This window comes from Siphateles boraxobius, unplaced genomic scaffold (assembly GCF_051911475.1).
Source record: "Siphateles boraxobius isolate OS27281-9 unplaced genomic scaffold, OSU_SipBor_1 55, whole genome shotgun sequence".
NCBI lineage: Eukaryota > Metazoa > Chordata > Actinopteri > Cypriniformes > Leuciscidae > Siphateles > Siphateles boraxobius.
Window position 1 is genome coordinate 11,454,817 of NW_027509181.1, and position 59,319 is coordinate 11,514,135.

The following is a 59,319-nucleotide window of genomic DNA, read 5'->3' on the forward strand; positions in this document are numbered from 1 at the left end:
AGATTTACAGTTATGCATTTCATAAGAACCTGCATGTAGTCGAAAGTCAAGAGACTGAAACAGATCAAACTGTTAGATACAGTGACTCAGAGCGATATGTAGCCTAGCTAAAATCATGTGACAATGAATGTAAGAATCTTTTCTGTCCCCCTTTTCATCCTGCCATTTCTGTTCTGTATATTTGCATGACTAAAACTGGCAAAATGAGAGAAATATATTCAGATGTGGATAACGAAATGAAAAATATTAACCTTAGCTAACTGATAAAAAAAACGAAAAACGACTCATTAGAATACACAGCCTTGGACTGGCTGGCTGGTGTTTTAATGAAAATAAATAATTAACTTTATTATTCTTTTTTTCAGTTTCATAGACCATCCCAGCATCAGTCTGGACATGAATCGAATTGAAATGATGACACCCATCGGATTTGTCATAATGTGTCATAATGACACATTTGCATTATGAAATGTTTTGCCTATCCTTAAAATGAGTAGCTGTACTGCTGAAGGATTGTGATCAGTAATAATGACAATGTGGTTCCTTTCTTGAGAAATTAAACTTTTTGAATATGAATACACTCGTGCACCTTTGTATCTCTTTAATATTATATTTTTCAGATTTTGCAAGAAACATAGGAATCGCAAATGTTTAATTATTTTATACAGATATTTTGAATTTGAAATTCTAAATCGCAACGTAAAATGACGTTTTCTCATATGATCTACCCTACCAGGCGTATTTGATGGGCAAGAACGAATGACGAATGATGTGTTAAAATTGAGAAGCATCAAAAGATGAACATTAAAGAGTTTAAGGAAAAAACATTTAAACAGACAAGTATGTTATATAAATCAGCTAATACCATTCATCTGGTAAGTCCCGAGATAGCAAAACCGTGCTTCCTCCCTTCATCACGAGAGGGTTTGAGAACGTGACCGAAGTGATGCTGGAAGATATGGGACGCGACCAGATAAATCAAGTGACCTATTGACTGAAGTATTGACTACTTCAAAAGTAAAAGATATATGATACTGGGATCACATGTGAAATGCGTTTGATCGGAATGTAGCGGAGTGGATGAAACGCATGAAAGTGACACACCCATGCAGGTGAACTGAGAAGAGCAGCTATTAAAGGAGGGGAAGAAGCCATTCATTTTCATCAAACTGACAGAATCAAGAAGAAGATGTAAGACTAACTACCTATTCTTGATTTATTTCGTTTCTCATATCAAATCAATTAACTTTATTAATCGTTATATTCTGTTAGCAGTAGCCTATTGAATTCCTTTGCAATGATTTCTTGTTTGATTTAGATGATTGTCTTGCTGGTATCTTGCCTTGCTGCTCTTCTGTGTCCCTCCGTCCACAGCGATGGCTCTTCAGTGGGTTAGTAACTCAAGTTACTCTTAATTTACTCATAAAAAGGACTAGCCTACTGCTATTAAAATAGGCACTAAAGGCGCTTGAAACTTTTTTTGATGGAAATTCTGCTGTTTCATTGGTTATTTATTAATGCTTCCCTTTAACCTAAACAGAATGGTGCTATCACAAGCCAACATGCAGTAAGTGTGATTTTATTATATTATAAAGTATTCCACTGTATACAAATTAATATAAACCTTATTATAAAATGTTATATAGGCTATTTAAAACTTGTTCTGACGTAGATTTTTGGTATCCCTTATTTGTAATAGATTTTACCACCTGGTCCCAAATTGCTCCACAGTCCTGCAATGGATCCAGTCAATCTCCCATTAATATCGTGACTGCAAGTGTTCAGGGAAATCCTAACCTGACCTCATTTAACTTCGCTGGTTTTGATGACAAAACCTCCCTCATGTCAATCGTTAACTCCGGCGACTCTGGTAAGGAGCACGGAACACTACACTGGGAACCTTGATTTATGTTGAAGCCATTTCAATGGAAGTAATAATTATGTTTTTTTTTTGTTTTGTTTTTTGAGTTTATTAAGTAAAACCTGAGAAAACCTGTGTTTGTAAATGGAACGTAGATATTTGAATGTAAACAGTTGACCAGTGTTCTAGTATAATGTAATTTGATTGGTCGTTAGATTTAGTATGAAAGAAATAGAACCCTGCGAAACAGACAGAAACCACTGGACTTTGGAGCAACACAGTCTTTTGACCTACACTAAACTGCAGTTAATTTGCAAAGAAAGTAAAGATCCTAAGTTTTTGTTTTATTTTATGTTTTGAAATTCATAATTAAACAGTCAAACGAAGAACTTTGGATTCAAGACTTTTATTCGCTGACGTTTTGTGTTGAGTAGCCTACAAAAGAACGTTGAAGTCCTAAGCTAGTGAGTCAGCTTGCTGCATTCACAATTTAAAAATTAATAAAATAATAATAATAATTAATATATATATATATATATATATATATATATATATATATATATATATATATATATATATATATATATATATATATATATATATATTATTTCCTCAAACGGAAACCCCTTTGAATAAATCTGCTAAATAAATGTAGCAACTATATAGTAAAGACGATATCGTATTAGGATTGATCGCTTTTGTTAGGTAGCCTATATTGCTCAATCGGAAGCCCCTTTGAATAAATCTGCTAAATAAATGTAGCAACCTGTTACATTTATATGCAAATGTATATTTGGTAAATACGATATCGTCTGTAATATTGAACAAAAGCGATCAATCCTCAAGAGACGGTAACATGAGAAGTTTCAGTAGGTGATAAACTGTTAGACAACAGAAGGATAAAAGTTATTTGATTCCTCTTTTTGTTCAAAATGAACAAAAAGAAGAATCAACTTTTTTGACTCACTGACTACACTTAAAGGGGTCCTTTATGCCCGTTTACGAAGTCTTGATTTTGTCATTAGGGTGTAGGCTACTAGAATATGTTTTCATGCTTGATTGTTAAAAAAAGCCACACATTATTTGTCACATATTTTAAATTATTACAGCTCCTCTCTCCCCTGGTTGGTTGCACGAAAATGTGCTGTGATTGGTTAACTGTTGATAGCTTTGTTTGAACTTTGAGCGTCTTAACTTTGCGGATGTTGTTTGTGCTCAAACAGCAACATTACACACTAACTCAAGTTAAAACAGTGTAATCAGGTAAAAAGTGTAAAAAGGTGTTTTCTGTGAATGTGCGAGACTTGCGATTTATTAGGGCTGTAAGGAAATAATATAGCCTACCTGTAGGTTATATCAAAGTTTAGTAAACTGTAAAACTGTTTGCAACCGACCAGCATGTTTAATTAATACACTACTTTAAAATAATATGGTAAGAAATAAAAGTTTGCAATATCAAGCAGCATAACGTTTTGTACAGCTAAAAATAGCCAGAAGCGAATGATACTGGAAGCCTTAGACACATTAAAATTACAATTACAAATGGCCGCGTCTGTTCTTAACTGAAAAATAAGGTGGATGGGGCGCAGATAATGCATCAGTGACGCACAACATCACTGTATTCCATGACCTGGACCTTGTATCTAATATCCATTGTCTTCACAGTGGTGGTCAGCCTGGATGATGGTAAAATGACAGTGCAAGGAGGTGGTCTTCCAGGTGTATACAACACTAAACAATTCCATCTCCACTGGGGTAACGGCAGCCTCTCGCCTGGCTCCGAACACACTGTGGATGGCAAACAATACCCAATGGAGGTATGAATTCATTTCCCCTGCAAATGCATAGCATTATTCCACATAGCATTATCCCAAATGCATTATCTTTATACGTCTGATTCTGTTTCTCAGCTGCACATTGTGAATGTCCATTCAAAATACAATGGGGATGTGGCAGCTGCTCTAGCTTCTAAAGACAGCACAGCATTGGCTGCTCTTGGTTTCTTCATTGAGGTGAGCAAGATCACATATTATATTCAGAGGGAAGCGTAAACCTTAAATTATATTCATCGCTTAGTTTGTATGCTCATGTGAATGTATTTTTATTTAACCAACAGGGAACCAATGAACAAAACAAAACAAAAAGTTGGGATATCCTAACCTCCTTTTTGTCACGTATCCCTTCTTCAGGTAAAGAAATAGTTTGTTGTAGATTGTTTACCCAGAAATTGACATTTTGTCACTCCTCACCTTCATGTCGTTCCCCATTGAAACGCAATATGAGATATTTTGAAGAATGTTTCCACTGTATTTGTCCATACATTGAGTGTCAGTGGGGTACAAAACAACAATGGCATCAAGGCACAAATCATAGAGAAATACCTCTTTTGTTTTCCACAGAAAAAAGAAAGTCATAAAGGTTTTGGAACAACAATGTTGACCGATTTTTAATTTTTGGGTAGTGAGCCAGATCAGCGTCAGACGTGAAAGCGATGTTTGCCATGTGATCTTGAACTTTGAACTGGTTAACAATTTTTATTGCAAATATTATCTCAGTTTGATAGTCTTCACTGATTCAGCGTTAGTAATTGAGTCTTGTGTTAAGTGCAACATCAGACATTATCAGAGCCCAAATTCGTGTAGTATTTGTTCTTGATTAGCCAAAGTGACGAACGTGGTGTGTTTGTGGTCTTGCCACTTGATAATGTTTGTTTTGTTAATTACCTAATACTCGTTTAGTACTATACGTTGCCGGTTTGTGCCACTTTCTAATTCTTTCGATTGGTGTTCTTACAGAAATGTGCAAACATCTACTGTTATATCTTCATTGTTAGTTAGGTCAAGAGTGATGGAGTGTATTTTTGGTTTTAGTTAGCGTAGTTAATGTAAAGCATTGAGTACGCTGAAGATTTTGATTTTTCTAGTTAGTTTTGTGGTTTTTGGGTTATCAGTTACAGGAATCGATTTTTTTTTATCTCTTCATCAATTTGGTGACACTTGTTTTTTTATGTTTGCATTCTATTTTATTTATATTTTTTGTAACTTGTTCACACTGTGTTTTTTCTGAGAAATTGTACTCAGTACTGTACATTATTCTATTTTGAATACGGCCAAGTAGTTTCCTTACACCCTCTTGACGTTTTTGTGTATTTAGGTAATCAGACACCAGACATCATGAATCAAATCACAATGGACAGTCTGCTTGAAGGGGTGGACAGGACTAAATATTACCGGTACCAAGGCTCTCTTACCACACCTAACTGCTATGAAGTTGTGATTTGGACTGTGTTCAAAGATCCCATCAAAGTCAGTTACCCCTTTTCCACCAAAAAAGAACGGGTTCGGAACTGGTGCTGGTTCAAAGTTGGTTCGGAGTTGGTTCAACTTGCGAACCTTCTCAGAACCTGTTTGTTTTTCCACTTCTAGAGCGCCCAGCGAACGACGTCGTTACGTCACTGTGTACGTTGCTTTACGTCTCAGCTAGAAACGCTTGCAAGTACAACATTACTTTGGGATTATCTCTAACTCGTGAACCAAGAAGGCTTTAAAAACAATTGAAATATGTAAGTCTTTTAATCTTTTCCTTTGATATGTAATCTTTTCTGATTAGTTATGTACACTGTCTTGTCTTTTTTTCTCTCCGTTTATTTGTTCTATTTTGTGACTGTTTTCTTCTTTGCTTACATAATGTTTTCAATAATTTTTTTTTTAAAAAAGCTAGAAACGCTTGCGCCAACTTCAAGCATAACAATTACAATGGCGGACTACATCGTGTTTCTGCAAATGTTTCTCCTGGCTTTGCGGTCAGAAAAGATGTTTAGGACACATCTAAACCCGCCCCCAGCCCCCGACGTAAGCATGACACGGTAAAAGAACGGTTCTCTGGTTCTAGTCCAGCAAAGAGTTGGTGCCGCTTTGGAACCAGTTTTCCTGGCCGAGAACCGGTTCTTTGGCTGTCGAAACACAAAGAACTGGTTCGCGCGCAGGCACCGGCTCCGAACCGGCTCTCAAAACGCTTTGGTGGAAAAGGGGTAAGTCAGGAATTGGTAAGTCAAGGCAACTCTATAGTAGAGTGATTCATAAACATCTTATTCATCTATTACTGGATGGCAACATTCTTCATATTCTGAGGTAAAACCTAAAAGTCACTCCGTTGAATATATTCCTCCAAACAGATCAACCGCTTCAGCAATACTACCTTTTTCAAATCAAGTCCTTTAGTTCTGATGACCAACAACTTCAGAGGAGTTCAGCCCTTGAATGGCAGAGTTGTGACATCACAGCTCTCCTCAGCATCTTTATCTGCTGCCACATCCACTATATCTATCATCACAGTTCTTCTCTTGTCAAGTTTGTGTTGGTTGTAAAACATACATTTGTGTTTTTGTGCACACCAATATGAACTTGTTTCATTTAATTGATTTCTCTTGTACATTATGTGTCAGCCTTATTGATCATGATTGATGTCTTCTGTAATATTTTAATTTTTTCACTTGTATCATCTTATCTTGATGATACTTGACTGTTCGTAATTCTACCTATTGTATTTTTAAATGCACAATTTGCTATCTGTCACAATAACATGAGGCCTAGAGTTAGGACATACATTTTTTTAAAAATCCAAAATAGACTGCTAGTGTTTTGAATGAAACTGATGGTATCTGTAATTATATTCAACATTAGATGATTCTGTAGTATTTAAGAGGATTTATGTTTTAAATGTCTAAAGCATGACAGCTATGAAAGACATCAGTTATTAAAATTAAATCAATAAATGCTTAATTACAAAATGTCTCCCAGTCAAAATGCATGCGTGTGTGTGTGTGTGTGAGTGTGTGTGCGCATGTATGCGTGCGTGTACTACCATTTAAAGGGATAGTTAACCCAAACATGAAAGTTCTGTCATCATTTACTCACCTACAAGTTGTTTCAAACCTGTAGCCTAAGACTTTTGTTCATCTTCAGAACATAAATGAAAATTGTTTTGATCCATTGACAGCTCAAATCAGTAAAAAAAAATCTCTGAATGTTCACTTTATATTAACAGATTTAATTGAAAATTCACAGGCCTGTATATATATATTTTTATTAGAAATGCAGTATTTGGTGGTGATTTGGGCAATATGAGCAGAAATAAGACACTGTTAAGTCCATGTGAGTTCAGTGTTTAGTTATTATCATTAACTGGCACCAGTCTCTCCATTGCATCAGGGATATTACATCATGTAGGCAATGTATTCCTTTTTGTATGCTTTATCAATTTTAGACAACTTTTTGAAGTATAATCATATAAAGTGAAGTAATAATCTGATAACATATAGTGAGAAGAAGATAGTAACGCCAAGAAGTTATTCTTATATAAGTTATTATTATATAACGCCAAGAAGTTATAATTATGAGTGTGAGAGTTTAAGATGAGCCAAAAATAAAGGGAGGAATACACCTGTGAATGATATCATTGGTGATGAACTGTATAAAACAGGGAGCTGTGAATAAGATAATCTCTTGTCTGACTAGTTTGTCAAACTAGTTCTTGAGACACGGTCTTAACATAGTGGTTATGTTTATGCAACTGGCCCCAGAGGGCTCCGTGTCTGAAAATATGAATTGACGTTAATTGCGTTTGGAAGGCTATTCATCAAAGCTGCATGTTTTCTGCGGGTGGAGACCTGTTACACCTGATTCAACAAAATTCACCATTCATCATTATCTGACAGCCTAGAGCACATGTGTCAAATTCCACTCCTTGACTGTACTTATCAAACTTCAATTTGGCTATAAAGCAACTCTAAAAAGGTTGGTTGTTTAGGCTCATGCTGTAAGAGGTAGGCTCATGCTGTTAGGTGTAGCCTACTGCACATGTTAAGTGTATTATTTACATTGCAATACCCATAAATGAAAACATAACTTAATTTATTAATATTTCTTTATAATTTTTTATTTGTAAATAGATTTTAGTAAGCATGTGATGAGATCAAATGTCCAGTTTGGGACATAATAGCTTGTAATAAGGTATAGAAATTATATTGCCCAATCTCAATGGTAGTGTTGCACAGCAACATTGCCCAAAACGTCACCTGCCATCATGTCTATCGGCTCGCTTTCGGGTTGACTTTCCGTGACTGCGCAACTGGGTTATAGGTTGCCAGGTTGAGGTGAGAAACGGGTTGAAATTGTAAATGATATGTGGATTGTGTGAATATAATGCATTTAATACAATCTGGCAACTGGTCAACATTAGACAAACATATTGGTCCGATTATTCATAAAGGAGTTTGGGCCATGCAAATGACTGGAGTTTCCCTGGAAAAATAAACCGAGAGGGGTCCGGGAGATAGGGCTAAAAAACGGGAGAAACCCGCAAAAAACGGGAGTGTTGACAGGCATGCCTTAACCATGGGAAAAATCTAGAAGAGATGACTAATTACCTTGAGGATGTGAAGATGTCTTAGATGTCACAATTTTTTTTAAGTTTGAATGAGGAAAAGACTGAGGTTATAGTGTTTACACCTTCCAGCTTACATGATACAACAAATATAAATCTTGGTACCCTGACACCCTATGTGGCGGTTTTAGTTTCATATTTCATATTAGATCAGTGGTAGGGCTAGTCAGCTATATTTTTATGTTATTTTTTTGTTATTGTTTTTGGGCTGGTTTGAGGTCAGTTTGGTGGTTTTCAAACATTTAAATTGTATGGGCTACATGTTAACGAACAAAACCAATTGTACATGTACTCCATCCAATCATTCATCATGACGATGAAAGCCAGCACTTTTAGCCAATCAAGAGCGATAGCAGGCAGAAGTGATGATTATTAAGTGACGGGTATTTAGTGCAATAAGGGATTAGATTTTGAACTCCAAACCCTCTCAAAATGTGGATTACACCTGTGGTGGGAGATGACTTGAAGGCTCTTGGTAGCTAAATATAACTGAATCTCTGAGAGCACAGTTGAATGACTTAATAGACGTCATTCGCAGCAATGTGTCTGCGAGAGAACTGAAACGAGGAACCTAGTTTTATTATGTTCAGAACCCAGTTCGACACTCCTGGGATTGGCATGGGTGGCTAGGGGCTGAATAAGTTTAGGGTGCAGGTCGCTGCACTGGGGCAGGGGACTGAGGTCCATAGTATCAGGAAGAAGAAAAGTTTTTTTTGTGTGTGTTCGCTATAACAGCGGTCAATTGCATGGGTATGTGAACTCGAAAGGGCCCAGTGTTTGCAATGAAAACATAATCTCCAACCCCTGGAACTAAAAAGGGGGTTAGGAGGTAAACACAAGACATTCTCTTTCTCTCTTCCTTCTTCGAGGTTCAGGGTTGCTTCTGAGGCTCAGGATTCAGCATTATATTAGGCCAGAGACCCTGGCGTTTAGGAGGGAAGTGCTTGGAGGGGTGGGGGTGCTGATGAGGCTCATGTGCTGGATTGGGCTGAGCGGTCACAGGCACTGGTTTCGCTGACTACTGAGTCTGTGTGGTTCTCTGGCAACTTAAAGCAGCTGCAGAGCTGGAGCGCTTTGGCAGGAAGGGTATTGCCTGCGAAGACTTCTGTGCAGCAGTGAAGCGCTCAGCGAAGCTTTCTACTGCAAGGCCAAATAGTCGAGGAAGGCAGCCTTGTCTGCATCCTTGATCTCCGTTAAGTTTAGCTACAGCTGGTGCTCCAATACCACGATGCCAGGTCAGTAGCGCTGCACAAGTCCCTGAATGCGATTGGGTCTGGTCCAGGCTCGTCCATAGACCGGAGGATTTTGGTCTGAAACCCCTGGAGGATTACTATGGTGTGAAGGGCAGTGCCTGGCTTGCCAGCGAGGCCGGAAGTGGTCCTACAGGGTTTAGATGGGTGAGCGATTTTAGCCTTCCATCCGATTGCAGTGGGCGGAGAGATGTGCAGCCACAGCTTCGTTGAGAAGAGGCAGCTTCTCTTACCCTTTTTTCACAGCGCTGTTGATATCAGTGAGTGCGTGCGGTGGAGTTAGTAGTGCGTTGGTGGGCCGAGTAGGGGGTGTGCTACGACTTTGTGAGTGCATCGTGAACTTCAGTGAAGAACGGTTCTGATTGCTGGCGAGTGGCCTACTGGCACCCTGGCAGGAACCATTCATCTTGGCGGCTGAGTGTGGGCTCCTCTAGGGCAGACCACTCTAGTCTGAAGATCCAGCCCATCTATAGCGTTGCTCTGGTCTCTAAATGGTGGTGTCCACTGAGCCTGACCAATCCTCCGTGTGCGAAGCCACCAGTGACATGCTGTCATCCTGAAAACGACGATGTCATCCAACGAGCCAATCCCAGGAAGCATTTAGAGCAACTCATCTTGGTTAACGAGTGTCTTCTGCGTGGGATTTCACCAGACAGGCAACGCACTCTCAATGTTTGTCTGATGGGTGCAGAGGGGCTCTGAAAGTGCCACAATCGTGGTGTGACATTTGCCACAACGTTCCAAAAATTTTATCATGAAATAACCTCTTTTAAGTGCAAGCCGGATAGCTGCAGGGTAATGTTGAAATCAGCTGTCAGCAGCATTGCGTCAGCTTGCTTGCAGAGTGTGCCGATCAGTCAGCTTGCTTGCAGGGTGTGCCGATCAGTCAGCTTGCTTGCGAGTAGACGACTTGCTTGAAGGTGCAGAGCCAGCTCGTTCCGCTGCGATGCTTCTTCAAAAGTTTGAAGGCTTCTTCTTCTCTTAGGAGTCCAGCGAAGAGATGTAAATCTTCGCTGAAAGAGATTTAATCTGAGTCCTATAGCAAGACAAGCTATGATAGACCTATGCTCCCCCCATTCTGGTGGGCTGCGCACCGATTGGTTTGCGCAGATACGCTGTGTCATATTATTATTATTATATATTATTGAAAATTATAAGTGATCTAGGAGCTTTATCCAGACTTTTACAGTGGATGCCATTGAAAACAAAGGTCCTCAAAGCCTCACTTTCATACCTGTCATGGCACTGCTCTGAATAAGGTCTTATCACTCTATGACGAACAATACATATTATTTAGCTCGGGCAGAGGTGCCATTTAAATATTTGCTTGAATGCCTTTACATTTGAATAGGAATTGGCCTATTAATAGGCCTAATTAATCCGCATATCGAGTCTGTCGCTCATCTAATTGCGCAGATGTCACCACTAAATTGTCATATTAATTTTGTAAAAAAGACCACTATTAGGGTTATATTCAAGTGTCTTAGTTCCTTTACTATATGACAAAATTTACGCATTCGTCGTAGCATCCGTCCAGCGAGCCAATCCCCATCCACTGAATTAAGTCTGACCGATCGGGAAAGCGGACGGATGCATGCATTGGCGGATTAACCGTATGGGCAATTGTGCACTCTAGGTGTCAGTGCCTTAATCCGCCACTGGGTGCAAGCTGTACTGCGATTTATCTTTGCTAAAGTTGTGTGCATGCCTGTAAGGTAAGTAGCAGTCTGTTTATACATTTTCTACTTAGTTTATGAATGTTTGAATAGCCCCGCATGTGTAAAAGTTAATGTATGCGAGTGACAATACGAACTAAGTCGTAAAGATGTTCGTGTGTATATTTACATAACGTTACTAGTTTCCTCACGTATTACATTTTTATATTTAGAAGACATAATCTATGTGACTTTTAGTCATTATATGGTCTATTAAATATATATATACAGTATATACAGGTGAAACTCGAAAAATTTGAATATCGTGCAAAAGTTATAATTTTGATGATTATGGCTTACAGCTTATGAAAACCCCTAATTCAAAATCTCAGAAAATTAGAATATTACATGAAATCAATAAAAAAAAAAGATTTGAAATACAGAAATGTCGGCCCTCTGAAAAGTATAATCATGCATATGTATATAGTTATATATACTAAATATATTAGTTTCACCTTTTAATTTGAGTTACTGAAATACATGAACTGTTGCACGATATTCTCATTTTTCGAGTTTCACCTATATATCTCTCACTTCTAGAGTTAAAGCACTCTTTGGGCGAGCTGATTTCCGTCGACATCAGTTCAAGAAATTAGGGGTGACCAACACTCTACATGATTTAGCAGAATGGCTCCGCTATGAATCATGGTGTCAGGGCTTCGACAGTCAGGCTATGGGATGCAGCATAAAGTAAAGGCAGAACGTGAAGACTGATGGTCGTCCTGGAAGACAAACGGGGACCATCCTACATGGAGCTGGTGAGTCTGCATAGACAGCCTCTTAATGCCACTAAGAGAGTTCAGCCAACAGAGGGGCCAAGAGTAAAGCCTACTGTGCCTACTGTGAGAGTACTGAGCATTATCTAAGTCAATGCAGTGCTGTCACCAAACTCTCCAAAGACCAGCTTAGAGAGTGGATACGGGTTAACAAGCAGTGCTGGCGCTGTGCACAAACTCATCAAGCAGCTCAGTGCACATTGAAGAAACCCTGCAACATCTGTCAGGGAAAACACCTACTGGCTCTTCACGAGATAAATACAAGAGCAGAGAGGGGCAATACAGATGTAGCTGTTAAAGAAGAGAGCTGCTTAATACTCTGTGGCTGACTCGCTATACCTGTACAGACATGGAGCCGTAATCGAGTCATGTTAAAGGTCGTCCCTGTGCTTGTACATTATGAGGACCGGACATTTGACACCTTTGCGATCCTCGATGATGGGTCAGAGAGGACCATGTTGTTGCCAGCAGCAGCTAAGTTTCTTGGCATAAAGGGCACTCCTGAAGCTCTTCCTCTACGTACAGTCCATCAGGACATCCAGATCCTTCATGACCACACAGTGTCTTTGCGTGTCTCACCAGCTGCAAACCCTCACAATAGCTATAAGATCAATGGTGCCTTCACAGCTGGCCGCCTCAGCCTAGCACAGCATACTTACCAGATTGACTGCCTGCAGAGGAAATACAAACACCTAAGTGGCATTCCCCTACCTGCCTTAAGAGATGCTCAGCCAACACTCCTTGTAGGCTCCGACAACCCTCAGCTGATAAAACCTGTCGAGCCAGTCAGATTTGGTCCGCACCAGGCTTGGGGGATTCTTCAAGGCCCTGCCCCATTCATGGGGCAGCAAATCCAACCTGCACAGTTTCTGTTTACTTCGTCTACGCCACCAATGGATGAGCTTTACAAGCATGTTGAGAGGCTCTGGCAAGTAGACACTGTACCTTACCGACATGAAAGATAGGTGACTCGGTCAAAGCAGGATCAGCAGGCTTTAGCATTGCTTGAAGCCAAGACTGTCCGTACTTATGTAGATTGAATTCTCACGTATGCCACACCATTGCTGCTCCATGCAAGCATGCCACCTTTGCCCTCGCCAAAGGAGTCAGTTATGCCAATGTTAGGTAGTACTGAGAGTCTTAAAGGACCCCAAGCTAGCGGAAGCATACAAGATGGAAATGCAGAAGCTCATTGAAGCAGGTGCTGTGAGGGAAGTCACTAAGGAGACCTCTACCAAAGAAGGATGGTGCATCTCACATCATCTCGTCAGCCACAACGGAAATAACCACCTTGTCTTTAACTGCTCTCACCAGTCCCTTGGGCAGACCCTGAACCAGTACCTGCTACCTGGCCCTACCCTTGGTGCCCCCTTACTGTGAGTCGTAGTGAGATTTTGTGAACATCCCATAGCGGTTAGTGGAGATATTAAGGGGATGTTTCATCAAGTCCGCCTTATCACTGAAGATCGTCCTCTTCCTGTGGCGGGACCTGAAGGTGGAAGAGCCCCCAAGAACATTTGAGTGGCAAGTTTTGCCTTTTGGCGCAACCTGCAGCCCGTGCTGTGCGACATACGCCATGCAGCGCCATGTGGTTGACCACTGCCAGCCGGAAGATGACCTGAGATTCTCGGTTGAGAACTGCTTTTACGTCGATAACTGCCTGCAGAGCATGTGTACGCCGGTTGAAGCCAAACTGCTGGTGGATCGGCTCAGGGATCTTCTGGCTTCTGAGTTGCGTCAATGGGCTTGCAATGATTCAAGCGCCCTGAGCCACTTGCCTCAAGAGGCCAGATCTGAAAGCCTGGACCTGTGGCTGGCACAGGATAAGTCCAACCCTCTGGAGTCAACACTCAGTCTCAGCTGGAATTGGGCAACCGACTCTTTGAGCTACAAACATAGGCTTGTGGCTTACGAGGTACCAACCCTGAAGAACATTTACAGAGTTCTAGGTCCACCCGAGCAAAGCATCATAAGGCATGCTGTGGGATAAGAAGCGAGGTAGGGATGACTCTAACTTACCCACCGAACTCCTGCAAGCCTGGTCCAGCTGGGAGGCTGAACTTGAGTCATTACCTCTCCTTACCTTTCCGCGTGCATATGTTCCTGCGGATGCCAACCTTGAGGGTGCCACCCGTGAGGTGCACATCTTTGCAGATGCCTCTGAGCAAGCTCATGGAGCTGTAGCCTACATAAGAACTGAGGACAAGGAAGATCCACCTGTCTTTCATCCTTGCTCGTTCACGAGTAGCTCCAAGACGTCTGCATTCGATCCCACGCCTGGTTCTTTGTGGAGCTCTGGTTGACGCGCAGCTGGCTCGTGTCCTCAAAAGGGGACTTACCTTGACAGTGGCTCGAACTGTGTTGTGGTCAGACTCCACTGCAGTACTAACCTGGTTACACTCCCAGTCTTTCCGCTACAAGGTCTCCGTGGGCGCCAGAATAGCTGAGATACAGGAGTTAACAGAGAAGTGCACTTGGCGCTAAGTGGACTCGGCGAACAATTCTGCTGATGATCTGACAAGAGGGAAGACCCTGGAGACCCTAATAGATCCCAACCGATTGTCTCAAGGACCTCCCTTCCTTCTCCAAAACCCAGCCACCTGGCCAGAAAGACCCAGCACAGAGCCATTTGAGGACAGAGCGGAACTCCGGAAGGCCAGCTTCTGTGGAGTAACGGTTACCTCAACAATGTCAATCAGCAGGGATGACAAGGTGTACCACTCCTGGCAGGAGCTCATAGACGCCACTGCTCAAGAAATCCTCAGACAAACCCCTTCCAGTTCACCGCCTAATGCTGAAGAGCACCAACAGGCAGAGATGATCGTTCTCCAGCGAGCCCAACAACAGTCATTTCCAGAGGACTACAAACTCCTTGCAGCAGGGAGACCTGTCTCACCTGGGAGTCGATTACTTACCTTGGCTCCAGTGTTAGATAAATTCACAGACCTCATAAGAGGAGGAGGTCGGCTCCGACGTTTGGACGGTCAGGACGACTTGACATTGCAACCTGTTGTTCTGGATGCCTCACACCCAGTTACACACTTGCTTACCCAAAGGTACGATAGCAACCTACATTCTGGATAATCCATGGAAGGGAGACGATCCGCAGACACCAGCGCTCTTATGCCGAATGTCAGCGCTGGAGAGCTCAGCCTTCCATTCCCCAAATGGCGGACCTTCCCGCTGCTTATCTCCAATTACACAAACCAGCCTTCCACTTTACTGGCGTGTATTGTTTTGGGCCCATGTTTGTGAAGATGGGCAGACGCAAGGATAAACGCTGCGTGATAATATTTCCAGTTTAAATAGAGAGAGAGGTCCACTCCGTCAAGTCTTCACTTTACACCTGTGTGGGGGCCCAACCTGTTCATGAAGACGTCCTTCTCACAGTTCTCCTGGAAGTTGAGGCAATTGTCAACTCTAAACCATTGGGTTATGTATCTGCCGACATTGCAGATATCGACCCTGTGACACCCAATAGTCTGCTAATGGGGCGGCCTGATGGATCCCTCCCCCAAGTGGTCTATCCTGAGATGGAGCTCCTGAGCCGCAGACGTTGGCGGCATTCACAAGTTCTTGCTGACCAATTCTGGTCCAGATTCATCAGAGAATATCTCCCTGGGCTGCAGACCAGTCAGAAATGGCACTCCTCTTCTCCTGAACTACTGGATAAGGCCGTTGTCATAATGGTGGATCCACAGCTACCTTGAGCCCTGTGGCCCATTGGGCATGTAACCAAGATTCAACGCACCAACAATGGGTGCATTAGATCCGCTGATGGGGGCAGTCATGGCCTAATGGTAACAGAGTTGGACTGGTGACCCAAAGGTTGCTGGTTCGATTCCATACCGGCAGGAATATGACTGAGGTGTCCTTGAGCAAGGCACCTAACCCCCAATCGCTCCCCGGGCGCCACTCAAGGCTGCCCGCTGCTCCGGGTGTGTGTATCCACGTTTGCAGTGTGTGTGTCTTCACTACTCACTACTCTGCTCCTAATGTGTGTGCACTTACTTGGATGGGTTAAATGCAGAGGTCAAATTCCAAGTATGGGTTACCATACTTGGCCATCATGTGTCACTTTCACTTTTCACTGATGTGGACATCAGAGGACTTGTGTACATCAGAGGACATGTGTACACCCGACCGGTAGCTCGGTTGGTGATGTTGCCAGCTCTCCCGTCTGGGGAGGACAATGCCTCTGTGAGCCCCCCTCACCCTTAATGATAAGCCTTTTAATGGAAGCGCGGCTGTATAAAAGGCTCTGACATTTCTGGGTGCCTGCCGCTTTAAGACTCTTCTTCTGTGGTTATGGTTGAGGAAGTGTGTAGCTAGTGTGTTGGCTATAGTGGGAACAGAAACGTTGTGGCGAACAGGACGGCCGAGGGACGTGAGAGAACGGTGCGAGGCTGGTGGTGCGATAGCTAATGAGCAACACCTGTGAAGGTTGCACTTCAACCTTGACTTTGAGCTTGCACTACCTGTCTGATGGCGGAGCGACTGCGCAGGCTCAAACTGAGCATGACGACAGTCTGACAGTTGTAATTCTTCTAGTAGCTGTGCCAAGACAAATCTGAATCACCTAATTCCTCAAAAACGTTGTTGAAATATTTTGTCCCGTTGCTTTTATGAACTCTCTATCTATGGGCTTCTCCTTGACTTTATGCCTCTATGTCCCCCCGATTGCCTCATAGACAGTAAAAGATTGCCTGCAAGCTTCTCCTCCTGTCTATACGGTAATGTTTCTATTGTGCGACAAAGTCGCGTGGTTATTTGCGAACACAGGGATCTTGTGCTTCGGCACCTAGCCTGTCTGGGCCTTCGGGTCAACTGGGAGAAGAGCAAACTTTGCCCCGTGCAGAGGATCTCTTTTCTCGGTATGGAGATCGACTCGGTCGCCATGTCCGCGCAGCTCACGAGCGAGCGCGCACACTCACTGCTGACTTGTCTTCGACAGTTCGATGGCAAGAGTGCGGTCCCACTGAAATTGTTTCAGAGGCTCCTGGGGCATATGGCTTCCGCAGCCGCGGCAACGCCACTCGGATTGCTTCATATGAGACCGCTTCAGCTGTGGCTACGCGATCGAGTCCCGAGGTGGGCATGGCATCACGGCACGTTCCGAGTCCCAGTGACTCCGACCTGCCGTCAGTCCTTCACCCCGTGGAGGAACCTCAGCTTTCTACGGGCCGGAGTTCCCCTAGAACGAGTTTCCAGGCATGTTGTTGTCTCCACAGATGCCTCTTCCACGGGTTGGGGCGCCATGTGCAACGGACATGCTGCCGCGGGCTCCTGGACAGGACCCCAGCGCCTTTTGCACGTCAATTGCCTCGAGTTGCTGGCAGTACGCCTTGCCCTGCACCGTTTCCTCACGTTGCTCAGGGGTCAACACGTACTAGTCCATTCAGACAATACCGCGACTGTAGCGTACATCAACCACTAGGGTGGTCTACGCTCCCGCCGTATGTCGCAACTCGCACGCCACCTCCTCTTATGGAGTCAGAAGCACCTGAGGTCCCTTCGTGCTATTTACATTCCGGGAGATCGGAACTTTGCAGCCGACGAGCTGTCACGGTTTCGGCCCATCTCCGGCGAATGGAGACTCCATCCCCAGTCGGTTCAGCTGATTTGGGACCAGTTTGGGGACGCACAGATAGATCTGTTTGCCTCTCACGACTCGACCCATTGCGCCCTGTTCTATTCCCTGACCGAGGGCTCCCTCGGCACGGATGCACTGGTGCACAGCTGGCCGCGGGGCCTACGCAAATATGCGTTTCCCCCAGTGAGCCTTCTTGCACAGACCTTGTGCAAGATCAAGGAGGACGAGGAGCAGCTCATTCTGGTTGCGCCGTACTGGCCCACCCGGACCTGGTTCTCCGAACTGGTTCTCCTCGCGACAGCACCTCCTTGGCCAATTCCTCTGAGGAAGGATCTCCTTTCTCAGAGACGGGGCACCCTTTGGCACCCTCGACCCGATCTCTGGAGGCTCCACGTGTGGCTCCTGGACGGGACGAGGCAGGTTTGAGTACCCTGCCACCTGCGGTGGCGGCTACCATCACTTCCGCTAGAGCATCGTCCACGAGACATGTCTATGCGTTGAAGTGGAATCTCTTCGTCAACTGGTGCTCTTCTCGTCGAGAAGACCCCAGGAGATGCTCGATCTCTGTCGTGCTTTCCTTTCTGCAAGATGGGTTGGAGCGAAGGCTGTCTCCCTCCACCCTGAAGGTGTATGTGGCCGCTATCGCCGTATATCACGAAGCAGTTCAAGGTAAGTCTCTGAAAAAAAAAAAAAAAAAAAAAAAAAAAAGACGACCTGATTGTCAGGTTCCTGAGAGGAGCGAGGAGACTGAATCCTCCTCGCCCTCCTCTCGTTCCCTCTTGGGACCTCTCAGTGGTCTTAAATGCCCTGCAGACGGCTCCCTTTGAGCCTCTGCATTCAGTTGAGCTTAAGTTTCTGTCTATGAAGACGGCGCTCCTGGTTGCTTTGGCCTCTATCAAGAGGGTAGGGGACCTGCACGCATTCTCCGTTGACGAAGCGTGCCTGGAATTCGGGCCCGGTCACTCTCACGTGATCCTGAGACCCCGGCCTGGATATGTGCCCAAGGTTCCCACCACTCCCTTTCGGGACCAGGTGGTGAACCTGCAAGCGCTGCCCCGGGAGGAGCAGACCCAGCCTTGGCACTGCTCTGTCCAGTACGCGCTCTCCGTGCTTACGTAGACAGAACGCAGTGTTTCAGGACCTCAGACCAGCTCTTTGTCTGTTATGGTGGGAGACTGAAGGGAAAGGCTCTCTCAAAGCAGAGGTTGTCTCACTGGATAGTGGACGCATTGCTTTGGCTTGCCAACAGCAAGGCCGACCGTGCCCCCTTGGTGTGACAGCCCACTCCACCCGGAGTGTGGCTTCCTCTTGGGGTCTTGCGCATGGCGCCTCGCTGGCAGACATTTGTAGAGCTGCAGGCTGGGCGACACCCAACACATTCGCCAGATTCTATAATCTCCGAGTGGAGCCTGTGTCCTCTCGTGTACTCGCTTCAGCTAGCTAGTACTGGACCCGCTCAGGTGTCTTCGCTTGTTCGCCATTCCACTCCACGGACTGGATACGTGCGATTATTCCTCAGGTGAGCCTTCCTCTCTGAAGCCCTGAGTTCCTCCAGCACTGTTGACGCTGGCGCCAGTGTCTATTGCCTGGGCGTCGGCTAGATGCCTCCGTGTGCATGGTTCCTCCCCGAGTAACCCCCACATGTGTATTTCCACTGTAAGCCTGCCTGAGCACGTGTCTTTCCCTTGGCAAGCCACCTTGCCCTCCTGGAGTTGAAAGTTGCCACCCCTCGGGCTGGTCACTCCAGTGTTCCTCCATATGTAGCCCTCCGGCCATATGCGTATCTTAAGTCCTCCCTGCAGGTAGGCATGCTGCGGCATATCTCCTCTGAGATATGCTTCCCAGTGTACCTTGGTATTCCTGTGTTAAGTAGGACTCCTTCGTCCGTGCCAGTATCACGACAGGGGGATCAGACTTTCGCAGGGCACTGGAAGACATCTGTGAAGGTGGCGTGATTTCACGGGGACCCCCATTCGTCGTCATCCGACGTAACTCGGGGTGACTACGAAAGGGAACGTCTCGGTTACATATGTAACCCTCGTTCCCTGAGTAGGGAACGGAGACGTTACGTCTCCCTGCCACTTCCGCTGTACCGCTGGGTAGACGCCTGAGTTCAGTCTCGGCTCCTCAGCGAAGACATATCTGCATGTTGCCGAGCGTCCTCCTTTTATACCCACGAGGTGGGGCGGAGTTACGCTATGCAAATTCCGCAGACCCATGGCATTTCATCGCCATTGGCTCGTTTTATAATACACAAAGATGATTGGCTTTCTAGGCGAAACCCCCCATTCGTCGTCATTCGACGTAACGTCTCCATTCCCTACTCAGGGAACGAGGGTTACATATTAACCGAGACGTTTTTTTGCGACATTGATTATATGTCATCTTCAAATTTACTATAAACTGTTTCCCAAATTTTTGTTTTAGTTTTAATAGTGCAATCTGATTGTGTAAATCTAAATTGTGAAATCTCTTCGAACAAGGCAAACTTTTGACTTAATTATACTTTTATCTGTTTAATTGTGCTCCCATTGACCGCTGTCATTAATTTTAAACAGCAGTCAGAATAAAACCCCGATTTTAAAAAAAGCATAGTTTGCTTCCGGTGTGTATTTCTTACATTTCAACCCGGTTACATCAGGAATGGTTGGAAGTTCCACGCTGCCTCAGAAGAGTGGGACTTTATAGTAAAGGAGTATTGCAGCTGCCAGTCTCTGCTTTAACTGAGGAGTTTAAGTTAGCCAAGGTCAGACTGGAAATGACTTTAGCAGAGTCACGCGACAAATGTGTAAGGGAGGCAGCCCCTGTGGTAAAAACTGGTAGAAAGTGGTCAGCAAAGAAATCTGTAGTAGAGGCAAAGGCTGAAATTGGGGATATCGTGGGACAGGTACAGCATGGAAGAGGGGGTTTTGGGCTAAATTTAGTTCCTCCTAAATGGCACAAGGCAGGCCCAGCTCAAAGGAGGAAGCTGGTAGTCAACGAGCTGCGAAAGCAGGAGGAGAGTATGAGATGTATGAAGGCCATTTCCCAGGCCAAGCAGGGAGAGTGGATGAGATGGGAGAGTGTGGAACAACGCAAAATGGGCTGGCAAGACCTTTGATGAGAGTGGGATCAGTTTCCTTATTAGGTCAACATATGATGTTCTCCAGTTGGCTCCTTACATCCTGTCAAAATGTGCCTTAATGTGGCAGGTGATGAACACAAAGGACAAGAGGGATCCTCTCCTACCGCAGAACCTAAACCTCTGGGTAGGAGAGGATCCCTCTTGTCCTTTGTGTTCTTCACCTGCCACATTAAGGTACATTTTGACAGGATGTAAGGTGGCTCTTAGCTAAGGTCAGTTTACTTGGCGCCATGACCAAGTATTGCGATGTTTGGCTTTAGCATTGGAAGGCAAGCGTAGTATGACCAATAAGTTGCCGCCTGTTCTAGCAAAACATTACACGCCACTGAAGCAGAACAGCGAGGATGGAGAGTCCAGGTTTATCCAGTGGAAGTGGGTTGTCGAGGTTTTGTGGCACACTCTACAACCCGGTTCCTCAGAGACGTCGGATTCAGTGGCCAAGAGTTGCGCCGCACAGTAAAGAACTTATCTGAAGAAGCAGAAAGGAGCAGCAACTGGCTGTGGTTGAGACGAAAAGATTCTAGCTGGCTGTGTACAGGCTGCCATGCTATGGTTTCGTAGGATTCTTGAAAACTTGAAGAGTCTGTTGGTTTATTTGTATAGGTTGTATATTATTTACAGTCATTACGTTCCTGTGTATATTGCGTGAATGACAGGTGGTTTGGCAGATATTGTGTTTTGCGGTAGGTGGTATGCCATACGGAACCGTTGCCACTGAAACTGCATATTAACTTACCAGTGGGGCTCGACAGCCTTAGTCAAGCGGGTTGGCGCGTATGGTTGGGTTGCGGAGAGATTGTGAGATTGTGGCTAGGTCTCAGCAGCAAGAGGGAAGTAGAGGTCAGTAAGCTGGGCTGAGTTGAGTGGGGGACGGAGGGGGGTGACTCTGGGACACCAGAGTCACTGTCGAGCCCTCTTGAGGTGTCGTGGGCTAGTCGACGAAACACTGAGGACGGAAGGTGCCCGCTTGAAGACCCTAGAGATGTTCCCTACTCCGCTCAATCCAGACGGTTGTTATAGGGGGACCGCACTGTGGTTGCAGCCGTTGTGTGTGCTGACGCGCAAATACGCTGCAGCTATTAACACCAGGCGGAAGGAGATTCACGTCACCAGATGTAAAGAAGCGTAAATGGATGGAGAAGCATAGGTTACTGTAAAGCTAAGTCTTAGTTGGTGCTTATCTTGGCGAAAGCCGAGTACAAATCAGCATGAAGTTTTAACATCTACTCTCGTGTAATGGAAATCATAAGAGTTTCTAATTGCATTGCCTGGCATGATTCATTATCAGAAGCACTTTCCTAATATTGTCGTGTCGTGCGTCTGTCTCTGTCTAATAAAGCCTGTCTGGTCTTTGTGTATGAGTTCAGGTAATAGCCTACCTCAAGACGTTTACATAATATGGAAGTAAATAATTTGCAGTCGATATTGAGTTCACTTACGGGGCGATAATTTCCACAGTCAAGTTTGTCTTTATTTTCCTTGGGGATAATTGAAATGATAGCTTCTCTCCGTGAAGGAGGAATAATCTTCATTTAGAGCACCCCGTGGAATGCTTTCATTAATGTCGGTGCCAAATGATCTTGCATGAGTTTGTAGGCTACCATTCGGAATTGAATCCATCTGCTGCGGGGGCTTTTCCATTTTTTAATCTCTTAATTGCGGATATAATTTCTTCCTTCGTAACTTTTGAGATTAGCTTCTTGTTGTTCTGATCATTTGTGACTTTAGGTAGATTTAGTGAAGATAAAAATGAATCAATTTCAGTAGCACTTCTTAATTGTGGCTGAGAATATAGTGTCTGATAATATTCCTCAAAACATTGTTGTATTTGTTCTAGGTTAGTTTCAATTTGGTTTGTTTCAGGATGTTTAATTTTGAAAAATTTTCTCTCCGCCTGTTGTTTCCTTAATCTATATGACAAAAGTTTAAGTGCTTTCCCTCCAGTATCGTAATATTGTTGTTTTGTAAAAAGAAGCTTTTTCTGAATGTCCTGTGTGTTTATTTCATTTATCTCCTTTATTTCGAACATTTTTGCTTTTACCGAGTCCCGTGTAGAAGATGAATGTTTTTTCTGTAATTCTTTAAATTTAATCTCGAGATCTAGTCATTTTTGTTTTTTCATTTTCTTTACATTAGAATAAATAGCTATAATTTTCCCCCAAAGCACTGCTTTTAAAGCATCCCATAATATACCTGGTGAGACTGCATCATTGTCATTATATTCCAGATAGGATTCAATTTCGAATTTCAATTTATTCCTGATTTCCTTGTCATTCAGAATATTATATTGCCATTTGAACTGTCATTTTTCGGATTTAATCGAATGTTAAAATCTCCCCCACATATTAACACTCCCTGACTCTTTGTTTTCATTGTTTCAAGTAGCCTACATAAATTTGTAAAATGACCAGTCACTACCTGGTGGAATATAAACATTGAACAGACTTACTAATGTTCCCTCAATTTTACCAATTACCATAATGTACCTCCCCTCTTCATCTTTGTGTTCAGATATGAATTCAAAATTTAGTGCATTGCACAACAAAATTGCCACTCCTCTACGTCTACCTGATTTATGTGAAGAGAAATATACTTTTGTGTATCTCATTTTGTTTAATTTAGCATGTTCACTATCACTAAGGTGGGATTCTTGTACATATGCTATCTGGACCTTGTCCCTTTTCAGTTGAGTTATGTTATGATGAGACATATATGGTGTGTATCTTTCTCTCTCTCTCTCTCTCTCTCTCTCTCTCTCTCTCTCTCTCTCTCTCTCTCTCTCTCTCTCTCTCTCTCTCTCTCTCTCTCTCTCTCTCTCTCTCTCTCTCTCTCTCTCTCTCTCTCTCTCTCTCTCTCTCTCTCTCTCTCTCTCACTCACTCACTCACTCACTCTGTCACTCCCGCAGGTTGCACCGCCCTAATTGACTATGTGCATGTTTACATATGCTACTTCCGGCTGCGAAACTGATAGGGGGTGTCTAGTTTCCGGTTGCCTGATGGACGACGTAGAGGATGTATATTTCTCCAGATGTCTTGGACATTTGCTGAATATTACAGTCGATGATGTTCATCGACTGGTTAGTGATTTTTCTCCAGCTCCCCAGAGCAAGAGAGAGAAGGGGTTTAAATATTACATCTCTCAGTATTTGCATAATTTTGAAGGTAAGTCACAACAACATCCATGCTACGTGCTCAAGCTATGCTATCTGGTAACTGTTATGTTATCTCTCTATAGATTATAAAAGTCGAAATCATGCGTTAGATAGTGCATTTTCCTGAACAGTTTGTGTTAGCCATTGTTTTGTTTATGATGTTCGGAGGCTATGTTGTTGACAACCACTCCTACACATGTCATACAGGGAGTAAAGGTATCCGACGTTGGTTAGTTCGTTATCAAGTTAGGGTGTTTTCAGACATATTTCTAGACAGGTCTCCCTTGCAAAATAGGTTCTAACCCCAGGGGCTTCTCCTGGTTAAAGGGTATAATATAATAATAATAATAATAATAATAATAATAATAATAATAATAAATAATTAGTAGCCTAAAAACTTCCGTCTAGTTGTCATGGATACGCAACGCTACACTCTGTAAAGCGACTGCTTCGGTGTGGTGACAAAAAGCAGATGTGAAACATTGTTTACTTTTCACAATGCAGCAGCGCCTGGCTCCACCCAAATATGTGTGAAAACTGTGTTGATTGACTTGACTATGAACAAACGAACATAGTTTTAGATAAATGTATTTAGATAGCTAAGCTTTAGATAGCTTGAGAACAATATGTTCCTATTACAGTTGCTAATTATTATTCTTACCAACTAACTTGCATGTTATTCTATTGCTAACTTGCTAATATTGTTATTTTTCTGCAGTGTCTGAGAAAGATCAGAGCCTCAGGAGGCTCAGGTGGTTGTCAGTGCTTCAGGTCCATGAGGAAAGCTGAGAAACCTCATAAGCTCAGAGTATGGTTACAGTCAGGAGCAGTGTGAAATTGTGTTCAGTGTACAAATACTAGTAGGCCTAATGTTGGGTAGGGTATTGTTAGGCTGTAGGGTATTGATGGACGTAGGGTATTGTTATTTTTTCTAGGATCATGTCAGGCTGTCATCATTTCAATGGGCTGTTCAGACAGGCTTTTTTTTTTTTTTTAAAGAAATTAGTAATACTGTCAAGGGATATGCATTGATTACATTAAATACAGTTATATGTTTTACTTAGGTTGTCCTAAAAGATTTGCAGCCTGTGCAACTTGGGCGCTTCTGCTGCACCTGCAAGGCTGGGAAAGCTTTATGCAACCATTGTGTAGCTCTTCTGTTTCAATCTGCACACTATTCGCAATTGAAACTCCAAGTTGTTCCCCAAATATTAAGCTGCACTGAAGGTGAACAACTGTGGCATAAGCCTAGAGTTATGGTGAGTTCAATCAATCAAACTTTATTTATAAAGCGCTTTTCATAAATACATCGTACCTGCTTTACAGTGGATTAAAAAAATCCTACTTGCCTACATTCTCTATTTATTTTAAACTATATTGACATAGGGGATAAAGCCGGGCCCTGTTGACAAGATGGCTGTGATCTCAGCCAAACCGAAAACAAGAAAGACCGCAGAGGGAGTGCGGTAAGTGCTCCATTTATGGGATTTCAGAAAACAACATTCTATTGGGCAATAGCATTTAAAACCAGTGGGGGGAAACTAAAAATTATTATTGTTACAAGGTAGGTTCTATGTGTTTTACTTCTAGTGAGTTATAGGTCCAACCAATTTCATAAATGAATGATACCACTTAAAATGTGTCAAATCCTTCTGCAGGTGTCTTTCAAGTTGGCCACAGAAGGCACACCTTAAATAATGAAATTCAATTTTATTATTAATTCTGATGACCTGTCACTGTACTGGTTATTGTATTCTATTTCCAGAATGCTCTTCCCCTCAAGCAAAATGTATTACTCTGTTGCAGATTTTTAGCGTGTGTGTGTGTGTTTTCTAACATACAGGAGTAAACTGTACAAAGGCCTTAATGGGGAACTTCCTGACCTCTCAGTTCTTCGGGTGTCTGAGGTTTTCAAAGATTTTGCTGATGCTGACCACCCTATGATCTGCAGCATGGGAATAAGTGAGGATATCCCACTTGTGGACTCACTGTTCGGCAAGGTGCAACATGGAAGTCCCCTTTCTTATCAGCAACCTGCCAAAGAGAAAGCAAAGACTCTCCATGATCCTCCACCTCCTCCATCATTGCCCTGCAAGGCTACAGACTTGAACCATCAGAGTGCATGTTTGTCTGTTTCCAAGAAGCAACAGCTGCACATGAAAAGTCAAGAGGTTACCCTGGAATTGGCCCAGAAGATTGAATGTGCTACGCAAGAGCAGAGTTTGTGTGCCCGATTGGTACAATGTACGGAAACCACGGGTGACTGCATCTCGTTTTAGAGAGATCTGCCATGTGGGCAAGGCCTCTGAAGAGGGACTTGCTGAACGCATTCTAAGAGGTACTCATCAGACAGGGCCTATGAAGAGGGGTTTGGAGTCGGAGGCAGATGCGATCTGGGAATATTGCCAGATAAAACGTGTGAACCACTACAATTGTGGGTTTGTGGTACAACCGGATGCACCATGGATTGGTGCCAAACCAGATGGGGTTGTTTTTGACCCCTTAGAGCAGCCTCAGTTTGGCCTTGTGGAAATAAAATGTCCAAACATTCCAAATTATGTAGACGCATCTTATCTCAAGGTCATAAATGGCTCATAGCAGCTCAAACCAACTCATGCCTATTATTGGCAAGTTCAGGGCCAACTACTTGTCACTGGAATGAGTTGGTGCGATTATGTCGTCTCCGCTCAAGATGATGTTGTCATACAAAGAATACAGAGGGATCAGAGTGTGATGGAAAAAATGAAGCGTGGGATAGATAAGTTCTACTTTCACGTGTACATGGACAAATACCTGGCAGTGGCGTAAATTGGTTGCTTGTCATTCCTGAGTTTTCGGCAAATTTTTACAGAAGACTCCTTTAAATCTGTTGTTATCTTGCATAATTACCTTGATCATTTCTCATATTATAAATGTTCATTTGTGCCTTTGTATGCATTGTTATTGAAGGGCAGTGACACTTTCATGTTAACCATTTATGAAATGGAAGTTCACTTGAAATCTATTATGTGTTTTTGCTTTCTGAAGAACAGAGAAATGGTCTTTGCATTTTTACAAAATCTATCAAAGCAAAATTTATTTATAAAGCACCTTATAACAACGCTCAGGTTGACCAAAGTGCTTTACAACTGTGAAACCCACAAAAACAGATAATACAGAACAATACAGAGCAAGAATCACATGTGTGTATATATATATATATATATATATATATATATATAAAAACACGTCAAAACCATATAACTAAATTATTAAAATATAAAACACCTTAAGATAAAATATGAAAGTGCTAAAAAAAATCAAAAAGCCAGTTTAAATAAATGGGTCTTCTAAAAAAAATCTATCACAGTCAACAGGAAGCACACAGAACAAAGCTGTAGACAACACTGTAAAAGTAAAGCAGTTTTATTCACAGAGTAACAGCAAATAATTTCCAAAACTGTATGAGTATTGTTAAACATCCTGTGATGTGTTACTGACCTTTATTTTGCCAGGAGAGTGTGGTGTCTAAGTTTATTATAGAATGGATTAGGAAATCCGGCCACCAGAAAATCAGACCATCCATTTCTTGACCAGGGGTCCTGACTGATAATTAGTGAGGAGACATGCAACAGTAAACAGTTGTTTTATATTCCCACAAATGGAGAGAGGGATGACCGTGTCAAAAAGTTTGTTCTCTTTGACCCTCCTAATGAGCCTCTCGACCTGGACTCTCAGACGTGCAATGGCCTGGGTTTTAAGGACGTCCACCTCTGACATTTGATCCTGTTTGGACATAAAAGCTGGGCGATGCACTTTCCCTGAAACTAGCTCATCTATCAGAAATCCCTTGTCTACCATAACTTCCATGTCGGGTGTTAGGAGGGAGGTGATGCCGGAGTGACGAAAAATCTCCTTGTCACTGATGGAGCCTTCAAAAAGTGCCGACACAAATGTCAATGCTCCATGGGGGGACATGCCAATAAGCGCTTTGAATGTACAGTGCGACTTGTATGTGGAAAATACCTCACTTTGGAGCAGAAGGGAGGTAGGGGTTTGGCACCTCATTTCTGTGCAGTCAAGGATGACCTGGGTGTTTTCATAAGTCCCATAGAAATCTGTGGGGCAGTTTGCTCTCACTGATCCGCTTGTCATCCATATCGAGAGAGATCCAAGTAAAGTATATAGAAAGTTGGACCACGTCACAACTATTCGACTCACTGTAGCTCTGTGGATGTTGAACTTGTGAGCAAGTTCCCTTTGTGTACGGCCGGTTGATAGATTATTAAGGAAGAGGAAGAGCTCATCAATTGGCAGCAATTTCTGGGGAAAATAGTTACCGTATTATTAATAGATAGAAACACTATACAACAAAGATAAAATACACAAACTAAGGTGATTAAAATATGCAGTGCATGTGGGGGTGTATGTAATCTAAAAATTGGAAACTTTAGTTGCTTGCACAGACAACAAGAGTGCCAGAGCAAGCAAAAAACAAAACACAGCTAACAGTGCAAAATGTGTAATTTACATGGACCAAGCTGGTAGTATATGTTTATTGTAGAACTTACTGTTGATCTGTTTATAGGGCTCTCAGTGGATGTACTGGTGGAAAGGTTCTTCTGACCACTGGTGACTCTCACCATTCTGCTCGTTGCCTCTTGGATTAGATTCCAAGAGGCCATGAAATGCTCATATGATGGAAATCTGCATACAAACAGCACATATCATATAGTTTTTCTATTGATGGCATTCAGATTACATCAAAACATCCTCAAGTTGTGAACATGGAATCTAGCGTTGTTTTCTCTAGATCTGTTAATTATATTTCCTTCATAATATTTTATTCTTCTTTACTGAAACACACAGTCAAAATCCACACACATCAGACACTCACCACACACGCATTGTATGGAAACACAAAAATCCAATCTAGCAAAACTATTATACAGCTATCGTGAAACTTTAAAGATAATCACATCACCGGCTGCTGATGATAAGTTTTTTATTGCTTCGTCAGCGGAGATGAGGCTGACGTTGTTGGAAGGGATAGATCTGTCTCGTGACATGCATGTATATATTCATAAAATATGTATTATTAACAGAACAAAGAAAAGAAAATACACCAAATGTGATGGTGTGAATTCTCTGTTTTCTTACCTGGTATAGTACAGAAAGTCATCAGGTGATGTGGCAAACCGCTGCAACCCAAATCTCTCCAAATGATGTGACTCGAGCTGCTTTGTGAGCTCCTCGATCTGCCTTGACATGTTCTCAAATTTCATCCGGTCGACCACGATGAAAGAGCTGCCTATGTAATCGTTGTCTTGCATCAGGGGTGTCGGAGCCAACTCAGCACAACCAGAGACAGGTGTGTTTTCATCCACCTCAGTCACCATGTCCACGGTGGAGTCATCCTCTGGAGCACGGTCCAAAGCCTGGATTGCTCGAGGGCGGCGCTCCCAAACTCCGGGTCGTTGTTTTTTTTTTAGTGTAATTATTCCAACCGAACAAGGATGGAACTGCCTTAGGTCGAAGACAACGCTTTCCAGAAGAAGATATTACTATCTCTTCTTGCTCAAAGTACCGACTGCACACTCTGGAGTTGGTGGTGGGGGTGAAACCTTCCCTTCTGATTTTAACAAGCCACTGGGCGCGTAAATTAAGTTCCTTTGGGAAACTATGGAAGCTGAAGGTTGTGTTGAATCTCCCCCCGGCGGTACATAGTGGCACGTAGCAATGGTGGTTATTACCACCGACTGCCCTTTGAAAAGTGAATTGGGTTTTTGTATGTTTTAGGTCCATTGCGAATGATTAAACTAACTTAACGCCGGTCCACTGATGTAAACAAGACGTCAACCGGAAACGAAGTACCAAATTTCCGCCCTCAAGCCGGAAGTTAGCATTTTTCTCGTGCACAGAGCGTTTTGAACGTGTCGGTAGTGTGCCCAGTGGTTGGTCAGGATGGAACTGCGCGTCTTTTAAAAAAGGAAGACCGGGAGGAAGAAATTAGGGCGGAAATATACAACTTGTCTGAGTGTTAGATTGAGTGTAAAAATAACATCCTATGACGGTTGTCCATACAAGGACTGATTTAATGTTGGTATAACGTTGTTTGAATGTGAGGGGAAAGAAATTTCCCCTTTGATAGTCGAATGGCCGAGTAGTGCACGTATTCTCAAGAAACAGTGCTAATCACACGTGAGAGACTAGCGAGGCCGCGTTTGTGGAAAACTACCGTGTGTCGCTTCTCTTACCGAACCTACAGAAGACATCCCAGATAGCGCCCTGAGATACCAGGAATTCTCAGTGGTTCCTCTGGCAACGCTGGACGAGTTCGCCGATCTGCAGTCAGTTCATCACGGACCGTAATCCCTTTGTTGAAAGTGCGTCGTATGAAAACCCGCTCTAACTAACACAGTGGTAAGACAGCAGTTTATTTTGTTTGCTCATTGAGCGAAGCGGGAATCTGTTTTGTGCCTCAACGAACCCCAGCATCGTATCAGGCCTGCAACAGGGTATTTATTTCATTTGTTGAAATTTTGAACTCTTACACCCGGGTGTTTTTGATAACTGCGGTGAGAGGTTTATGTTAACAGTACCCTTTGTGTTGAGACAACAAAGACTTGTTGGACTTGAGTATTGAAAGGGTATTTTGTGTATTTACTGTCCATCTTATGTTATATTGATAAAGCACAAGAGTGATATATTATTCTCTAGGGAATATTAATAAAGTGTTGTATCAGTGAATTGTTGATTTGAGTTTGAAAGGAGAATATATTCTCTTATTGTAAAATTGTAAAGGGTTAACTTTTATTTTATTTTCTATTGCTATTTGAATTTTATTATTTTATTTGAGTAAACTTCTAAAAGTTTATATTTCACTTACAAGACTTTGTGGTTATTTTAGTCTGTTAATAGGCACACCAATATTGAGATAAGGGTTTATTGAAATCAAGTTAATAATATTCAGAGGCTATTTAGAGAGATCTAACAATAAACTAACCCAGGGCCCCTCCCGCTTAAATCTCAGGGAGAGGGTGCTACATAAATGGAGGCACCGCTGTGATATATAGCTCTCCCTGATATTATTTAGCTTTAACAGTGAAAAAGATAACCCTTGATTTTTTTTAAATTGAAAAAAAAAAAAAAAAAACACAAAATGCAGCAGTTTAGAGAAGAGCTTAGGGGCTGGTGCAGGGGAGAAGCATTGAACAAAGACCATGCATTATTGGTTATTATACCTGAAGATCTGGAAATAGCGCAGGTCGAAGAAACAATGCAGTCAATCAAGTGTCTGGGCCGTGTACGAGTAAGAGGTAGGATGTTCAGACATAATCCTAAGTGTTTTCTTGTTCTCTGTGAGAGTAAAGAGAAAATTGATCCAAAATTACTACCCCCTGAAGTCTTACCTGTTTCTGGAGCAGAACCTTGGAAAATTGTTACCTCAAGCTGAGGTGATGCTAGTTCTGAGGACTTTGCTAGAAAGGTGCACACCCTACTCGAGAGTGAAGGGAGAAAAGTTGAGGATATTAAAGCCTTGTTTTCATCCTCTGCGTCCGAAAAATCTTCGCCTAATGCTATTATCCGTGCTGTTGGAGATCTGTTAGAAAAGACTGGAAAGACTTCAAGTGAAATAGGAGGTTAATATAGACGGTTGAGGATGTTCTCTGGAGCAATACCTACCCCTGCAGGTGAGGGACCGTTTGAACACTGGATGGAACAAGCATGTTTGATGGTGGAAGAAAGTGAGTGTCCCTCCAAAGAGTCTCCTTCATTACTTAAGGATACTGGAACGTGCCTTAAACAAAGTGGTTCAAAGGGGTGGGATGACCAGCGGACTTGCGAGATAGAGTACGTGTGGAGCAATTGCTGAGAGGTACCGTTGGTGCTGACATGATGATGCTGCATTTGAGACTTCGAGAAAGAAAGACAAAACCTCCTAATTTTCTTGAGCTGTTAAGTGAAATCCGGGCTCAAGAAGAATATGAAGCTCCTTGTGATGATTCTGCCATCATTTCTTTTGATTTCTCTGGTCTTGTGGCAGAATCATGACAGACCCATGTTTTGTGTACAAGCACATGGCCTTTTGCTTGGGCCATTGTCTAGTCAGTTTCACCTGTCCTCGTCATTAGTGTTCCCTATTTAATCCCCTTGTGTTTGCTGTCCTGTGTCGGTTCATTGTGTCAAACAATGTGTGTATCATTCTCCGTGCTTATCTTACCTGTGAGTACTTTGTGGAAGGCCGTGTCGTTGTGAAGATTTTATTAGTAGTATTGTTTGTTTTCGTATAGTCATAGTCTAGTCTTGTCAGTCTAAGTTTCCCTGCCCTGTCCGTATTTTGCCCCCTCGTGGGTTTTGTTTTCTTGTTTGCTACCTATAAACCTTTTGTTCATTGCACTCTGTCTGCATTTGGGTTCATCTCCTGCATCCACATAACAGTTTGGATACAGATGGTAAGCATAAAGAGATTCAAACTCTGAAAGCTGAGATCAAAGAGTAAAAGTCTCAGTTTGCCACAATGGTAACTCAGTCACAACCTGAGGTCGATCACAAACCAACCTCCAGTCTTAAAACAAATAGCAGTGACATTCAATAGGAAGGAGAAATTGCTGTTCTTAGGAAGCAAGTGAAGAGCCTACAACGGAAAGTCACAGGGAAAAACTGTCACCAAGATGGAGTTTCTGCTCTCACTCTGAATGCTAGTGCTCCAAAGAAACCCCTGGTAAGTCCAAGAAAGCAGTACATTTTTGCTACAACTGTGGAGAGGAAGGGCATATTGCCCCACAATGTCAAAATCCTGAGAGTAAGGATAAAGTCATTCAAAAATTGATTCGGTCAAACAGAAAAATGAAATGGGGACAAAAAGAAATGCCCTCAGAAACAGAAAAGAGTAATACCTCCTGTTCAGCGAAAAAGAGTGCTGTTAGTTCAGTTGGTGGAAGGCAAATTCCAGAAGGACTGATTGGACCCCCCTCTACTGTACAGTTGCGTGTAAATGGACAGCCATGCTCTGCTTTATTGGACAGTGGGTCCCAAGTGACCATAATCTTTGAGAAGTGGTACAGAAAATATCTACCTGAGGTTCCAATCCATCCTGTGTCTGGGTTGGCTGTATGGGGTTTAAGTGACTCCAGTTATCTGTATATAGGGTATGTAGTAGTGAACATTGAATTCCTAAAGAAAGCCACGGGTGGCTCAGAAAGTCTTTCAGTTCTGGCACTGATTTGCCCTGGTCCTACAAGCCCTAACCAGACTGCTGTGATCATTGGCACCAACGCCAGTCTGTACGGGGACAGATATTCCACATATCTTGGGTATTAAAATTGAGCCCACCTTAGAGAAGGAAATTTCATCTTGTTCGATCGCTATTATACCTTTTGTCATCGATGATGCTATTGGATGTGTGAAGTGGCCAGGTCCGGAACCCCTGAGTCTCTCGCCCCGAGGTGAGTGGTGCGCAAATTGTGAGGTGGAAATGGCAGAGCCTCTTGAGAAAACAGTACTGATGTTAGATGCTTCTTCTGTGACTTCGCTTCCGGCTGTAGTGTTAGTACAAACCGTCATAGTGCCAAGTGAGGCAATGGAAAACAGTCAGTTACTGGTGCCCTTGCAAAACCAATGAATGAAAGAAGTGACCATTCCGGTAGGGACTGTTCTTGGCCATTTGTACTTAGCAGACCCGGTTAGCCCTTCTCCTGTGAGTGAAACTGTTGATGAGATGATTGATCCAAAACTGTTCAACTTTGGGGATTCACCCATTCCAGAAAAATGGAGGGAGAGACTGCAACAAAAGTTGAGCAAAAGAAGTATTCTCGCTTCACGAGTGGGATGTAGGACACGCTAAGGGAGTAGAGCATAACATACGGCTTTCCGATTCAAGACCCTTTCGAGAGCGCTCTAGGCGCCTAGCACCCGCAGATATAGACGATGTGAGGAAACGTCTCCAAGACCTCTTGACTGTTGGTATTATTAAAGAGTCACGCAGCCCATATGCATCCCCAATCGTGATTGCAAGGAAAAAGAATGGATCCATCTGTATGTGTATTGATTATCGAACCCTGAACGCAAGAACTGTTCCCGACCAATACGCAACACCCACAATTGACGATGCACTGGATTGTCTAGCAGGTAGTCAGTGGTTTTCTGTTATCGATTTAAGAAGTGGCTATAATCAGATAGACATGGCAGAAGCCGACAAGGAAAAAAATGCTTTTATCTACCCATTAGGATTTTTCTAATTCGAGAGGATGCCACAAGGGGTCACTGGAGTGCCAGCGACATTACAGAGACTAATGGAGAGAGTTGTCGGGGACATGAACCTACTCCAAGTCTTGGTGTATCTAGATGATTTAATAGTCTTTGGAAGGACTCTGGAGGAGCATGTAAGAACTGATTTACCTGTTAAAATAAAACTCACCCTGCAATAAAGCCATAAAACGCACCCTGGACAGAAGATCGCAAAGACAGAGCAACAGGACATTGTCCTGTCCAAACATTTGCCCCTTATCTCTGTATCCCCCCTCTCCCCCAGTCAAGTCACCAAAAGTTCACTAAGAATGCCTATATATCACGTATTATGTATCTTGTGAATCTATTGTTTTTCCTTTTTCATATTTGGGTTCATTTTAAATGTCTCATTTCATTGCAGTTTCTCATTTCATTGCAGTCATTGATATTATAAGAAACATTGAGAACTTAAGAGAATCCTGTTCTCCTCCATTTATGATGTCTTTCAAGATATCTCCCCTCTCCCCGAGACCAGGTGCTACCCCCTTGGGTACTGGAATTGACCCAAAGCAAACTCTGAAAGATGTTGGTACAACCCTTTTGTTCTGGTCTGGGTATTTAAGGCTAGGTAACAGAGCAGTCTGGGGGAAACTTTAACCAGGAAAACCCCCATGCAGTGCTGTGTCAGTGGCTTCTCGAGTCTTGGACTCAGTCTACACTCACACACCACTGTGTGTCTCTGTCAGGAATGCATTTCTTACTCTTAGAGTCATCTTTGAGCAATTTATGTTATGTATTTATTATTTCTGAATTGGCTTTTAATCATTTACTTGTGGAATTAGCATGATACATTTTTCCTGACAAAAATAAATGTTACCCTTGATTTATTCTGCATTCTTCTGAATCATTGTTTCTAAAATTATGAGGAGGCTGATGCTACCGCAGATCTCTGTCCAGGATAGGTCAAACTAAAGGCGCATATGAACGGAGCAGTAGGCACGTCATCTAAAGACCTTTTGATTACTGTCTATCACTGACTTGGCAAGTTGTACGGAAGTCGCTAAATAAACCACACTTTTATTTATGAGTAAGCAGTAGGCGACCGACTTAAGAGGTATTAGCAAACCCTGCACCCTCTGACCAAGATCAGACTGGCGGGCTGGGTCCGTGAGATCCACGTAAACCCGGGGCATGTGACTCTGTGCGGCATCGGGTCCCTTAATGAATAAATATATTGAAATTATGGAATGCCCAGAATAATCAAAGATCTACATTAACTCATAATCAATATTTATGATTATTTCCTAAGAAGAAATACAATCTAAGTTTGATTAGCATTCGAAATTGGAGTCAGATTAAGCATAAAGCTAAAGTAATATTGAAACGAAATTCTAATAAATTAAGTGAACTTCACTAGAACGCTGAAAAGACCTACAGGCATTATCCCTTTGCCTATACCATTGAATTCCGTCGTTGGGCCAATGGGTGGCCCTTACAAGCATGAGGAGAGCTCATGAAAGTACTGGATCACCTGGAGGAGGCTGGGTTAAAGGTGTCCATTGACAAATGTCATTTTTGCTAGAACCGAGTGAAGTATGTTGGACACATAGTATCCAATGAAGGGATAGCAACAGATCCTGATAAAATTGAGGCTGTGATCAGTTGGCCCCAACCATCGGACCTGAAATCCCTGCGATCCTTTTTAGGATTCTGTGGATACTATTGTCGGTTCATTGCTAATTACTCTCCCATTGTTAGGCCATTGACTGAGCTTACTAAGGGCTATGCGCCGACACAACAAGGAAAGCAGGCAGGCAAAGAAAAGAGCATTACCTGCTTCAAGGAATTCGAGCCCTTTGGAGATCGATGGGATGAATCCTGCACATCCGCTTTTCAGCAGATAATTCATTGCTTAATCCATGCTCCAGTTTTAGCCTTTGCAGATCCCAGTAAGCCCTACATCCTCCATGTGGATGCTAGCTTGAAGGGCCTTGGGGCTGTGTTATATCAAGAGCACCTGGAGGGATTGCGGCCAGTGGCTTTCGCAAGCCGAAAATTGAGACTAGCAGAGCAAAGGTACCCCATTCATCAGCTGGAATTTCTTTCATTGAAATGGGCAGTCATGGACAAGTTCCACGACTACTTGTATGGGGCTAAGTTTCATGTCAGAACCGACAACAACCCACTCACATATGTGTTGACATCTGCTAAGCTGAATGCAACAGGCCACAGGAGGCTAGCAGCTCTTGCTACGTATGATTTTAGCATTCAGTATAGACCTGGAAAGAACAACACAGATGCTGATTTGTTGTCCAGGAGATTCGTGGATGAGGATGAAGCTAATAAGTGGAGGGACATACCTATGTCTGGTGTAAAGTCCATATGTCAGAGAGTGAGTTCTCAGGTGTCCTTGGAAGCCAATCCCAGATACGTGGAACAGCTAGGAGCCCCTCCAGAGTCCATACCAGAAGCTTATGCCTATCCCACCAGGTTGGAGCTTAATTCTTTACAGTTGCTGTCTCAACCGGAGTTGATTAAAGCTCAGAACGAAGATCTGACTGTGAGACAGGCGATAACTGCTCTGAAGGAACGAAAATGATCATATGATCATATGATCTTGAACTTCAAACTCTCTTTGGGTATGTACTTTGATTAACGATATGTATTGGAAATATTATCTCAGTTTGATAGTCTTCACTGATACAGAATTAGTAATTGAGTCTTGTGTTAAGTGCAACATCAGACATTATCAGAGCCCAAAGTCGTGTAGTATTTTTTCTTGATTAGCCAAAGTTACGAACGTGGTGTGTTTGTGGTCTTGCCACTTGATAATGTTTGTTTTGTTAATTACCTAATTCTGAATTTACTACTTGTTTACTACTATTCGTTGCTGGTTTGTGCCACTTTCTAATTCTGTCGATTGATGTTCTTACAGAAATTTTCAAACATCTACAGTTATATCTTCATTGTTAGTTAGGTCAAGAGTGATCGCCACTTTTTGTATTTTTGGTTTTAGTTAAAGGTATAGCGGAGGATTTTCTTTTTCCGGGTGGGTAGCCTATACTATTGGTCCACCTAAGTGTCAATCATTCTGGTGATATGGTACGTGCTCGTCCCTATGTAGTTTTCGCTTTCTGCGCATGCGCACTTTCAGGTGTATTATGTGTGATGAGTTACGGTTTCAGCCATTCCTTTGAAAATGGCTGAGGGTCGAAAGAGAAAAAATGTATACGAAGTGTATGATAAGAAGAGAAAGGCCGCAGAATATAGAAACAAGACAAGAGTGATTTTGGGTGAATATTTCACATGCTGGCGTGCGCTAAAAGCACAGGTTAGGCTTCCCACTGATGCCGCAGTCGCGAAGATTCTACTAGACAGGTAAAGTTTGTCATACTATTTGGAGAAATCCGTTTAAAATCACTGTTAGTAAAAGTTAATGTAAGCTATGATTAGCGATGCTAGCCCTGGCACAAGTCATGCACCGCGCAGACACGGTAAACATCTCAATTTGTCTAAAGTAGCCTTATGACCAAATGGTAAATGGTATCACGCTGAAATATTCTAAACCTTGTGTGTTCATTTTCGATAATTACAATGTGTTCACCATAGTATTTATTACACAAATGCAACAAGCTACTTCTCCATTGCAAATCATGTCTTGAGTCCTCGAATAGGCGTTCCCTCTCGGGAGCAAATAGACAGAGTGTTGCGAATATGTGCATTTTTTAAAAAAAATGGAGAGGGCGGGTCTTCTCTAAAATTCGGAAAGATCCTCCGCTATACCTTTAATGTAAAGCGTTGAATACGCTGAAGATTTTGTTTCTACAACCTTTAGTTAGTTTTGTGTTTTTTGGGTTATCAGTTACAGGAATCGTTTTTTAAAAGTTATCTCCTCATCAATTTGGTGACACTAGTTTTTTTATGTTTGTATTCTATTTTATTCATATTTTGTGTAACTTGTTCGCTTTTTTCTGATAAATTGTACTCCGTACTGTATGTTCTTCTATTTTATCGGTTGTTTCTGTTTATTGCATATCCTGCAGCAATTAAATTTCACTTAAATGTTATGCAATTATACCTATAGCATCAAGCACGTAACAGAATCTTTTTATCAGCATGAAGAGTCTTGCAATTCATACCATTAAAAAACGTGCTATATTTTGTTAATTTCTCTTAACTGTTATGATTTAACAACAAATCAGCACAAACCTGAAGACGGCCAAGTAGTTTCCTTACACCCTCTTGACGTTTTTGTGTATTTAGGTAATGCAACATCAGACATCATGAATCAAATCACAATGGACAGCCTGCTTGAAGGCGTGAACAGGACTAAATATTACCGGTACCAAGGCTCTCTTACCACACCTAACTGCAATGAAGTTGTGATTTGGACTGTATTCAAAGATCCCTTCAAAGCCAGTCAGGACTTGATAAGTGAAGGCAACTCTGTAGTAGAGTAATTCATAAACATCATGGATGGTAACATTCTTCATATTCTGAGGTAAAAACCTTAAAGTCACTCAGTTGAATTTATTCCTCCAAACAGATCAACCGCTTCAGCACAACTACCTTTTTCAAATCAAGTCCTTTAGTTCTGATGACCAACAACTTCAGAGGAGTTCAGCCCTTGAATGGCAGAGTTGTGACATCACAGCCCTCCTCAGCATCTTCATCTGCTGCCACATCCACTATATCTATCATCACAGTTCTTCTCTTGTCAAGTTTGTGTTGGCTGTAAAACATACATTTGTGTTTTTGTGCACACCAATATGACCTTGTTTAATTCAATTGATTTCTCTTGTGCATTATGTGTCAGCCTTATTGATCATGGTTGATGTTTTCTGTCATACTTTAATATTGTCACTTGTATCATCTTATCTTGATTATACTTGGCTGTTCGTAATTCTACCTATTGTGTTTTTAAACACACAATTTGCTATCTGTCACAATAACATGAGGCCTAGAGTTAGGATATACATTTTTTAAATCTAAAATAGACTGTTTTATATGAAACTGATGGTATAATTATATTCCACCTTAGAAGATTCTGTAGTACAACCCCAAATCAGAAAAAGTTGGGACATTTTGTAAAATGCAATAAAATCAAGAATCTGTGATTTGTTAATTCTATTTAAACTTTTTTTAACTGAAAACAGTACAAAGAAAAGTTTTCCAATGTTTTCACTGACCAAAATAATTGTATTTTGTAAATATGAACAAATTTTGATTTTGATGGCTGCAACACACCCAAAAAAAGTTGGGACAGAGACAAAATAAAAGTGAAAAGATTATCCAAATTAGATTATCCCACTCTTTTGAAACAGTCCACAATGAGCAGGTGAATTGGTAATAGTTGAGGGTATTGTGTTTGGGTGTAAAAGTGCTTCTCAGTCTTTTTAAGCAAAGATGGGTCATGGCTCATAACTTTGTGCCAAATATCATGAGAGAATTGTCAAACAATTAAAGAAATCACATTTCTCAATGCAAGATTGCAAAGAATTTACGTATTTTATCATCTTCCATACATAATATTGCCACAAGATTCAGGGAATCCAGAGAAATCTCAGTCTGTGTTGGGTAAGGCAGTAGACCTCTGTTGAATGTGCGTGACCTTTGAGCCCTCAGATGGCATTGCACAAGATACCATCATGCTAATCTGTTAAATACAGCCACATGTGCTCAGGAGTAATTTGGAAAACCGTTTTCACTGAACACAGTCTGATGCTGCATCAAGAAATGCCACTTGAATCTCTGTTACGCAAGGAGAAAGCTTTACATCAGTTCTGTGTGGAGATGCCGGCGAGTTCTCTGGGCCTGAGCTCATCTCAGATGGTCTAGAAGACAGTGGAAATGTGTGCTGTGGTCAGATGAGTCCATATTTCAGCTTGTTTTTCGAAAAAAATGGCCACTGAGTTCTCAGTCCCAAAGACAAATGGACCAACCAGACTTTCACCAGCAACAGGTGCAAAAGCAAACATCTATGCTGGTATTGAGGTGCATCATTGCAAACGGTATGGGTAACTTGCATTATTGTGAAGGTGACATTGACATGGAGGCATGTATTTGAATGACATGGAGGCATGTATCAGAATGTCTACTGTCTAACCATCCATCAGAAATCTGCTGTATTTACAATAATGCTCTGTCTCAAATACTTGATATGCATGCCCCTGTTAAAACTAGACTGGTTCCATCTACTCGTGCCTCACCCTGGTTCACTCCTGAACTTCGGATGATGAAAACTAAGGGTCGCCGTCTAGAAAGACTGTTACAGGAAAACTGGACTCATTGTGCACTCTTTAGCTTTTAAAGAACACCTGCTCAACTACCGGACCGTCCTTAACAATGCAAGATCCACTTATTTCTCCTCCACTATTAGAAATTCCTCGTGCAGACCCAAATCACTCTTTGCTATGGTTAACAAACTAACAAATCCACCACAACATGTTATGTCAGGCTCTGTGGAGCTTGTAAATCGCTTCTCTAAATTCTTTTCAGACAAATTGATGTCTATCACTTCTTCCATCACCAAAAACAAGCATACAAGCGACTCAAACTTAATGATAACTGGACCAGCCCACTTGTCAAACCCTCTCTCTACTTTTACTCTGACTACTCCTGTTGCCATAAGTGACCTAATTGTGAAGTCAAATTCTACATCCTGCCGGCTCGATCCTACACCTACTGTTCTACTTAAGAAGTGCGTCCTCGAGGTCGCACCATTCATAACTCACATGATAAACTGTAGTTTAGCCCGTGCCATTGTCCCAGCGGAATTAAAAACCGCTGCAGTGACTCCCATTCTTAAAAAACCTGGCCTTGATCACCTAGACATGGACAATTACAGACCGATATCAAACCTAACATTCTTAAGCAAAATCCTTGAAAAGGTTGTTGCTTCTCAATTACGCTCTTATTTGGATATGAATGGTCTTTTTGAACCTTTTCAGTCGGGTTTTCGCCCATCTCACAGCACTGAAACTGCTCTTCTGCGTGTGGTTAACGACATTCTCTCATCGATGGATTCAGGGTTAATAAACATCTTGATGCTCCTTGATCTAAGCGCCGCTTTTGACACAGTCTGCCATGAATTGCTTATTTCTCGGCTTTCTGATATTGGTATCACTGGTTCCGCTCTTTCCTGGCTTATTTCCTATATCACTGACAGAAGGTATTATATCACCATACAAGGTCATAATTCTGCCACCAATTTACTTACACGGGGCGTTCCTCAAGGTTCGGTTCTTGGTCCACTCTTGTTTATCATCTACATACACCCACTTGGTAGCATCATACGCAGGCATGGACTACAATTCCATTGCTATGCAGATGACATCCAAATTTACCTCACCACCAGCTCCGATAGACCATCCCTGCCTGACTCACTCACTGCATGCATCAGGGACATAAAGCATTGGATGTCCCTTAACTTCCTCAAATTAAATGATAATAAAACTGAGATATTAGTGATTGGTTCTCCAGTTTCAGTCAAAAGGATGGACCAGTCCTTCTATATTGATGGTTTCCATATAAAGCCTTCATCACTGACTCGCAACCTTGGTGTCTTATTTGACTCAACTCTGTATTTTGGCTCTCATATTTCTTCCATTGTTAAAAACTCTTTCTTTCATCTTCGAAATATTGCTCGTCTAAGACCATCTCTCACTTTAGCTGACGCCGAACTCTTAATTCATTCATCAATCACATCACGTCTGGATTATTGCAATGCTTTATTTCTTGGCCTTCCCAAAAAACGTATTGCAAGATTGCAGTACGTCCAAAACTCAGCAGCAAGAGTTCTCACCTCCACCAGGCGTTCTGCTCACATTACTCCGGTGCTTCATGACCTTCACTGGTTGCCTGTTTCATCACGTATCCACTTTAAGGTATTGCTTTTAACATATAAGGCATTAAACGGTCTTGCACCCCCATATTTGTCTGATCTACTTTTCACCTACCGTCCTGCACGCTCTCTCAGATCAACTGAACTTGGTTTACTGTCCATCCCTCGTTTTCGATTATCTACAGTAGGTGGAAGGTCATTCAGTGTTAATGCGCCAACATTATGGAATTCACTGCCCCTTTCACTTCGAAATATCTCATCAGTGACTGCTTTCAAGACACAGTTAAAAACATATCTGTTTAACATGTACTTCGCCTAAATGTGATTATATGTGTCCTTTGTGATTGTAAAGTTGTGCGTCAGTGTTAAATGTATTATAAAGGTACCATGTAAAGCGACCTTGAGCTTTGGAAAGGCGCTATACAAATAAAACTTCTTCTTCTTCTTATGTATTTGGATTGTACAGAGACATAAACTGCCATCAAGATGACACCTTTCCTGGGAAGCAAGACAATGCCAGGCCTCATTCTGCACATGCTAAAACTGAGTGGTTTCTAGACACTCTGCACCATAGAAGGGATGTGCCTGCCTGTTTACTGCAGTCCAGATATGTCTCTTATGGAAAATGTATGACCCATCATGAAAAGGAGAATCAGGCAACAAGGACCACAGACTGTTGAGCGTCTGTCTTGTATCAGACAAGATTGGGCAAATATTCCACTAGCAAAACTCCAACAATTAGTATCCTCAACTCCTAAATGATTAAAAAGAGTAATTAAAAGGAAAGGTGAAGTGACACCGTGGTAAACATGTCTCTGTCCCAACTTTTTTGGGGTGTGTTGCAGCCATCAAAATTTGTTCATATTTACAAAATACAATTATGTTGGTCAGTGAAAACATTGGAAAACTTTTCTTTGTACTTTTGTCAGTTAAAAAAAGTTGAAATAGAATTAACAAATCACAGATTCTTGATTTTATTGCATTTTACAAAATGTCCCAACTTGTTCTGATTTGGGGTTGTATTTAAGAGGACATGTTTTAAATGTCAAAAGCATGACAGCTATGACAGATTTTAAATTTAAAATTAAATCAATAAATGTTTGATGTTTAAGAAAAAATGTCTCCCAGTGCTTGTGTGTGTCTGTGTCTGTGTCCGTGTCTGTGTGTGTGTGTGTACTACCATTTAAAGGGATAGTTCACCCAAATATGAAAATTCTGTCATCATTTACTCACCTTCAAGTTGTTCCAAACCTGTAGCCTAAGACTTTCGTTCGTCTTCAGAACATAAATGAAGATCTTTTTGATCCATTGACAGCCCAAATTAGTCAACATTTTCAGAATTTTCACTTTCTATTAACAGATTTAAATTTAAGCTTTTATTTACTTAAACACATTTCACATTAAGTTCAGTTCATTTATTTATAAGTCACATTTAAAAACAGTCACATGACTGCCCAAAGTGCTGTACATGCATAAGCTAAAAATCAAAGGGAAAACAACAAAGAAACTACATGTATAAATTTAGAACAGACAACAATGAAGTCAAATAGATAACATACAGAGTATAGACATTAAAAAGTATTAAAAGCTAATGAAAACAAATAGGTTTTCAGCAGAGATTTAAAAACAGATAAGGAAGAAGCTACTCTCAGTTGTGGTGGCAAGCTGTTCCACAATCTAGGCCCTTACCACCGAAAAGGCTCTATCTCCTCTACGTATGAGTCTAGTACGAGTGTCACCGACACATCCAGAGTTCTTCAAAATAACACATGGAGGACGTTGAATGCCGTTTTTATATTTATTTACGTTCTCCCAAGCCAGTAAAGTGCAAGGTGCTCACAGGTGCCACAGCATGAAAAATTAATAAAAGAAAAAAAGAAAAAAAACTTCAATAAACCAAAAACAATAACCTTGCATCAGGTCTAATACTTCAATCAAAGCACTCAGTTGATTCTCAGCATTCACTACCACCAGTCTTAGCTCTCTTGATCACTTCATTATGTGAGAATTTATACACCTGGGTACAACCATTTCTCAGCAATAATCACATGGGGAAGTAATAAAGACCATGAACATGTAATAAATATCAAGTAAAAATATTATGTGATCAAGTAACTCCATTTCCTTCACCACACAAATTTCAATAACAGTACAAACTTCAATAAATAAACTTCAGCAATAATTAGAGAAAATACACATTAACATTAACCAATTCCCCTTCCTTTCCCACCATACTTGGTATCTCCCACTTTCCATGATGCAACACAGCACAGGTATAAAAAGCATGAGGAACGTCCATTCCAGTCTTTTACCCAAATCAAGATGGCCACCACCATGTATGCTGATCCAGGTGACAATCAACAGTAGTGATGGCAAAATGAGGCTTCCTGAACCACTGAGACCTCGCAGCCCATTGCTTCACCCAAAGGTTCATTACTCGAAGCTTCATTCAGCATTGCTCACTAGTGACACCTAGCTACTGTGCAAAGAACAAATGTATTAATTCTGAACCAATGACCTGAGCAGACTTATACCCCCCCCCCCACCCAAACACACACACACACGTTGTTTTATTTACTTATTTATTTTCTTCTCACTATTAAAGTCTGTAACCTTTCATTTGCAATAATAAAAAGACCTGAGCAGACATTTGTCCATTGCCTGGGTATAAAATAAAATATGTATCTTTCTCTGTCTGAATTTACTTGTGCAGAGACAACTGTCACATACATAGTTAATTAATTATTCAGAAATTGTTTGGATAGTGACAGTATGAACAACAAAAGTGACACTGTTTTGAGTGCAGTGCTTATGGTGGAGTGAGTGTAATAAAGTAAACTGCAACAGAATAGTCTGGGGTGGAAAAAGTTAAGATTGTTTTTGGGGTGTTTTGTGCAGTGAACTGTTTCTAGTTTAAGTGCAGTGTTGTGCTTATGGAACTGGGATATAGAGGAGCAAACTACAACACTGCAGTTTGGGGTGGGTGAAGGAAGGATTACAATAGATTTTTATTGAGAAACAAAACAATTTTCAAGTGTGTTGGGGTTTAGACGATTCCTCTTCTTGGACAAAACCTCTCCAGTCTTGGAAAATATCCTTTCACAAGGAACAGAGGATGCAGGGGAACATAAAAATGCCAGTGCCAGCTGGTATAAATGAGGATACTGATGCTTGTGTTGAGGCCAGACAGGGGAGGATCTCCTCTTTCTTGCGGCTCCATTACCAGGAAAAAGGAACAGTCGCAAAAAGCAAACAAGCAGTCCAGTCCAGATCGGAAAATCCAAAGCAATCCAAATAATCTTATCTAATTAATATAACAAGATTATAATATAGCTACTATAATTAATAATAACAATATACTATAAGTATTCTAGCTTGATATAATGTAATAATATACAGCCCTAACAACACATATGACACAATAACGACAATGACAATGAGAATTCTCTAACTCTCTGACTCTGACACTGACTACTACAACTGCGTCTGCTACTCCTGACAACACCCACAAGGTGGCGCGAGTTTCGACACTCAAACCGAACCGATGACGTTTCCACACAAACCGAGGCCTCGTTTGTCATTAGTCACGTGATTTCCACGTTAACAACACAAGCCTCGAATCGCGGCTTCATCTGGCACGCCCATTTTTTCTCGACACAAGCTCCGACGCCTCGGTTCAAATCACATCACTAATCAACAGTCTGTAGCAAACTTTAAATGTCCTCTGGGTAAGTGCTCAGATGGCCAGTCTGAGACACAACAGTATAGTTGTAGATAGATTTGTGTGGTTAATCCATCTCTCATGTCGCTGGTACACTAAGGTAAATAAAGAGTCTTTTAACAACCAAGTATGTGTTCATGTGCTTTGTGGAAGGGCTACCAAGGGGTCACAAAGAACTGAGGGTAGCTCTGTGACAACGAGGAACAGTAAGTATATTTCGAGTCCTAATACGAGTCCTAATTGTATTTATGATTAGGACTCGTATTTATGATTAGGACTTATAATCCAATTCTAATCCAAGATGGCAGAAACTGTTTGTCCTGTATTGTTTGTTTCTTGTTTGGAAATGGCATCTCTTTTAAATATTATTTTTAACCTTGAAAATTACAACATATGGACATACTGAGTGGATTTCGGTGTTCTGCTGTGGAGTTTACTCGTTTGTTTCCTGGTACTTTTTGGGCCTCTGGATCACTGCACTACTGACTCACAGTTTGCATCATTCTGTGAACAGCAAGAGGTACATCACCACTACATCTGTGTGTTTGCCTCGGATGGGTGAGAGAAACCTCAAAAAGTCCTTCATTGACATCGAGGCACAGTACTGCGTTTTATTAAGGAATGTTTTCAAACTTGATCTGCTGGAGTCTTTTTGTGTAGCTTAGCTAGCACCGGCTACACACCGGCTAGTAGCCATTTTGTGCCTTGGCTTACACTGCATGGATTTTTATTTTTGCTCATCCACCTCTAGCCTAATCCACACTCCACTACTAAACAGCTAGTTTCCACCGGTTTTAACGTAGACTCTGTTACTAGCCATGAGAATCAACTAGCAACTAGCCACAGGCAAAAACTGAAACAATTTTAAGCACTACTTGCAGCAAAGTAGGTGGCTTACTCATAGCTACTACTAGCTAGCTATCACTAGCTGTAGTTACAGCTGTCACTGCTTGCCGTCACCAGCTACTGCTTCTATCAGTACCCGAAGATGTGATACACCTGCCTGCCTAAAACCCATTTATCACGCTTCTGCCTACCTCAGCTGTGGCCCTCACCTCTTCACTACCACCACCTATTGGCCTCAGGTCCCTTCATTCCACCATTTTATTGTCTGCTTCAGCCTCAGTGGCTACAGCCTTAGCTGTTTTAACCATCAGGCTGTCACCGGCTACGGTCTCAGCTGCCTCCATCTCTGGGCTGTCATCTGCTACGGCCTCAGCTGCCTCCATCACTGGACTTGTCGTCTGCTACAGCCTCAGCTGTCTCCACCACTGCATTTGTCGTCTGCTACGGTCTCAGCTGCCTCCATCACCTGACTTGTTGTCAGCTGGAGCCTCAGCTGCCTCCTCCACCACTGCATTTGTAATCTGCTACGGCCAAAGCTGCCTCCATCACCGGACTTGTTGTCAGCTAGAGTCTCAGCTGCCTCCTCCACAACTGCATTTGTCGTCTGCTAAGGTCTCAGCTGTTTTTATCGCTGGAATTGTTGTCTGCTACAGCCTTGGTTGCCTAGTCAAGTCAAGTCATCCTCATTTATATAGCGCTTTTAACAATGTAGATTGTTTCAAAGCAGCTTTAACAGAGATAAACATATAATTTAAGGTAACAGAGATTGGTTTGGTTTTCTAGTGGTTCTTGAAAAATATTTTTTCCAGCTAAAGTTAGTTTTGATTGATTCACTTCCGTCTAAATTATCATTTGTTATTAAATTAGGGGCCGCTAAGACGACACCGTTCTCTCTAAACAGACTTTAAACGCGAACCTGTAATAGACGCTGATGGCGGTCACATGTCTCCTTCTGTGTTGCTCATGTTCATAAAGCCCTGAAGCAATTGAATCCCCGAAAACCTGCGAGGATTCTATAATTTAATTCCCTGCCTCAACTTAACGGTCTCCTGTTAACTACTCGCAGTACTATCCATTTCACCTTTTGTTACACAAAGCTGCCTTTAGTGTTTTAAAAATGAAGTTTTATCTAGCCTTGTTTATCTTTCTGATCCCCCTTAACAGTGGGGTTGTCCATTTGCAGTCAGAAAATGAGTCCATCCATATGCAGTTCCCTTGTGTAGGCTCAAGGCCTCAAAACTTTTCCACAGTCTAACTTAAATTCCAGGGGTCAAGTCACTCATTTCTGTTTGTTTACAAGGCTACAAATCTACTCCACCTTCACTGCCTCTCCATTTTGAAGGATTGGTTTATTTTCTCTGCAGATTCACTTCCTGCTTTTTGTATATCATTAAATTCTAGATCTGGCACTTTCTGCTGCAAATCAGTTAAGTCCAGACTTCTTGTTGTTATTTTATTACTAATCTCTAGAAATGTTCAGCCTAATCCTGGCCCTGATAGCATTAAGTTATGTGATACACCTGAAGATTTTAAATCAAGGTCTGGCCTGGGTATTATTCACCTCAATGTTCGGAGTGTAATGTCCAAACTGGATATGGTTAATTTATGGGTCAGTTCAACTGATGCTGACATTGTTTTGTTATCTGAAACCTGGCTGACTAAATCTGTCCTTGATAAAGATATTGGTATCGAGGGTTATTATGTGTATCGTTCAGATCGCCCAAAAAGAGGGGGAGGTGTAGCTATTTATATCAAATGCAAATTCTACTCTAGGTTAGTGCTCTCAAAATCTTGTGTGTAAACAAATTGAGATTTTGGCCTTAAACCTTGAAGTCTCTAAAGACCACTATATTAGGTTGGTTTGTTTGTTATAGACCTCCATCTGCATCAAATGACTCTTCATCTACACCAGAGGTCTTCAATCCTGCTGCTGGAGGGCCACTGTCCTGCAGAGTTTAGTTCCAACCTGCTTCAGCACACCTGCCTTTGTATATTCAAGCGATCCTGAAGAGCTTGATGAGCTGATTCAGGTGTGTTTGATTAGGGTTGGACCTAAACTCTGCAGGACAGTGGCCCTCCAGGAGCAGGATTGAATACCTCTGTTCTACACTATCAAATTCGTTAAGTCAAGTTATTTGTAATGACACTATTGTTGTTGGTGACCTGAACTGGGACTGGCTAAGGCCGATATCTTTTAAAGAGCAGTGTGACAATTTAAATTTGTCTCAATTAATTAACACTCCAACTCGGCCAAATCCTAAATGTCCGGAGAAATCATCACTCATTGATTTAATCCTGACCAGTGCCCCTTTTAAGTACTATGCAATAGGTGTTTTTGCAAATGATGTAAGTGATCACTGTGTGATTGCTGCTGTTATAGATACTAAGGTGCCCAAGTCTGCACCTCATATTGTTGAAAGGCGAAATATGAAAATGTTTGTTGAGCAGGGTTTTTTATATGATTTATATAATTTTGACTGGAGTAGAATTGCCTTGATTGACGATGTGGAATTAGCCCTGACTTTCTTTCAAAACAGTTTTCTTGATATTCTTAACAGACATGCACCTATTCGTAAATTTAGTATTAAGGGGCGGGAAAATCCCTGGTTTACTTCTGAGATTTCTAATTTGCTCCATGAGAGAAATGTAACCTGGGCAAAAGCAAGGAGATCAGATACTGAAGCTGACTGGTTTGTTTTCAGACGGTTGCGAAACAGATTCACTTCACTCTTCAGAAAACAAAAGCTGAATTTTACTTATCTGAAACCACAGAGAATCTAAATGACCCCAAAAAATTCTGGAAAACTATTAAGTCATTATCTGCATCGACTAAACCAACAGGTTTTGCACGGTCTCTAGTTAAGAATGGTGTGTCTATATCTGACAAAGTAGAAATGTTAAATTGTTTTAATGAGCATTTCATATCATCTGGGTTCTTGTTTGATTCTGTTGCCCCTATAGTGTCGGAGCCTGTAAATGACACTGCTATTACTGCTGACAAAACTTTCAGTTTTAGCTCCTTCTGTGTTTCTCATGTTCATAAAGCCCTGAAGCAATTGAATCCTCGAAAACCTGTGGGCCCCGATCACATAGAACCTTTCTTTTTGAAATTAGCTGCAGATATCCTAGCTGAACCTCTGACACATCTTTTTAATCTTTCACTGGTCACAAACAAAATTCCTAAGGTATGGAAGTCTGCTTACGTTTTACCACTTTTGAAAGGAGGTGACCCTACCTTGCCTAATAATTACAGACCCATTTCCAAACTTTCAGCATTGGCCAAAGTGATGGAATCTTTGGTTAGTGAACAAGTAAAAGAGTATTTAAATGCTCAGTCAATTTTATCTAAGCATCAATCTGGTTTCAGGAAAAAATTATTATATAGTCAAAGCATTTGATGACAAGAAACAATGTGTCTCTGTTCATTGATCTGTCCAAAGCATTTTACACTGTTGACCATAGCATACTAGTTCAGAGACTGATCAGTATAGGTATGTCTCAGGATTCTGTGGGCTGGTTTATCAACTACCTCGCTGATAGGACTCAAGCTACGCAAGTTGATGGCCTAACGTCAAAATATTTATCAATCTTTAAAGGGGTCCCACAGGGTTCCATTCTGGGGCCACTTTTATTCAATATTTATATAAACTGTCTATGGGAAAATGTCCAACATGCATTTTTCCATTTTTATGCAGATGATACGGTTATTTATTGTTGTGCAACTACCATTAGGAAGGCGTATGAATGCTTGCAACCTGCTTTCGATATAGTGCAAGCACAGCTTTATCAATTAAAGGTTGTGCTTAATGCAGAGAATACCAAAGTAATGCTTAGTAGTTTCATCTTATAAATATTTAGGATTTTTAATTGATGATCATCTTTCTTTTAAGCTTCATATACAGAATCTAATAAAAAAGTTGAAATTGAAGCTAGGTTTTTTCTTTAAGAACAAATCTTACTTTTTCTACAAGAAAAAGGCTAGTCGATGCCACATTTCTCTCTATCATTGATTATGGTGATCTGTTGTATATGAATGCCCCAACAAAGTATCTTAAGATGTTAGATGCTGTGTTTCATGGAGCTTTAAGATTTATTTCAAATTGCAGACCCCTCACCCATCACTGTACACTTTACTCCACAGTGAATTTGCCTTCTCTGTCAAATCGCCGGCTTACTCACATTTACATCTTTATATATAAGGGCATTATAGGCAGGCTTCCATGTTACATATCTGAATTTCTTACTTTTACACAGAGTACCTATGGTTTACGGTCCCAGAAAACTATTTCATTAAATGTACCTCAAGCCTGGACAGAGTTGTTCAAAAAGGCTTTCATGTTTATTGCACCTTCTACTTAGAATGATTTACAGAAAACACTTAAACTACCGTGTCTAATTTCCTTAAATTATTTTAAAGGTTATGTTAAAACTATAGAACATGAGTCGATCCACACGTGCAAATGTTTTAATTAATGGCACTGTTATTTAAATTGAAATGTACTTGAATTGTCTTTGCCTCTTTTGCGTTTGTTCTGTGATTTTGTGACCTAATTTTTTCTGCTATCTTGGCCAGGTCTCTCTTGAAAAAGAGATTTTATATCTCAATGACACAAACTTGGTTAAATAAAGGTTAAATAAAAAATAAAATAAATAGCCTACTAGATCTTAGGCTGCGGGACGGACTATAGGAGTGTAGGAGTTCAGACCTGTAACTTGGGGCAAGATGATGCAGACATTTGTACACTAAAAGGAGAATTTTATAGTCGATCCTAAATTGGACTGGTAGCCAATGGAGAGCTCGCAGGATGGGAGTGACATGATCGAATTTTCGTCTTTCTTGAGAAATTTGGCCGCAGTGTTCTGAACCAATTGAAGACGAACGAGCTGGGACTTAGAAATGCCGCAGTACAGTGAATTACAGTAATCCAAGCGGGATGTTATAAAAGCATGGATAGCTGTCTCAAGGGATTTTTCGGGCAAGAAATGCTTAATTTTGGCAAGAAGGCGGAGTTGAAAAAAGCTAGTAGCGACAACTGAAAACACCTGTTTCTCTAGGGTTAATCGACTGTCCAGGAAAACTCCTAGGTTCCGTACACAGCTTGTATTATATATATATATATATATATATATACACACACACACACACACACACACAAAAACATTTATATACACATCTGGGTCATCTTCATGGGGCTTGCATAACGCCTGAAACTAGGGCAGCCAGTCTGTCCCTTGTAGCATTCCCAGATGTTTTGTTGAATGCCATGGCTTCACCAAATACCAAAAAGCCCTTTCAATTATGCTGCGGGCCCTGGACTGGTAGTAATTGAAGCGCCCCTGGACTTCTCCAATCACTGGCTCTTTGTAGGGTGTGATCAAGCAGAGTGGGGTGTCTAAACAGGGATAGCCCCCATCACCTAGAATAATGTACCTTGAGGGGGATAACGTTGTGCCCTATAAAATGAACTGTTTTTCAGTATGCGTGTGTCGTGAACTGACCCTGGATAGCCAATAAATACATCTAGGAATCGTCCACTGGAATCAAATATTGCTTGCATGTTGATGGAATAAAAGCCCTTGTAGTTTAAATAATCCATTTTGTGCCGCCGCGGGTGTTTAATCCTGATGTGGGTGCCATCTATTGCACCAATTCGGTTGTTGCATTCATTGCTCTTCTGCTCAGGTGGAAATCCTGCTGCAGCTCCAGCTCCACATCAAACCACAACCGCAAGATGGGCACGTTATGGTTTAACCTGCAGTACGTTACTGCACGACCAGGCTGAAAAAAAAATTCACATCATTATTCTGCATTGGAAACACTTTTACTACATTGTACGTCTCCTCTTCCCCAAACAAAGCACACAAGCTATTGGTGCGTTCAAGTCATCTCGTAAAGATCGTATTTACGAGTTGAACGCACATGAACGCCACACAATATCGTAAATACGAGTGGGAAGCTCGGGATTTTCTTTAAGAACTAGAGTTTAAAACCCTTGCTTGTATTTTTGTGTATTAAATTTAAATTAAACTCAGACGAAAGTGACTTGAACACACCGGCCGTCCTAAACACAACAAAATACAGCAATAGGCTATCACGTACGATTGAGTGGTTATCGAGTCGTATAAACCCTGTAAACATTTAACACAGTAAATAAATAAATACATGGATAAAAACATAGGTCTGTACCTCCAACGTGTTTATACAACACCATTTTACATGCAACTTAGAGCTTCTATCGTTACAGAGTTGTGGTTAACTAACTTCGTTAAAATTGCAACTAAACGTCTTGCAGCCATCATACATACCATAAACTGATCCACCAGCAAACTTAGCCGCCGAAGATATCGTAGTCTCCGTTGTTTTCTCCGAACTTCACAAGAAAATTGCAAGAAAATAGCGGTAACCCACGCGACTGAGATGACTGCAGCTGTCAACGGCATCTTGGAAGTTGTGATAAACATCGGCGCATCTCCTGTGACGTATGCGCTAGCGACGACTTATAATGACGTCTAACGGAGGCGTATTGGTGTCCCATTTCTTAGGGGAATATTTTCACCCCTACGCCTTGCCACTTTATTTCAAGGGTCAAGGGGAAGGCGAAAGGTTAGGGTTAGGGGAAGGCAAAGGGATATTGGGTGTCTACCCGATATCGGGTATAAGGTGTCTGCGAGTGTATTGAAGCGAGGAACCTAGTTTTATTATGTTAAGAACCCAGTTCGACACTCCGGGGATGGCTAAATGTTTAAAGGGGTCATATAATGCCATTTTCATACAAGTTCATTTGATTCTTTAGGGTCTAAATGAATTTTTTTTAATATACTTTAATTAAAAATTTTCGTTAGTATTGTAAGAAAACACTAATTTTACCTGGTCAAAAACAGCTCTGTTTTCAGCATGCCGTTTCAGTGCATATTCCTTTAAATGATAATGAGCTTCGCTCACTCCACCCCTCTGTTCTGCGGGCGTTCATAACAGCGTTATGCACAAATGGCAGCGGGAGTCTCTGAGGAGGACACATCTGTGCAACCGTATCAGTTTGAGCCGGAGTCAGAAACAAGATGGCGGCCCGAAGAAGTTCGACAATTAAGGCTCGAACATGACGTTTCTGAATGGTTGGTTATTATATTGTCACTTTGATCTATCTTTGTGTACTGGCAGGGTAGAGTAACTTAGTGAGATGTACGAACGCTATGTGTTTACTGATGTAAGTTATATGTACTCAGTTTGTAATAACACAATAACCATAACGCGTTGTTCATTCTAAACGTGGGATTATGAATAATATTGAGAATGTCATAGCCTACATAGAAAACATGCCGTATGTACCCTAAGTGTAAACCGTAGCCGCATTCATCGTGAAGCGATTAGCAAATATTAATATAAAGGTTAATAAAATTTTACACTTACTTTTTCTGGAGGATCAGCAGGGAGTCATGACTAGCTGGTAACGATTCTTTTTTCAGGAGCAGCTTCTTATCAAAATCAGCTTTATAAGTTACTTCCTTCGTTAATAAAGCAGTCTGGTGAGAAAGATTTGCGAATCGCGCAAACATGAAAGCATTGACGTTGCTCGTGGGGAATATACCCTTCGAAAACAAAACTCAGCCACTGTGTCTTCAGCGGTTCGGATTTAGGAACATCAAAATTACTGCCGTGTTCGTTATTACACCCAAGAACAGAACACCACAATCGCTTAGACGCCATTCTGCTCCAGCATATCAACAATGACGGACTATGATGACTGACAGCTCGCTCAGGGCAGGGATCTGTTGAAACGCTGCTGTCAATCAACAATCGTGGGAGGGGCGTCCGATTTAGTGACGTCACAAAATCGAACGGCTCAATTTGAGGTAGGGGGAAACATATAAGGAGATTAAAACAAAAACACTGGATAGATAGGCACTGTCAACACACATTTCAGTACAATCAACAAGTGCATGTACCATTATATTACCCCTTTAACCTTTCAGCGGAACGGTCCCACAAATGGGAATTAGAATGTTCAGTGACATGACATCACTGCCAGATTCCCGCGTTAATTTGGCACTGAGCCAGAGGTGGACGAGCTCAGCGCCATGGCCGTGGGAAGAGGTTGTAAGTTGGGGGTGCTGTAGTAGGAGGTGCATTTTTTGCGTGTCAGGTGGACACCTATTAATAATGTCTAAGTCTAATAACAAAGTAAACACACACTAATAAGAATCAAACATATTTATACCAATCTTGTAACCAGACTCCATTGCACACAGCAGACACGTACAAATATCCGAGACATAGTTAAACAGGTCCAAAAGGTTGTCGCGCACAGCGGACAAGAACATATCCACAAAAGCAAATATTTTTAACGGCACATATACATTAGCCTACGTTATTTAAACTTCTGGGTCTGTCAGGGCACAGACACACACTCACAGAACACAGCTAATGAGAACATACAAATTAAAAAAAATTAAAACGTTCCACAGGCTGACAGCGCACAGGGAACACGAACATACCCAAATATAGGCACATTTTCACAGTTTCAAAGCCCAATTTGCACAGCACACAATAATATAACCAAATATATTTTTTTGCAGCAAAATTATCAGTGTGAAAATTATCAGTGTGAAATTAATGCATATGTTATGTGATGTTAAATTGCTCAGCGGCAGCTCATAATAAACCAAACATTTTACCTTGAGCAGGGTGCTCCTGTTACATTATTCCAAATGTGACTTGGCACTCAGGAGTTGAGTAGATAAAGTCTCTCATGAGGGAATGGATGTCCAAAGTGTTCAAAATGTCTATGTGGACATTCATTAGGGACAAGTGTGTGAGTCGCTTCTGTATCATGGTGAACCGTAACCATGTTTTTAATCGGCACAAGTTGGAGAATGATGAGGCCACTGATATAGGTAAACACAGACACAATTGTATGAGCTTTTCAACCTCATTATACAGAGCTCTCGTTTGAGGATGGAGCTTAGATTGGCATGATGCTACAGTACATCTCTCACTGTGCTACATTGAGATTCTCTGGTGACGTCGCAAAGCATTTTGAGCTGGAGATTAAGGCGGTCTGTGTCCAGCTCCTTGGGAAGCTGAAGGGGCTCCAAATCAACAGTTCCTCCTCCTGCTGCCACTATTTCTGCCCTCTCTCAGCTCGCTGCTTGTGTCATACTCTCTTGATCAAACCATCTCTTCAGCTCCGCTGACACCAAGTCAACAGCCTGGTAAAACTCATGTCGCCAAATCACTGTTTCTGCGTTATGCGCCACTGCCTCTGGTTCCGTGGTTTGGCGAAAGCGGCCCGAGGTTCTGCTCACTCTTGCGGTGGTGTCTGGCATTTTCAGGTCCATCTCTGAGGCACATGCTTCCACCTTGTGGACCACCTCCTCTACAATGTCATCATCACGAAGTGCCGCTATGTTATCTTTAAGCACATTTGCGCATTCAAGTGCACCAAGGGCACTTGCTTTGGAGCTCTGCAGGCTCCGGGCCACTGCCTCGCAGAGTTTGAACAGTGCTTGGCAACAGAGAAGACCGGTCCCCCGGTCAACAGAGAAGACCGGTACCACAGTCCCCCAATCTTTGATCTGCTGTCCCCTCTGAGAATCTTCTTGTCATCTTTCAGCGAATTGAGTTTAGTCAGAAGAGTACTGTAAGAGAAACAGACGCGTTTGATGGCTGTGACACGGACGCACCATCTCGATCATCATCACCATCAAAGGCTTAGGATGTTAACCGCAACCTCATTGCAACCGAAAAGCGACTCAAAAAGCTGTTTGCGCTTTAGCGATTCTCCAATTACAATAGCAACACCCCATACAAATTTCAAAGTATCGGCCACAAGGCTCACTTCACAAGCAACTTCTTGAAGCACCAAGTCCAGCGCATGGTTGTTACAGTGTACATACATTGTGTTACAAAGTGACCCCCACAGATCTGCTTTGGGTAGCGTGAGGGTCCGTTTATGAGGAAAATTAAAGGATGGCTCTGCCCACAACTAGTGATGTTACGTCTGACACCGACGCTCGTATCATTACGTCACTAGTCACTCCTGTAGTGAACCACCTGACTGCTGACAGCCCAATCCAGTGTTGACAGGTTTGAAACCTGGCGGCTGTATTTCTTATAAAAGTGAAGCCAAACAATGGCAACACCGAGAAAATAATATTTCTGAATAAAAACCATACCATTTAATGAACGCTTTGTCTAAGCCTTCTGCATGATGTACCCAAAGCACATCCTCTGCCAAATGTTTTTTTTTTTTGTATTATTATTAATTAGAGAACATATGAACATTGTTACATAAAAACATGCATCAAAGACAGAAACTTCCAAAACCCTCTGCTACATTATACAAGTACAACCAGTTACACAAGCACATCCTTTTCAACATACAAAAAATACCAGTCCCACCAGTACAAGTTATAGAGTTCGGCTTCCCACAGCTAAACAAGATAAAGCTTGCACACATGATACTGCCCTGCTAAAAAAACTATAGAAACCATTACAGAAATTCTATTTGATTTAATGGTTTTCATGGGAATTTTATTGGTTGTAATGGGAATTATAGTGGTCTCTGTGGGTCTCTACTGATATGTGTTGGGTTCTATTGGTATTTCCATTAAATCCTAATGGAATATGTCCCAAACAGACTACAAAAAAGAATTGTGTAGTGGTTTAAATGGTAAAAGCCAATGGTTCCTATTGGTATTTTAATAGAAACATTTAGAATTTCTGTGATGGTTTCCAACTTTTTTTAAGCTGGTCTGATCTTCTGTCCTTGTCTAAAGAAATAATTACATACACACACACACACACACACACACACACACACACACACACACACACACACACACACACACACACACACACACACACACACACACACACACACACACACACACACACACACACACACACACACTCGTGCTTAATGTTTTATTATCAAGGTGAACACATGAAATTTATCAGTATCTGTAAAATTCACCAACATAAATGAGTTTCACAGCACTAACACTGTTTCAGCTTTGATCGCCTTGGTAAACACGTAATAAACGGGGCGTTAACATATAAGCTTATTTGCATTTTATGGTTGTCAGCTTTGTTGCATTACATTTACTTCACCAGGAGATGGTGCTGCAATTTCTAGCTGAATGAAGCTTCGAGTAATGAACCATTTTCGACACAATTGTATCAGAAAGCAATAATGCTTCGAAACGCTTCATTTGGCCATCACTACCCACAACAGCACTGTCGTGTAAGGTGTAATTTATTGTCAGCACCGAAGATATATACAAAAAACAAACTGGGGTGAAGAGATATACAGTGTAGCTTCAAAACCCCCAAAATACAAAGTGACAAAGAAACAACAAACTGGATATTAAAGATGAACAATATATATATATATATATATATATATATATATATATATATATAAAATATTCACAAATGGTATCTTCAATATAATCGCTCCGATGAATCGCTCACGGCACCACTGTTGCACGCTCACGTCTGACTTGGTTATTTTAACAAGTTCCAAATTTGAGTCTGGCCTCCTCTTTTACAGGCCAGACTCCGCCCCCTCTACGGACATACCACTGCTTTAGTAATTATATCAAACTTTCAGTAAAGTTTAACTATATGCAATATAGTTATATATAATTTTAAAACTAATCCTCCTATAAACACAATAAACATAACAAACAAAATAACACAATAACATATATCTGAAACCTTAGCTTTTAGAAAAAAAGCAAATATTAAAATGTGCCATAGCGCAAGACAAAGTCGGGCCACTTTTAAGAATCTATAGCACTTGACAGTTTATTTGTATCCATGGCAACATAGATTGTAAAAGACAGTTAGCCAAGGGGGAACCAGTCTTACTTTTTGGTCTTAAATTAGACCAGTCTAAAATGTTATGCAACTGACTTAAAAAGTAAATACCAGTCTTAAAGAAAAAAATGAGACGACTAACTTGCAAGACTAGTCTTAAATAGATTTATGCAACCGGCCCCAGTTCGTAGAGGATTCCATCACGTGTGGTGTCACCCCTGAACGGGATCCCCTTGCTGCCCAGGAATCTAATGGATCTAAACAGTAGTTCCAAAACATGTCGAGTGGTCCCCTGCTGCTCGGCAAGAGCATCAGACAGGAGGGCATTGATAGGCACATTACCCAAAGCAGGATGTCTTTGAACTGAATCCATGTGTAACTTTGATCGTTCATGTTCCTTGAATTTTGCAGTGGCTTTACGCCAGTTTCCAAAGCCGCCTGACGCGAATGGGTTGTCTGCCCTAAAACTGTCTGCATTGAGACGTTTTTTTTTTTTCTATTGCTTTCAGACAAGCAAAACACAAAACTCAATTGGTCCCAGTCACGTAATGCAGCCACTTCCATTTGTTAAACCAATCTGGTGTGAATGCACGATTGAAAGTTTCTCTTCCAAAATGTCTACTAGGAAAAACAAAGTTAGATGGCTTCAAAGGCTCCTCAAATGCAACTAGCGTGCTACATCCACAGCGGTAACGACCCTCACGAGCCCGCCGCTTTCCTGTATTCTGTGGACTTCAGTCGTGCTCTTTTTAGAAGCTGGTGTGTACCAAAGAAATCCAAAATTCTTTTCTGTGCCATTATGATATCTAAATACCTTCACTGTTGCAACGTGACATCAGATGACATTGACAATGATGCTTTGCGTTATTTTAATAATAATAAAATCCTCATCCATAAACTTCTTAGGTTAATAACCTAAAAAAATGTAATACGTTTATTTATTTATTTTTTGCATCTGTCAGAG

The 59,319-nt window shown here is 41.7% G+C and overlaps 1 protein-coding gene across 1 annotated transcript; it reads left to right on the forward strand.

Annotated features, from left to right (window-relative positions):
- Positions 1-1,157: 1,157 nt before the first annotated feature.
- LOC143714789 (carbonic anhydrase 4-like) lies at positions 1,158-39,119 on the forward strand. The gene is made up of 9 exons (XM_077206228.1): positions 1,158-1,191; positions 1,319-1,391; positions 1,541-1,567; positions 1,700-1,870; positions 3,527-3,678; positions 3,772-3,873; positions 3,978-4,050; positions 38,388-38,575; positions 38,671-39,119. The coding sequence occupies exons 2-9, from the start codon at positions 1,319-1,321 to the stop codon at positions 38,860-38,862; spliced, it is 978 nt and encodes a 325-aa protein (XP_077062343.1). The 5' UTR covers positions 1,158-1,191; the 3' UTR covers positions 38,863-39,119.
- Positions 39,120-59,319: the final 20,200 nt, after the last annotated feature.

Bases quoted from the DNA above. Each gene is read 5' to 3' on its own strand.
- LOC143714789 (XM_077206228.1), top strand. From the start codon at position 1,319: ATGATTGTCTTGCTGGTATCTTGCCTTGCTGCTCTTCTGTGTCCCTCC. The intron at 1,392-1,540 runs GTTAGTAACTCA...TAACCTAAACAG, and splicing joins CAGCGATGGCTCTTCAGTGG to AATGGTGCTATCACAAGCCA. The intron at 1,568-1,699 runs GTAAGTGTGATT...TATTTGTAATAG, and splicing joins CTATCACAAGCCAACATGCA to ATTTTACCACCTGGTCCCAA.